Here is a 71,107-nt window from a genome sequence, read left to right as displayed (position 1 = left end):
CCACAGAACCGCTGGTCTCCTTCACAATCCGCTCCACCATGATGCCGCACGAGGTACTGCCTTCGCCAGAATGTTCGTCTTTGCTGGTATGAGCCTTCGGTGGTGGAGACCTTGACAAGGAGCGACTGTCGCCTTTCTCCATTGTCAGCTAGTTGTCCTCCTTAACTGGCTCTGATGCCACGTGTTGGCGCCAGCAACAAATCTCAACAGACCCAGTTCCGACAACCAATCTCAATGAACACACACGCACGTGAACAAGAGAGAGAGAGAGAGAGAGAGAGAGAGAGAGAGAGAGAGAGAGAGAGAGACTTGGAGATTTTGTGAAACATTGCAGCATTTTGTGGGTTTTTTCTTCTCTATTTATGCGATGCAGTGAGAAACAAATCGTGGGCTAATAATTGTGCCCGACTCCTTCGCCACACCGCACTTTGGTTGGGCCGTGCCTACCATGAAGGTGATATGCGCTAGAGGCAATCACATAGATGATTGCATCACACGTCTATGTTCATGTACTTCTGAATAATGTGTTATTCCAAGAATGACTATTGTTTACTTTGATTGACAAGTATGTGTCTTGTTCATGAAACTCTTTGTTTATATCATGATGTTATTCTTAGTCGATCACTGGTCGCATATTATTGTAATGATACATAAGACCAATACATGTATTGGTTGATGATCACATTTCATGGATCATAGGTATATGGATACCAGGTCAATAATATGAATATTTATATTGGAGAACATAATGTTGGAAAGATCCACCATGAGATACTGTTAGGATTGTTATTATGATGTGCCATCAGTTGTGAACGAGTTGGGGGAATGGGAACGGAATAGATCACAAAAGTAGAGTCGATGAACTCGCCAGCAACCATCTCTACTCCCCAAGCAGCGCGAATAGAAGCCAGATGCACGTGCACGAGTAGCTTCAATCGATGGCAGTATGAATCGAAGCCAAGCAGACATTGGCCATCACCCTCAACCCCCCTTCACCAACCCTCATGCCACGCCCTCCTCTAACCTCCACTGTACAACGAAGAAAAATTTGGAGATGGAAGAGATTTGAGGATGGAGGGGAGAGAGAGAGAGAGAGAGAGAGAGAGAGAGAGAGAGAGAGAGAGAGAGAGATGGGAGGGGAATTGATAACAACGCTGATTTGGACGACGACAGCCTTGTTTTGGATGGAGTTGTCCTCGATCTCGGAGGCAGCGGCCATTGATTTGGGCATCTATGTCCCCTATATGTGGAGGCCCTTGTTCTTCCTATGCGAGAGAGCGAGCCGAAGTGAGAGGCAGCTACAGGAGGGGAAAGCGACTCTAGTTAATGCAACATGTCGATGTTGTGTGAACGTAGACGCATGTTGAATTTTTCATCATCTATGTGGAACAGATGGATGTACAACGGACGAAAAGAAGTCTTTACCTTAAAATGATCATCTAAAAAAATATTTATTAAAATAACAAAGTAAAAAAATCTGAAAAAGAAAAGAGAGATTAAAATAAAAAGGAAAATTGGCTATAGGTGTGGCCCCACCACGCAGCCACCCCTCCAAGCCGCCTCTCAATTTGAGGTCCAAACCACTCCCCCGTCCCATCGCCTAGCCGCCGTCCTCGCTCCGACGAGTCCTCCGCCGCCGCTCCTCCCTCGGTCCAGCCGGGTGGGGTGGAGATCCGCCCCGGCCCGGGTCGGATTGGATTGGTTCCTTTCGTCGTTGGTGAGTACTCTGTACTGTAATCCTAGCTCGCTCGGATGGGTTCCCCTGTTCTACGAGTAGGTTCTGTGCGCAATCGAATCCGGATGCTTCGTTCTCCCCGTTCGGTTAAGCTGCGGATTCGTGTGCTGCGTGGTGCCCTACTAAGTGCTAACCCAATCCACTCATACATCCATCCATGCATAATTCGATTAGGTTCTGCTAATTCAGCGAGCAGGACTTTAGTCCTTTCTATCCACGGTACGGGTACAGTTTATTTTCCAAAACAAATAGGGGTTCTATTAAGTCCCACCCTGGCATCGCAATTCTGGTGGTTTGGAACACAGGAATTTCACAGGAAACAGTTTGAGTTTGATTCCCGCAAGAATCTAGGGAAATTCCCGTGTTTTTTACGGGTCCCAAATTTTGTTCACAACCGTGGATGATTCCACCAACAGAGCTACGTAAATTAAGTATCTCCAACTTAGGCGACTGAAAATTTAAGGAGTTCCTTTTTTGTTCGCATAGTTGGCTGCAGATACAGATCCCTCAACCTTTTCTAAGGTCTGCTAGCTCTTACCGTAGGAGTATTTCTCATCTACATCCGTTTGAATTATTCCTGTCAATGTCCTGCAGTCATGAGGTTCAATCGCAGTTTCTGGATTTCAGGAGATGCCTTACGCTTGGTTTCAGCAAAATTTTGGTGCGCTTCATCCACAAAGTGCTAACGAGATGCCTTACGCTTGTTTTCAGGAAATTTTTGGTGTGCTCCATCCACAGTGCTAAAGCTGCGCTTGAAACATATGGAATGGTCTTAGTAAGTCTGGCTCTTCTCCGTGCATGATCCGGATTTGTGCTTTGCCTTGGGAAAGAACAGATCATGACTTCCGTAGTCCATGGTGTTTCAGGTATTCTTGATACATCCACTGCTGTTATATAAATGTTTAACTGTAACACTAGGGTGTAGGGCAGTGTTTGGTTCTGAGATGTAACTTTAGTCACGATACATGGAGTTTTAGGTCTAATATTTAGAACGCATCCCACCTTTGGGTGTGTTGTGAATTCTAGCAGAGAGCACATTCATTATATATGTGTTGGAATTACATATCATCCAATCAAGCAGTGGCATTTGTGCCACAAACTAATTGCCAACAATGGGTACACGACACCATCTTTTGATCCATTATTTCTATTTTACTTAAGGAAATCCTTCCACTATATGTGACTGCAAGAAATGTTGTTTGTGCTGGCAGCTGAGGCTGCTGAGCTAGAATCAGCGTTTAGTTCATGCTCCCTTGATCCATTATTTCTATTTTACTTAAGGAAATCCTTCCACTATATGTGACTGCAAGAAAAGTTGTTTGTTTTGGCAGCTGAGGCTGCTGATCTAGAATCAGCGTTTAGTTCATGCTCCCTGCCTTTGGACTCCCCAAACAACAAATAAGCATTTTTTTTTTAAAGAAACTAGGGGATTTTATGTGGTTTTGTATCAGTGATGATATGCATACCTGCCATTATATGGTATACTGGATGCAGCCTGGTGCTACCGAACAGATTCATAGCTGGTGGAAATTTGGCAAGTGCTCTCTGCGGCATTTATATTGATCACTACCATATAAAAAAAATGTTAAATTATAACTGGTGTTACTTGTTAGTACATGACAAGTGATGGCATATGCAATTCATTTATAACTGTTGTTACTTGTTAGTACATTGAAGTCAAGTGTGCATTTCTCATTTTTTTATGTGTTTCCCTGGGCAGGTGACCACAGAGCTGAGGATCAACATCAACAGCAGAAGCAAGCTGAACCTGAGGACCAGCAAGAAGCCACAGTTACTAGTTCAGGTAGTCAAACAATGGTGGGCACACCACCAGCAGATTATGTGTCACCCTATGGCCCTCATGACGTGGGCCATGCAATGGTACGGCTTGTAACTTTTCCATTTTACTTATTAGTGCTACTGGATTCTTCTCAGGCTGCAGTCTTTTCCATTGAGTTATGTCCAAGGAAAAGTTGACAATTGGTCATAGAGAGATGTGTAAGAAATACCATATGGGGTATCGAATCACCTTTCCTGCTTCAAACACCTCTTCAAAGCTAATACTAACAGAACATATTGAGATCAAAACTCTTATAGAGTGCTGAGGACAATCTAATACATCATTTCCCTGTTGCTGAAGAGAAATACGAAATATTCCCGTTGTTCAGACTATTTGGCTCTAAGCAGAGCAGTTATATCCCATCGCAAAATTTCTGCTATATCACTTTTCCTTCTCATACTGTCACTAAATGTATGCCTATCATCACATTCGAGTCTTAAACTAGCAAAGCTTCGTCATTGGATATTTGCACACTGGGTGGTCTCAGTTTCTTGCTAATGTATGTTTGTTTCCCTCTTTATGGTCTAAATTGTTACTACACATGTGTTTTGCTGGTACATTCTTTACTTTATTGTGAATATTTCTAATTATTTTTAAGGTACCCTTGCTATGGATCTTCTAATTTCAGCAGCTTCTTAGACCTTCACCGTAAAGATTGTTACAGTTTTTTTTTTCTCCTTTCAATTACTTCTTTGTTACAATTTTTTTTTAATCAAGATTCATGCAGAATTTCGAGGAATATGTTGCAACCTCTATTGGCTAATTTCATATTTCGTGCCTGGCAGGGTCAATTCGCTTACCCAAATATTGACCCATACTATGGAAGCCTTTATGCGGCTTACGGTGGACCGCCAATGGTAAAGCTCTTGCGTACTCTCTCCGGTAGCAAATATATTTCATTGTAGCCCAATGAACTTTTCTCCAAATGTAGGTTGTATCAGCTTTGAGGAACATTTATGATTTATCAAATTTAGAAATAATTGAAGGGCACCAAGTTCATTTAATTCGACTTCTTATTTCTTAAGGCCAAAGATTAAAAGATTCATGTTTGCAATCAGAATCCAAAGTATAGCTAAATATTCAAGTGCGCCTTGAGAGGGTAGGCCAATATCCAATATTACCATATAGCCTATTCTGATTCATAGTCAGTCAGAAAAGGATCACTGCATAATGTAGACTTTTTTGTGCGATTATCGTTCTTTGTTTAAACTGGTCTGTTGGAGTTAATAAAATTGATTATTTTTTCAGATGCATCCACCATTGGTCGGAATGCATCCGACTGGTTTACCGTTGCCTACTGATGCCATTGAAGAGCCTGTGTATGTAAATGCAAAGCAATACAATGCAATATTAAGGCGGCGTCAATCTCGGGCTAAAGCTGAATCTGAAAGGAAGCTTGTCAAGGGTCGTAAGGTAAATCTTCTTAACCACCTTCCACGGTGCCATATGACTCAGAATTTTTAATTAGCTATTTCTGTTCATGATGCTAGAGCAAATAATCAAGTGAATTCTCCAATCTACCTTCCCTACTTCCACTTGAAGATTGATCTGCCCCACGCTGTACTATAAATCTTCTGGTGAATATTATTTCAATCTTCCATCATATCAGAAATTTTAACGTACCAAGTTTTTTGTGCCTGCACGGGTGTTGCTTATCACAAAAGCAGTTAAGATTTAGGAATACAAATTGGATGCCACACATTGACAAAGTTGAAAGGCTGAATTGCTGCTTTCTGTTTTCATCTGAAAGTTACTTTTTAGATGGACCAAATTGAATTTGTTAGTATCATGATTTATTTTCAAAAAGAAAGACTCAACGATAAACATGCAATTCTTTGTTACTCTAATAGACCTAAAAATTCTGCCAAGTTCAGATGACCCCACTGCAAGTTGCTTGCAAGTGTTTCATACTGTTTGATAGCATGTGAAACAAAAACAACTTGCGTGTTTATTTCTTATGACTGTTAAGTTCCTTGTGTCTTAACTCACTTACATCTGTGCTGTGCAGCCGTATCTCCATGAGTCAAGGCATCAGCATGCCCTGAAAAGGGCCAGGGGAGCTGGAGGCCGGTTTCTTAATTCGAAGTCAGATGACAAGGAAGAGAACTCCGATTCCAGTCACAAAGAAAAACAGAACGGAGTTGTGCCCCACAGCAGTGGCCAACCGTCAACCCCTCCATCCCCTAACGGTGCATCTTCAGCTAATAAGGCGGACAGTCGTGAATGAGGTTTAAAAAACTCTCCATTGGAGAGAGTTAAGCTAAGCACCTGACGCTAGACATGTCAACAGTTTTGTACAGTAAGCGCTAGTGGGCAACAGAAAATGGCGTCGTTGGATGTTGTAGGATATGTTCCATAGAAAACATAGGCGAGTCGATATGTTTCCCTTCTCATTTTATTTCCTTTTCTGTACAATGAGTAGCTTGGTGTCCCGAGGATAGCTCCGGTCAGTTGTTCAGAAAGTCCATGTAGCATATTAGCCCCATTGTTTGCTTGCTTGGAGTCAGTTCATAACCTGCTGTCCTGCATCATCATTTGTGTTGCAGCGAATAAGCACTGGCTATGTGTTTGTTGGTGACAATAAACCTTATTGTAGGACATGCAATGAAGCTAGCTCTGTTTTCCTCCTCAATTCCTTCACTGCAAATGATGCTCTCACAATCGGTTGGAGATTCTGGAATCGAACCATTTGTACTGCATTGCTTGTTTGGTTATGATGTTTGCATTCTCCATTGAATTGCCTATTGATTGCCGGGTGCTGTGAACCTTGCTTGAACCAACATTCTGCCCTAGGTCATCACATGGACGTTGAGCATGCTTTTCTCGAGAGCATTGAAAGATTAACAACCATTACCAAGAAGAACAACACACTTTCTCGGGTGTTGAAGAATATGCTTTCTCGAGACCACTGAAGCTTGTTCCTGCAACCTTTCTCGCACGACCACGTCTTACCTTTTTTTTGTGCTCCGAAAGACCAGAAAGAAGAGTGAAGAGCAGAGCAGAGAGCGCCGGATCCGTATTAGGGATGCTACCGTTAGACCGTGAGTGGATGGACAGGGCTGAGTGCTACAGTGTTCTCGCTACAGTACTAGCACTACAGTGAAATCGCTCTAAACAGCTTGAACAGGCAGACAGCTTTGAGCGTGGCTTAATTCTTTCGCAAAAGAAGTGGCTTTGCATGGCTATGTTCTTATTGCCACAAAATCTAGCTCATAGAGCATAACATTTCTTAAAGATCGAGGTCTTTTACAATCTTGAGAGGTACCAAGATATTAGTTTTATTTTTTATACCTCACCATGAGAGATGAGAAACTACATGTACGGACCCGCGTGATTATCTTATCTGCTGCGGTTATATCATATCGGGTGCTTAATAACCAATGGCCAGCCATGCCACCGTACTTGTCGCTTAGCCCACAAGCTTACCAAGGAAGCAACCTAGCTCATCGATATCCATTTTTCAAATATATATTTTTCTCCCTTTGAGATGTCATCTCCTTTCAAATCTTGATCGGAGACACAGAGAGATTTATATATGAATGATGGGAACAAACCAGCAATCGATTAACGCAGAAAGGGAAACGAAACTGCTCTTGCTAATTGGGCTGTCCTCTGAAGAATTATGACAGATCCAGTCCAGGCATGCATAAACAAGTGGCTATGTATGTTATCTCTATATGTTCAATATAAGCTGTATGTACGTAGGTGCAGACATTAATCATGCATCCTGCCTGGGATACACGCAGAGAGTCAATCTTTGATCATCATGCTTCCATGCATGTTTAGCTTGATCGATCGATCTCTAGCTTTCACATTTTCTTAGATAATGGAAAAAATGTTTTGGCCTCTACGTCTCGCGATGCATGCATGCAACCTATTAGTACCTTATTACATTGTTCCAGGCTTCCAGCTTAAGGCTTAAACATCAAAAGGAAATAACAATCCTTAATACATGCATGGCTTTTCTTTTTGAGAGGGAAAGAAAAACAATGCATGCATGAGCTTAAACTTTCATGCATTTTTGCTTTGGGAGGTTGATCTCATTACCTAGCAAGGACTTGCATGCAAATTGACCATCAGTTCATGCATGATAGTATATATGATGCTACTGTATATGATACAGATCCATGGGAAGGATGGTCACAAATTAGGATTTCAGCTGAAGGAAGTTATATGCATTGATCTGTAACCTATATATGCAGGTGTTTCACTGAATGAAGATCTGCTTGCCGATCGATCGATATCTGATGAATCTCTGATGGTGCTTAATATATTCAGAGAGGCCAAGATCAAGTAATCCTAAAAGGGAGGAGACATGAGCTTCCCAAGAAACAGTGAAAGTGTCTTGACATGCTTTGCTTGCACTGCAAAGGCAGGCCCCATGCATGCGTCCCAACTCCAAGAGTGCTGCTGCACCATGCCTGCATCTCTCTCCTTTGTTTTTTCCTTCGATTTTGAAATTAGAATTGCTGTCAAGGGAGGAAGAAGAGGCATGGGAAAAGTGACCTGAGCCCTTATCATGCCATGGCAGGGGGACAAGGCAAGCAGGGGGCACACAGACAGACACAGGCATGCAGAACAGCCTGACCTTTCAGCTAGGCACATTGACCTCCCTCTCCCAAGATCCATCATGACCCATTCATTCATTAATTGTCTGTTATGGTTGGTGGTAGTTGCTACAGTACTTGCTCTTGTCTTGCTGCATGTGTGAGAGAAGATATGGCCTTCATCACTGGTGCCTTCCATGTTCTTGTTCCATTGCAATTTGCAACTATATATCATTCCAACAATATAGCATATGCGTGGTTTTGTTGACAACAACGACACCAAAGATCTTATAGTTCGCTTATATACTGATAATTGGAAGATTACATGAAGTAGATATATATGCATCATCTGAAAGTACAGATATTAAAGCCTGGGACAGGAACTGAGCCTAGCTTAGTTGGTTGAGAGTGTGGATACACGGCTAGATCATTCAAGTTAGAGTCCTTTAAATACGAATTTAAATACCTATTTTTACAAATATTTGTGTGCATACCGGACGTCCTACGTCTTGTTAGTGCAGCGACCAGAAGTTGTACTTCTATTATCTAAAACTAAAGCCTAGGGCCACATCTCACTCAAGTCATGTCAACCCTTTCAAGATTAGGATAGTCGAAGAATATTAGTACCATTCTCTAGTGTTCTTGTGGCTTTGGTTCTCTTTTGTGCTCCTTGATACTCCACTGCGAGCATATATATAAAAGCGACATGACATATATACCAGTATGTCTAGTACTGGCAGCAGCATGCATGATTGTCCCCAGCTGACAAAGAAATGCTGCAAGAATGGCTGATGATTTGTGAAAAGCACAAAAAGAAACTCCATTCATGCTGTGGATGTCAACCTTAGATAAAACTAAAATGCTCTCAAGAGTACAAAGTAGTATAGTGCTTTTGCGCTCTCTCTCTCTCTCTCTCTCTCTATGCATAAAGACAGCGACAAGCTTGGGACTGAAGGGAGATGGGTGGCCAGCACTCTCACTTGTCACCCATGTAAGAGAAAGAAGCAAAAAAGAAGGAAAGGATTGAAGGAAAATGGAAGTGAGAGAGAAGGGGAAAAGGATTTTATTGGAAAGTGATGGTTGGTGCCCCCGCTCTCTCTTCATGCCAAGAAAGTGGCTTTCATGACAAGGTAGGATCCTGCTAGGGTTTTTAGGGGTTAAGGCTGTGATTGTACACCACTAACCAGATGCTGCCTGGTCAACAAATGCTGAATTGTGGTGTCCATTTGGCTGCATGATCTTGACAAAATTTGCTTTTGCTCTGGATTTGAAAGGCTATGTTTGTTTGTATTGTTGCAAGGGGCGGAATTGCGTTGCCTTTCTTTCCCCTTCATCTTCATGCCACTCGGCCAAAAGTCTCTCCTTTTTGTTGCTATTTACTACCCTCAAAGAAAAGCTGGCCATCAAAAAAGTACTAACTCATGAGTTCTCAAAAACTAGTGTGTGAGGTCTGAATGTGGCTGCCAACAACCAATTGGTGGTTAGGCAGTTGGGCTGAAGTCAATGGCCATTGCATGTTTTGATCATGAATACAGGATATCCTAAACTCTACTCTAAATCACATGTGGTTGGTCAGCACCATAAGAAGTGTATAAACAAGCAATGCATTCATCTACAATTGCAATTCTCTCTGTATATGCAGTGTTGCATAGCATGCAACAGTCACAACCAACCAATTGAATGCACTCTGTCAGTCATGCAGCAGAGAGAGCTCAAAGAAACCTTTTCTTGCCATTTCAAACCCAGCACAAGGCACTTGAAGTCTCGAACTGCCTCCATCCATGAGCAACGCCATTAAACTGCACCAGGTGCTTCAGTGCAGACCTTGCATCCATCAGCTTTCACCAGCCTGCCATTCTGAAGCAACAGGGCATAGCACTTTCCCTGAAGTTATTTCAGCCTGGGTCTCTTTCTGCCACCAAGCAATATTTTGTGTGAGGTATTAATGCAAGAGAAAATCTTGGTCTACAGATAGTGTTTGACATTTTGGAGGCTCATTTGAATGCACACCACCTTTTGCAGTGTATGTAGTAGTTGTTGTACAGAGATGAATTGAAGGTTGCAAGTTCCTTTAGTGAGGAAACCTGAAGATCTTGAGAGCAGTTACCTTTTGATTGTTTATCTCGGATCCTCGTTGGTGGAAGGATAGATCTTTGCAATTTAGAAGTGTTTAAAGAAAAGCTGATGGAGATGGCATGGGTGGAACACTGAAAGCTTATTTCTAATTACAAGTGCAGGAGCTGATACCTGATGATGGAGACTTGCAACTGAAAGCTCTCGCCCGTACCTGCAGAATACGCACACACGCGCACCACCCACGCCCGAGCGCACTCTCACCTACCGACCTCGCGGGCTCATTGGAGACCGAGTAGCGATTATAATCTGTTGCAACTTCATGTATAAATAAGTTACAACTATAAGCATAAAGTGATTGTAACTACATGCTACAATTATAGGTATATGGTACGATTCCACCCACCGACCCGCAGGTCCATTGGATGACTAAGCGCGTTCTCATCCTGTGAGCAGCAATTGCAATTACGTGCACGAAGGCGTTACAACATGTAGTATAGAGTGATTACAACTATTAATTGCAACTACAGATATAATGTGGTTACAAATATATGCATAGTGAGATTACAACTCGCCAAACTGACTGACTGTAACTAATTACGATCATTTATTTTCCAACTCATTTTGTGTTATATTATCGTAAATAATTATGTTATGAATTATTTTGGATTTTTTATTTTTTATTTAAAACGTAGTTGACGTGGACGTCGGTTACCATTTTTTTCTTGGCTATATTGCTATTAAAAAATCACCGGGCCCACATGCCTGGGTTTTGTTTCTTTTTTTTTTTGGAACCGCTCTGTACGATCCACGCATATTCCCTTCCCCCTGGCATTCCGTTTCGATTTCGATTCAAAATCCCCCTCTCCTCACCACCATGGCAGTCGCTTCCACCCCACCGCGACCGCTCCGTCGCCATCGCATCCTACCTTTGCCCTTCGAAATCCATCGCAACCGACGCCGCGTGGCCCACCCACCAAGCTCTCCTGCTCACAAGGTTATAAGGATCCCGCACTGAGATTCATCAGTGGGAGTAGCGGTGGGAGTAGCGGTTCTCTTCTTCGAGCGCATCGTCGTAACCATTCATCGACAGGGGAGCCCCGCTGCCACCATCCACCCTTCCGCATGCCCAGGATTTGGCTTGCAGTGACGCCGCATCGGGATTTCGGAGCGGCGGGGCGCAACGGCGTGGAGCAGCGGTTTGCGAGTGCCCTACCTGTACTCAGAGAATCCCTCTGTGGGGAACCGTCTAAATTGTATTCTAATTAATCATTATGGTGATCATTTACACAATCACGACCATGATGATTAACAAGAATCCAATTCCAATAGTCCCGATATGTGTTTTATGCTCAAGATTGGAACACATACTTTTAAAACATGATTCGTCATATCAAGACATAATAAAAGCGAGTAATAAAATTAGATTACAAGTCTTTAAATGATTACAATTTCACAATAATTTACATAACGAACACTAGGAGGATAAAAGACAGTTTCATCTCCTAGTGGATTAGAGTCACTACGCAGTGAAAAAACACATGAACGACAAAAGATGGGTAGTGCTATGTGCCCATAAGCATTACCCCAAAAATCATCTCCCGAGTAGGTAGTACTACTCTTGCCCGTCGCCGGCATCGACAGACGTGAAGTAGCCGAATACTAACTCTTCGTCACCTAAAAAGCAAAGTAGCGTGAGTACGAAGGTACTCGCAAGACTTAATCCATAATGGGTACTTAATAATAACCCAACTATAAGGAGAATGCATTTGAGAATGTGTAGCAAGAAATTGGCCAAAAAGGTTAAATGAATTTCATATGCAAAACAGAATTCGACTTAAGGTATGAGCATCTACACCTAACCATAAGCAACCTTCTATCATGAGATCATTGACATAACACATCTATGATTGGAACTATCTCGACTCGTCATCAACATCACCATCCATTCCCAACATACCATGACAATGTCCCAATATCGAAACTCTACGATTGATGCAATTCGAATTGATCTTACACCTTACAGGGGTACATCTTTACCCACACGACACGAGGACCATACGGTTTGTGCTACCCGCTAAAGTACACACAAGGGGTACTCGTGATAACTTTTTCCAATTAAGCCCCGACCGTTTGAACATACACCTATAGGTGCGGAGGTCTACTAAGGCTACTACCGGAGCACCCTAGATATGTCTAAAGGTGTGGAGGTAGCTAGAACTATTCCTTGAGCAAACTAGATACCTCTACAAGCATATTATGCCCACGACACCATAGACCAACAAGCCAAAAGGTCACAACTACAATAGGTATTCGACTTATCTTACCATTATATCGACATATGGTAACTACGAAAAGTGTCAAGGCCAACTACAACAATGGACGGTGCTTAACCCATGTAATAGGTCTATGGCATCCAGGTTCCTCCCCCGACCTACCCCTAGCACCGCCCACATCTTGTCTCATCCTCACAACTCATACATCCCAACATCATCGTTGTTTTTGTGAACAAATAAAAGCCCTAAGCTCGCGAATGATGGTCAAATCACCGCTCATCTTCTACCGATGACCTAAGCCTTCTAAACACATCGTGTTCATTTTACGTTTGACAAACACATAGCGACAACCCGAGTTACAATAGATCAACAGATAAACAACATCAAGGTAAGGCAATGCAACAAATAGGATCTACCCATCAACCCGACAACGACTAACTAACATGCATAACATGCATAAAGCATAAATTATCAAATTAGACATCATGTGATCCAAAATAATAGGTAGAGTATGCTTAGATGCTTTTCTTGGTGCTCATATGCTTTCACACAAAATAATAATCAAGTTTCACCTCAAGAATACCCACGTCGCTCTCTAGTTCGTCGATCGCTAAAAGAAAGAACAGCGTATCACAATTAACGTGACGAATTGTTATGATATATGCACCAAATGCCATAAAAATATAATGGGAGATGAGGTATTGAGTAAAGAATATGATGTAACAAGAATCACTTGAATTACGGTTCATTAGCTTATGATATAAATGGTTTATTTAAGATTTGTTCAAAAAGACTTTAATTAAGCTAGCTATCAAGATTAAATGAACTTCGACAATTTAAACAATACTTTCATACCAAGGTATATTTTTCCTAGAAAGAACTGATCATAACATGAATTTTAAGTGGTTTTATAATTTTAGGACATGGTATTAATTAACTATGATTTAATTAAGCTGAAACATATTTAATTAATTAATTATCAAAAAGTATTTTCTTGAGTTCCAACATTTTTAACATGTAGTTCACACTTATACGAAGCTGACGCAACTAGTTTCATGATTTTTGGAGTTCGTATAAATTAACTACGAAATACACAAGCTATCAGCAAAGTAAAAGAAAAAAGAAAAACGTCTGATGAACATAAATCCGAAAGTTTCGGGTTAAGGTCGGAACTTCCAGGTTATCAGAACTTCCGGGTGAGGTTCCGAGCAAGGGTTCTTGGTTAAATTTTCTCAGATTAACCTGGAATTTTCGGGCTATAACCCGGAACTTCCGGATAGGGTTCTTGGGTATTTTTAGCTAGGATTACCCAGAACTTCAGGGTTGTAGAAACACTAGTTTGCGACGATTTCTTTGCCGATTCAACTCACACACCGATACCTATTTCACATAAGCATGGATATACACTAAAGCATTGGTTCTAGACCTAATTTACCCACTCCACAAACTCGATTCACTAGCTCTTACTCATCCAACATTCTCATACTAGCTCCATTTTAGCAAGAACAATGGTACTTCGCAATCACGCATACACATCTCTAAAACCTATCTAAAAGCCAATAAATTTGTGCCTTCTCACATGAACAACCTAGGAGACTTACCTTAGGTCTTGTTGGAGATTGGTGAACGTTGGTTGGGGAAAAATCGGAGGGAAAATAGCTTGGAGAAGGGAGGCAAGGTGCTGCTGAAAAATTTCAGTGGAGATGAGTGACGAAATCGATTTGGAAAATGCTCAAATCTTCATGCATGCGAGAATGAATTCGATGGATGAGAAGCTAGAGAGGTGGGGAACACTATAGCAACACATGCATACTTTGCTTTTGCTTCTAGAAGGCAGATTTTTAAGGAGAAGGAGAGAGCTTGAGGGAGGGAGGGAGAGCAGCAGCCCTGTTGTTCTTTGGGCAGCTCAATTGGGACAGAGGGAGCACGTGAGGGAGTGAGGGGGAGGGAGAAAGGTGCTGCTGCAGCCCAAGAGAGAGGTGAGGTGGTGGAGTCAGTTAGGTGGGTCCCACATGTAAGAGAAAAATACTATTTCAGGGGCAAAACCTTTTTTTTTCTCCCTATTTTAATATCCCAAAATGAGGTGCTGTAATACTCTAAAAATTTTAGGAATTTTTGTGCCGCGATTACAAAACGAGATGAACTCATTTTAAATGGATTCGTTGTGGGGAACCATCCAGATAATATTCTAATTAGTCACTAAGTCGATCATTTGTGGGACCACGACTTTCGTGACTAATCGAAATATCACCTCGGTAGTCCCGGCATGTGTTTTCTTCCAGGATCGGAACACACACCTTTACAACAAGCACATCATCACGGGATATAATAAAGAGCGAGTAATTCAAAATAAGTTACAAATCTTTAGGTAATTCAAGCTTTATAACAAAATACATGATTCGAACATATGTAGAGTAATTACGTAGCAGAAAGTAAACAACTACAAAAGATGGGTAGCGTCGTTTGCCCTAAGGTGCCACCCCAAAATATCCACATACGAGTAGTAGGCACTACTCCTCCCCGTCGTCAACATTGGCGGGTGTAAAGTAGCCAAATACAAGTTCTTCCTTTCATGGAAAGCAAAATAAGCACGTGAGTACGAAGGTACTCGCAAGACTTAATCCATAGTGGGCACTTATAAATAACCCGACTCCAAAGAGAATGTATTTTTGAGTAAAGTAGCAAGGACTCGGCCACAAAGGGTTAAATGATATTTACCATGCGAAAGCGATTTGGACTCAAGTGTAAGAATCTACACCTAACTTAACATACTTGTACCACGAGATCATCAACATAACATAGTTATACTTGAACTGTAGCAACTCATCATCAACATCACCATCCACTAACCATCATACCACAATAACATCATAATATCGAATCTCGAAATAGTTGGTGGTTGTGTTCCAAAACGATATGGTCGAAATACTAGCATTTCTCCTTCTTATTCACCTTCACCTCAGCTTTGCAACCGCTCCTCATTGATTTCTTTTCACTACCGGCCTCATCGACAATATCATTTGAATCCGCAAAACCCTGTTTGTTGCAGACATACCACACTGTTTCAGTACGTTTCCTGAATCTCCTTATGCTGAAACCTGCGAGTTGTGCGTAATCACAGTAGAAATTGTATGCTTCCTCTGGATCACCAAAAGTTATGCCCTCTTGCAGTACAAATACATCCAAAACCATTGGGTCCTGCAGATTCAGAAGCATATAAAAAACAATATCATCGATCAATTGTAATTGGCAATGTTGCAACTGTATTGTTCAGTATGTTGCAACTAGATTGTCTACCATGTTGTAACTATATTTTTCATCATGTTGTAACTAGAGTATCTACCATATTGTAACTAGTCCACACTAAAAAAATACATATCATAACTAGAGTGTCTACTATATTGTAACTATAATGTTCACATGTTGTAATTATAGTGGTCACCATGTTGTAACTATATTGTTGAGCATGTTGTAACTCGGTTGTTTCTGAATCACAACTGCAAACTAAGTTGTAACTGCAGTATAACACAAAACGCAATTGTGTGACTTACATGAACGTAATTCCTTTCAACTGGAGATGTCTCCATGGCCATTGGAGAGATTGCAACCGGTGGCGTCTTGAGACATGGGTGGTGCAAGGGATCCTGCTCTGCTGCACGCGTCACCGGTGTGATCGCCATGGATATGGTTGCAGTTGCAATCGGGGATGCTTGGGGCACATATGACCTTATTGGTGTCGATTCTGCGAAATTCAGCACGGTCGGCGGCATAGGGGTCAAGAATCCGCCGCGAATTTGAGGTCGGGGGGCCATAGTTGTGATCCAGAGATGGCGACGGTGTCAATTTGGGGCTTGAGGTCGCCCGCCATCGCGATTTTTAGGGATTTGGGGATTCAGGATCGAGGCACCGGGTCGGATTTTGTAGGGCGGCACCGTCGGCCAATTCTAGGTCGGAGGCGGTGGCGTGTGGGGCGGATTGAAGGCGGACTCAATCGGGCGTGCGTTGAAGCGGTCGGGGGTGTGCGGAAGGAAGGCCGGCTCGGTGGGGGGCCCGCGGGAGGGAGGAACGCTCAGTCAGGAGCGCGCGGGAGGGAGGAACGCTCGACCGCGCGGGGGGGGGGGGAGGAAGGGGCGCAGTGGCGCGCGGGAGGGAGGCTCGGTCAGCCAGCCAGTGCGCAGCTGAGGTTTGTTCTGTGCGTATGTGCATAATAGACTCGGCGTGTATATAGAAATAGCAAAAAAAAAAAATCAGATCTTAATTGAATGTCGTCTGAGCATTGCAAGTATCTGACAAGAAAGATATTATTATCTAACTTGAAACATCGATTTTCCTGCTTGAGAAAATATGTGCCAAACTTTTGCACATTTCAGTGATCTACCGTTAGAGAAATCTGAAGACTAAACCTCTTTAGAAAATCCTGCATATCGATCCTATAACATCTTTAGCATAGGATGGATCACCTATCATTTTCGACGACGTGCTTATCTTTTTTATTCCCCATTTTTTTTCCGCTTTACACGCATTTTCTCGCCGAAGTCTTAATTTTCCTTTCACGAGCACATTTGGTGACCATAAATAAAGCCTGCGATTGTGGAGCAAGTGGCATCGCTTTGGATCCAAGGCACATTAGCAGAGTTTATTAGTTTCTCCTCATCACATATTTTTAGCTCACGCATGCACGCGTTGCCCCTAACACTAGGGCAGGCAGGCTCAGTGCCCCATCACAATGTGCTAAAAAACTCTACTATCATATTCCAAGGAGCCCCACTAATTAGCCCCATTTGGGGCTCTGAAAAGTTCAGGTTTTCTTTCTCTTCCTTCATTTGATTAATAAGAATTTGTCGGCTCAGATGACATAGAAGATCGATGTTTCTTCCAGTCCCAACTGCAACGTGCAAGTGTGCAACAATGGATTTGAAATTCCAAGACCATAAGCTATGACATATAAGCTTTTTTTGGGGGGTCGTTTAGGATCACGCAAATCTCAGAACCATTGAGACAGAAACAAAAACTGTCATCTGCAGGTATAAGTTTTGCTTGGTTCAATTCTTACTAATCGTTAATTAATACCATCCTAGAACTGAAGAAAACAGAAACAAAAACTGAACCCAAATTAACCAAACGGGCAAGCAGCTTGAGAGCCCCACAGAAAAGAGTCCATGATGCCCCGTATCCAAATATTCTCTTTGCCAAGTGGTCCTTTCTCGGCACGCTGAGTCCCTGACAATGCACCAGCACCGCATCGCGAGAAGATGAGCTGCTAGCTCGCAAAAGGATCCAAACTGCGTGTAAAGATTCAGTTCAAAACTCAAGTTTCGCTTAAAAAAGATGCCATAAACAGCCTTCAAAACAATCTTTACTACACTCTCCAAACACCACTTACGTCATGAAAACACAGCTGGTTAAGGAAGCTTCTCCTGCGCTGTTCATGGCGCTCGAGCTCGCTCTCGTCTTGTGCTCATAAAAATACCACAAAACTAGAAGAATTGGAGCCGCTGCACGGAGGGCAGCTTGCAGCGTGGCCTCCTGGCTTTTCATGGCGTGCGCTGCGTGCCTGTCGCCTGTGGCTGCAGCAAAAGCCGACGGCGACGCACATCTCTGCGCCGCGGCCACCCGTGGCCCGATGTATATGCGTATATGTGCCCACACCGGACTGAGAGACGCTGTAAAGCATGGAGCATGCTGCTGCTGCGACGCCCCTCCCAAAGCCAGCCAGCAAAGGAATCCAACACAGGCATAGCCAGAGCTCAGAGCCCAGAGCAACAAGCCAACAACGCAACATGCACATCCTTCTCCCTAGTCCTCTCGCTGCAATTGTCTACATAGCAAGGTGATCCTAATTCTGGACAACGACAATGATTATCCGGAGGGTTTAGATTCGATTAAGCATGACATTTAGGTTGATCTTAGAGTGAGAAACTCAACCCATCCAGCACACCTTACTGCATGCAGCATGTGTTGGTCTTCAGTACTTGAAGCCCAGCAGTGCGTATAAAAATAGCATGGTGAGTGTACGTACTAGGCTAGGCCTACTAAGCAGCTGCGCAGTGCCACCGCACGCTGAAGGCGTAGCTAGCCTAGTTTATGATGAAGTGAGATCGACCAGCTTACAAGGATCATTACGCATCCAACACAGCTTGTTAATTCCTTGCAAGTCTCTCGTTTTCTCGATCTGGATATGATGCTAGATAGAGGACACAGCAGTGCTCTCCAATGCAAAAGATAATTAACGGCCAGTTTTCCTCGACGTCGTACGAGGCGTACGTGCATGCTCTCAGTGAGTCAATAATGCAAGTATGCAACATATACACACGCATGCAGATGCATGCAGTTGGGTTGGACTCATGGACTCGATCCAGTGACTAGCTAGGTAGTCTACACGCCCCAATATATAACTCGATCGATCGATCGATCGATGCATGCAGTTAGGAGGAGGGTGCAAAAGGGATGGATGGATCAGGGTTGCAGCAAAAGCAAAGCCCGCCGGCCGCAGCTGCAGCGGCAGCACGCCGGCCGGCTTAGCTGGTCCAGGCCGGTCGCCTCCTCCTCTCGCGATCGACCTGCAGATGCAGATGCAGCTGCAGCTGCAGAGCTCCCATGCCGCGACGCGAGCTATCACCACGTCGATGCTCCATCAGATGAGAGCATCGGTCGTCACCTGCTGATTACGTCGCTGCTGCTGGCTGATGAACCGCTAGCTGTAAATGCCATAGCCATGCACGGTCAAAGTTACGCCCTTCTCCGCTGTTGGTTCTGCGACCTTATCCTGCAGCAGTTCCTAGTACTTCTGCCCGTGCTTTCAACTGTTCATGTACGGTAAAGAGCACAGTAATTTGGTCTTTTTTTATGAGTAGAAATTTGATTCTGTGGTAAGAGTGATTCTACGGTGAAAATAGAGTGGAAGTCATACTATTTGTAAAATCGTTTGTTATGTTAGCGATGGAAGTGATTTCTGAGAAAATATTACGTTGAAATCGAAGAGAATCAGATGAAAGTTAGATTTTTCAGCTTTCCTCACGATACAAATCGTGAAGTGATTCCCGTGCAAAATCCACTCCCACACAAAGCGTTTGACAGCGCGGAAACTAATTTTCACGCAAAATGACTCCACGAAACGCTACGAAACGTGGCCTTACTGTGCTCCTGTTTTTAACCGTGTGCATCGACAATGAAAATTATACTGCTGTCTTCTTTCCGTTACGTACTACTACCATGCAGATAGCTACCGTCGATGCAGGGATGGGCCGGATCGAATGATCGATCATGAGCGAGCACAGAGCAGGGGATGCTCAGCTCGAAGTCACATCAACACTTGCAGGCTGCAGGCATCCATCCATATATACTTTGTACGTGCTGCCATCTTGTGCAGTGGTAGTACCAGTACCTAGTGGTACTGCACACAACTGACAATCTTGTGCGGTAGTCGCTGCATCGCTCGCCTCCACCGAGCTACCAGCCAAAAACCCTAACAGTGCAGTACAATCAGCTACCCAGGACATCAACGAAAGGACAGCATCATTTAGCTATGTACTTAGTTATCTCTAACTGTTATCTTTTATTTTATTTTTTATATTTTTTAAAAGATTCATTTCTAATTTCACGTATCTCAAAATACTTAAAAATATATTTTATTTTTTTCTCTTTTAAAAGCTAACTCTTCAAGATTCTTTTCTACAGGAACAAGATTTCTCTCTACATTAGTTTCATCTCTACTTCCATTTACTTCTTTTCTACCTATATATCATAGTAATAAGAACTATCTTGTATCTAGCTCTTATCAGATTTGTTTCTTCACCTTCGGAACCGGGATTAGGGAGGGACTCCCTTTAATTTCAGAATCAGAAGACAATCAGGGGGATCATGGGTCACGAGGCAAAATCATGTTGCGGGAAGAATCGACTGGCAACACCAGACTAGGATCTGCTGGGTCGTACCATCCTTAGAGCTAGCTGGTTCTGATAGAAAGTAGCAAAGCCATTTGATACACTAGAGACCATCTAGGCATCACAAATTTCGTTCGAAACAATTCAGTTCTGAACCAATCGTGAGTAAGCCGCCGTAGAACTTACGTAAGTACGTACAAATAAACTGCAAAATTCTTAAATTCAGAATCAGAAGTACTTTATCCTGAGCAAACTACCATGTGCGTTTGGCACTGTTTCTATGCAGAAACAACAGAATCTGTGCGAAATGCCTCACCCAGCCAGAAACAGGGAGAATAGTTTCTCTAGTTTGCACTGGGCGTTGGAATCGTCTGAAAACCAGTTTCGCATTTCGAACGGTCCCTTCCTTTCCTACCTCTCCCTCAACTTACCTTCTATTTACATGTGCCATTGGACAAATTTCCCAATCGCCTAGAGGCATGTCCCTTCCTTCCCTACCTCCCTCTCAACCTCCCTTATATTATTTCCTGATTAATGGAATTATGTATTTTTGTAATGTCATTTTGAAATTATGTATTTTGTTAGCACTCATTTCAGATGTTATTATATGAAAAAAGCATATACAGACAGGGTACATTGGTAAATTCGATCACTATCCTCTCTTTCACGAATCTAAATCCAATCAACTAGCCAAATAATTTTAGAAATCATTTTAATTCACTATAGAAATATTTTTAGAGAAACCAAATATGAAATATTGCACGGAGAATTCAGAACTATGCCAAACCGCCCAGGTATACATTAGCCCTGAGGATTTGAGATTGCCTAAATAGTTGAAATTCTATAGGAGTCTTCATAGAAAGATCATCTATATTGTCTTTTATCTGATCTAATAGTTAATAGAAAAAAATAAAAGAAATATATATAATACTGAAAAGTATATCTTTGGAACGAGTCGATTCTATAGAATTTGCTCGCCGGGTAGAGAGAGATTGAATAATGGACGCCTTACAAGCGACAATCGAGATCCGCCGTTGCAAGGACGTACCGCGCCCTACAAAGTTGCGGCTTCAATTATCTCTCACGGTTTACCGCGAGCTCCAATCCCCGCCGTTCAGACTGCGAGATCCGACGGCTGATGAACGGTCAACTCAAGTCCACCTAGTCCTCTCCTGCGTGTACGGGTCTAGTGGCAATGCAGCATGCAGGGGGCAGAGGAGCCAAGGCTACTCCTCGGATCTTCTGCGGCCGCCACTCGTGAGCCGAAAATTAGCTTGTATCATTTCCTGGGCTGCCTTGTCTGTCTTCATCAATGTTTTGCTACTACAGCCTAATGACCCATCTCCGAGAAAAGTTTCAAAAATCATCTCACGTAATTCTTCTAAAACCCAATGTTTTGCCTGTTGTTTCAGTTACTACCCTTCACACCAGCATCTTTCATGTGCAAAATGCTGTTTAGAAAAGCTGCAAAACTGAATGTTTTGCCATTTCAATTTTTAGACTTAGAGACGGCCAAAAAAAGAAGAATACCATTTTAAATCATAGCGGCAGTGACACTGAGTTGAGAAGACATGTCAGCAGCCTGGTAAGATGCAGCACTGTATTTTTTGGAGACGGTGTATATATGCTCGTGCAATACTTATTTTTATATATATAGAAAGAGCCGAAATCTTGAAAAGAATAGAAACCATGCTCCTATCGAAAACCAAGAAAATATGCTCACACGGAGTTCTAAAAAGTATACTGTTAAAATAATTGAAGCCACAAGAATATCGCTCTGAGAGAACTTTTTAAAGTTGAAAGCTGCAACTTGTCCTGTGAACTCCACCAAACCTCTCTGTTTTGGCCAGTATAGCTATATTTAGCTTTAAATCAGTTCCAACTGTGGACAGAGTTCAATTTTTGTAGGTTCGCTGATACTCCCTCCTGTAACATGCTTCGTTAATTGAACTGCAACCTTCGATCGGAATGTCATGTATTAAAAACCGGAGGGAGTAACACCGATACCAGTATAAAAATTTGCATTGGCTAAAAGATAAAAATATGTTTATGTAAAGGAGAAGTCTAAAATTTGTGTGGATTTTAAAATACTTTGTATGAAACACAGCAATATCGCCAACTTTTGAAGAACTTTATGTCATTTTCTTGTTCTAAATGGGACATCCCTGTTATCTTAGCATTGTAGCATAAATATCTTCGTGCGAAACAAACATTTCTGAATCCAAACGCTCCCATGATACCATTTGTTCAAAGAAATACAGAATCACTAAACAAGAAAGCAATGGGAAAGGAACTATCTCGTTCTTTTTTTTAACTATAATACAGGAGCTCTGCCCATTTCATGTAAGAAGAAGGTGCCTTATTTTAACAAAAAAAATGAGGCCAAATCATGTAATGCTCGATTAATTAGGGAAAACTGGGCTAAAATCACAACCACAATGGATAGGAATGAAAATGGTCGGAAAACGCTAAAACCGATTCCATTTCCATTTTTTAAAACAAAATTGGGAGTGTTAGTACCGGAAACAAATACGGTATCGATTGTATCAGAAAATCAAAAATGGTATTATCGAATCCATAATATGTCAATATCGATCGGGAATCGATAATTCTAAACGGAAACACCAAACTAGAGCTCACAAGTCACACATCTCATACCACAAGTTTAATAAAGTCACACATGATATGACTAAGTATATGACGCATTTTATATGATAAGACAAATGACAAGACACATTTAATAAGACATGTATTTTGGAAATAACCTCAAAGCACAAAGGAGTGGTGTTGAACTGTTGATATTGGGTCAGATAAAAGTAAGTGCAGATTTGCATTTCCTACGGTCATTTTCCGCCAAAGAGCAATCTAGGAGCAGTGTAGGAACCAAGGTTTAGGTACAACAAACAATAGTCAATATATCAAATTAGTATTATTTTCACCACTAGCCTTGAAACATATAAATCATATAAATAATGAAGGAAACATTTATGATAAATCATTGATGTGAAGTAACTGACAACCTATGCACAGTTTAACTATGAGGATGATACTGATTACACTATAAGAATATGTTCAAATGTATTGGTGCTGGGTGGCTGATAGGAGAAATAAGTGAAAACGGTCAAAAACTAAAAACGGTCGAAAACGATCAGAAATTGCTCAAACCGTTTCCAGTATCATATCTTTTTTTCTCGGAATCAGAATCGGAATCGAGAACGATAAGGCTAGAAAATGTCGGAAAATGCCATAAATGGATGCGGATTATCATTTTCCAATTTAGACAGAAATGATCTCCGGTCGAACGGGAATTTCTGTTACCATTTTCACCCCTAACAATGGGCAAACTACCTAGTTAAACTAGGTTTGGAGCACTGTAGAACGACCCAAAATGTGCCACATGGAGGAGACTTCGTTGCCTCCGAACTTACCAATGCCAGTCCGGTAGCCACCAAACGCGAGGCAGGAACTCCAAAGCAATGCCTCCAAAGAGGACATGCCATTGAAGATGCCGTCATCGCCCATCTGGAAAACCAAACCTAAGTTTTCACCCGAAGAATCCTTATGGATGTGGAAGCGGGGACACCATGATAATGCCTCTAAGAAGGTGGTTGCGTTCGAAGGTGTCGGCGTTGCTGGCACAAGAAGAAGCCGAGTAGGGCTTTCAACTGGAGCTTCCACACCAAGCCAGCAATGCAAACGAAGCGGTCGCCAACTTCTCACACATGCGTCGCCCACGGAGCCACCACCACGCCATGTAGCTCCCCACTGACCAGATCTGGGGGAAGAGACAAGTCCAACAAAGGAAGGAACCGGCGTGACGGTGGGGAGGCTGAGATGGGGTTGAGTGCTGCTTGGAGAAGAGAATTGGCCGTCGGAGATATCGTTGGCCATCGTGTAAAAACACAGCATCACCATTTAGATCCCGACAACCTTGGGCTTGCGAGCGAGTGTGCCGCCCATGACGGTGATGACTACCGAGAACGGTGCCGACCTAGGCAACAACACTGCGCTAGAGCACAACAACGCCCCTACACGCATGCTGAGTTACGGTGAAGTGCCCCCACCGATGACGAATATACGACACCACTGCATCTCGTCCAATCTAGCATAAATCGACTGCCACCGTGCGGATCTAGGCTGTGTTGGCGAAGATTGGCCCGACATGCCAACTCCATAATGACCAACGTCCATCATTGCAGGGGTGGGGTGGGAGGAAGAAGATGTAGGGAGGGAAGGAGATGGGGGAGGAAGATGCTGATAGCTTTGCTTCGGTCGTCGCCTTTGCCACAAATCGGTGATGACAATTATGATAGGTGAGACGACGAAGTGGTTAGGGTAGAGTTTGGGGAGGTCGCCGCCCGTTGCAGGGGTGGGGTGGGAGGAAGAAGATGTAGAGAGGGAAGGAGATGGGGGAGGAAAAGGCTGACAGCTTTGCTCCGACCGTCGCATTTGCCATAAATTAGTGATGATAATTATGATAGGAGAGACGGGGAAGTGGTTAAGGTAGAGTTTTGGAAGGCCGCCGCCCGTGAGAGGACACCGATGGGGGCACAGCAAGACCTTTTTAAATGGGGAAACCTCTTTTGTATTAGAAGAAGTAAAGCCGAAGTATCTCATTCTCATGTCAAGGACTGGACACTACACTAATCCTTGGAGAAGAAAAGAACGGGAGGACCGGAGGAGTACTTGTACTGCTACTTCTCTCTAAAAAAAGCAAAGAGGAGAGAGAAAGCTTTCATGTGACCAGAAACTACTCCTTGCCGCTGCTGTAGCAGTACTCTATTAAAACCATCTCCCCACGCTCGCCTGCTCCTCGACTCTCCTTCACTTCCAAAGCCACCTCCACCTCCTCCAAGAAACCCCCACCGCCATGGCAGCAACCACGGGAGGAGCTTGCGGCGGTGCCTTGACCCTCAGGCCATGACGCATCGGCGTCCTTGGCCTCATACTCGTGGGTTAGCTAGTGACGGCAGAGGCAAGCATGGCGACGGTGGCGATCAGGGAGAAGCTGTCCCCGGGTGCGGGGGCAGCGCCGCAGGTGGACACGGGCAAGTACGTGCGGTACACGCCGGAGCAGGTGGAGGCGCTGGAGCGCGTGTACAGCGAGTGCCCCAAGCCCAGCTCGCTGCGCAGGCAGCAGATCATCAGGGAGTGCCCCATCCTCAGCAACATCGAGACCAAACAGATCAAGGTCTGGTTCCAAAACCGCAGGTCAGTCGCTCCCCGATCGATCTGGATGGGTGATTCGAGGGTTCTTGTGGGGAATGCGGGAAAAGGAACCCCTTTCTCCACCGGTTTGCTAGATACTTGTTCATTTTAGGGGATGTTTCCGTTGGATGCTGGAGATGAGATTCATAACCTATCATTGTTCGTTTTGCATTTACTTTTGGTGCAGAAAGGGTGAATTTTTATGCGGTTTTGGTGTGTTAGATTTGGCTTTGGATTAATTTTGGCCGGTTCCTTGCTTGGTATATGGAAATAGGCGTCCCTTCTTTCGTCTTTACCTCGGTAAAGATTGTATTCTTGGCTTTTTTAGCAGATTTTTTTTGTTTTCGGTTGTGGGAAAAAGGCTCGTTTTTGAGGATTTGTAGGAGTGTCTTTAATGTTCTTTTGCAGTAGAAATGAGGGCATTTTGTAGGGGTTGAAGCTGCTAGCCTGCTATTGTTCTGAAATTTGCGAAAATGAGGTATCTTGGTCGGTTTTCTTGAATCTGTGCTTATTTCATCGAGATTTGTTTGGACTTCGAGAAGCTTTCCACATCGATCAGGGTTTCTGTGTCTCCACTCTCCAGTACTTTTTATAGCATCTTTCTTGCTGTTCGTGGGGTGCGTAGGGGGCTGAAGCAAGCACCTTGCAGTGGTTCCTTGTGTATTTTGTGGTGATGTGAGTGGTCAAATATTCTGGATTTTGAAGGACTGCACACTTTCTTTGTCAAATATTTGGCTTATGTGTTGTTGCAAATGTGATGCCGTTTGTGGTGACACTGATTGGCTTGAATAAAACTGCTTGGGAATTTCTTGTTTCCTGTGCTTGCCATTCTGAGGCGAGGCCCATCTTTTCCACCTCAGTGGTGGTGTTCTTGTTCCTGTGATTTTTTTCAGTTGATTAAAAGTTTGGTAATAGTTTTGTTCGTGGTGGTGCCACTGTGGAAGAATGAGAATAACGACACCTTTTAAGCAAACGTTTGATGAAGGTTAAAAAAAACAAAGAATCTTTCACCCTGAGCTCAGGAAGTGCAAATTTAGACCAGACTTCATAGATGCAGACACACACATCACTTTCAATTAGGCAATGATTCACATATTTCGGTTACTACATAGTAGCCATTTGTCTCTTTTGCTGCACCTTTTTCGTTATATTCCTGTATAATGACCCCCTTTCATGCCATAAGAGAATATTGCTGAAATACCTTTGCATCGCTCCCTTTCTGTTCATTTGGTTTGTGGCAACCAAGAACTAGAAGGGAATCCTGTGCATTAGAAGCCACTATTTGCTTACTTACTTTCTTATGTGTGTCTGCCACTGAACCGTGCCTTCTTGTGATTGGTAGATGCCGGGAGAAGCAGCGCAAGGAGTCCTCTCGCCTGCAAACTGTGAACCGGAAGCTGAGTGCGATGAATAAGCTGTTGATGGAGGAAAATGACCGGCTGCAGAAGCAGGTGTCCCGTCTCGTCTACGACAACGGGTACATGCGGAACCAACTCCACAATGTGAGCTTCCTGTCTCTTTTCAGTGTCGTTTTGGCTTTGTACTAGAATGGTTTCGTTTCATGACTCATAGCTTGCTGCATTCTTGGTTCAATAGTCTATTACAGTAGTACTAGCTTATATGCCTGTTATCGTTGTTGATTGCTACTTTTCTGTTATCTTTTTTTGCTTGCAGTAACATTTGCTTGTAATTTGGCAGCCTTCTGTAGCCACCACAGACACGAGCTGTGAGTCTGTGGTGACAAGTGGTCAGCACCACCAACAGCAAAACCCAGCAGTTCCGCATCCCCCACAAAGGGATGCGAACAACCCAGCAGGGTAACTGGAAAACCTATTTCAATTTTTATCCAACGCTATGCTTGGTCTATGTGAGTTTGATGAAATGTTATTTTCCTTTTTGTGCAGTCTACTCGCCATTGCTGAGGAGACCTTGGCAGAGTTCATGTCCAAGGCGACTGGAACTGCTGTCAACTGGGTGCAAATGGTTGGGATGAAGGTAATGTGCTTGTACTCACCGTACAATATTGTAATGCACACTTTGATTTGTTCTCACCATTTCAAATGTGATACTAATCACAGCCTGGTCCGGATTCCATTGGAATCATCACTGTTTCGCACAACTGTAGTGGCGTAGCAGCAAGAGCTTGTGGCCTTGTGAGCCTTGAGCCCACAAAGGTATGCTGTTTCTCTTTGGCCTACTTTCTTTCCCGTTCTGCAGACAGAGACACCCCCTAATGAATTTCTTTTTAGGTTGCCGAGATCCTTAAGGATCGCGCATCGTGGTATCGCGATTGCCGGCGTGTTGATATCCTCCATGTTATCCCCACGGGTAATGGTGGAACAATTGAGCTGATCTACATGCAGGTATATATCTGCTCAGAAGTTTCACTTTTTTATGTGCTTGTTTCTGTACTAGTTACTATACTTATCTTGATAATGATCATTTCTCTTTTAATTTGTAGACTTACTCACTGACAACTCTGGCAGCACCGCGCGACTTTTGGACGCTCCGTTACACCAGTGGCCTTGACGATGGCAGTCTTGTGGTATTGCTCAAGTCCTTGATTTGTCTGCTGTCATTTTTTATTTTTTCGTCATGGTCTGACCGGGCTCAATCTGTTTGGATCGAACTTATCATTGTGCCTTTTCACTGTAGTGCAAACACTGTTGTATAATTGTGCCTTTTCACACTAGTGTAAATACCGTTGTGTTAAATGGTGCTTGGCTGCCACTTTTGGCACAATCATTATATTTGCTGCTTACCTGCAGTATTGGTAACAATGTGGCACTGTCTTGTTCTGTAGATCTGTGAAAGGTCATTGACTCAGTCCACTGGAGGTCCTTCTGGACCTAACACTCCGAATTTTATCAGAGCTTTGGTCCTTCCTAGTGGCTATCTGATTCGACCATGTGAGGGAGGTGGCTCCATGATTTACATTGTGGACCATGTTGATCTGGATGTAAGTAGCAACAAGGCTTTCATATTAACGAGTGTGCACTTAAATAGCAAGATATGCATTTTTTGTGAGCAGAGATACGTGTCTAATTATCTTATTTTTCTACTATAGGCTTGGAGTGTGCCTGAGGTCCTTAAACCACTCTATGAATCTCCAAAGATCCTTGCACAGAAGATGACTGTTGCGGTATGTCTTACTGTTCTATTTTCATGGTTACTAAGCACTTATTGGGCTTTGGTGCGACTCCTGAATCTGTAGTTTTACTGATGCACCAGTGACATGTACTGGTTTGTGTACAGGCGATGCGACACATTAGGCAAATTGCGCATGAGTCAAGTGGTGAAATCCCCTATGGTGGGCGCCAGCCAGCTGTTCTCAGAACCTTCAGTCAAAGGCTCAGCAGGTGTAAAATATCGAATGGCCCTGTGCTCATATAAGCAATTTGCCTGTCTTTCTTGTAATAGCATTCCATGCTCTTGTCTACTGCTGCTCTGAAATCCAAAATCTGATTTGCAGAGGCTTCAATGATGCTGTGAGTGGCTTTCCAGATGATGGTTGGTCTTTGTTGAGCAGTGATGGCGCTGAGGATATTACAATTGCAGTAAACTTATCTCCAAACAAACTTGTTGGATCCTATGTCAGCCCCTCCCCATTCTTTTCTGCTGTCGGGGGTGGCATCATGTGCGCAAAAGCATCAATGCTACTGCAGGTTTTTACATATGCTCAATTCTGTTCCTTTTTAAGAAACCATATACTCCATTTAGTTGCTTGTTACTATACTAAATGGACAATCTTCGTGCTTGTTTCACCTGAACAAAATTATTCCCTTGAGTTAACCTTACTCCAATATACTTCTTTGGATATTGTAGAATGTGCCACCTGCTCTACTTGTGCGATTTTTGAGGGAGCATCGCTCTGAATGGGCTGATCCTGGTGTTGATGCTTATTCTGCCGCCTCTTTGAGGGCCAGCCCATATGCTGTTCCGGGTTTGAGGGCTGGTGGGTTTATGGGCAGCCAGGTTATACTACCCCTTGCACATACCTTAGAGCATGAAGAGGTGATTAGTTTCCCTTCTGCTGTCTTGTTGTAATGAATGGCCAATATAAGTTCATATGGCTAACTCCTTTTGAATTTTAGTTCTTGGAGGTCATTAGGCTTGAAGGACATGGCTTCAGCCATGATGAGGTGCTTCTATCTCAGGATATGTTCCTCCTGCAGGTATGATTTTTTTCTTTTAAAATTGGTTTCTTGCTCTAGGTTTCACTTGTTATTTGCATTCTCATGGCGATGCAATATTATTTTCTTCCGCAGCTTTGCAGTGGGGTTGATGAGAATGCTCCAGGTGCATGTGCACAGCTTGTCTTTGCACCTATTGATGAATCTTTTGCTGACGATGCACCACTGCTACCTTCAGGCTTCCGTGTGATACCACTGGATGGGAAGACGGTTAGTATATTTGATCTGTGTAGTTACTCCTGGAGTCTTATCTTGTCTGTTTGACACTGGTTAGTCATAATCGGCTCAACTGCAGGATGTGCCATCTGCCACACGCACACTTGATCTTGCATCTGCCCTTGAGGTTGGATCAGGTGGAGCTTTGCGTGCATCAAGTGACGCGTCCAGCGCGTGCAACATGAGATCGGTCCTGACAATTGCCTTCCAGTTCTCCTTTGAGAACCACCTTCGTGAGAGTGTGGCAGCAATGGCGAGGCAGTATGTCAGAGCTGTGATGGCATCTGTGCAGAGGGTTGCCATGGCGATAGCTCCTTCCTGCATTGGCTCACAGATAGAAATGAAGCATCCACCGGGCTCTCCTGAGGCACTTACACTTGCTAAGTGGATTGGCAGGAGCTACAGGTAGAACCCTGTTTCTCGGCTTAGCATTATTTGTTTTATCTATATTTGTATCCAATATGTTCTGTTCATGTATTGCTTATGCTGAAATCATATGATCAAACACTGTTTCTAAAAAAGTTATGGCTCTAAATTTCAGGGTTCACACAGGAGCTGAGATCCGCTGGTCGGACACTGAAGATGTGGATTCTCCCCTGACGCTCCTCTGGAAGCACAGCGATGCGATACTCTGCTGTTCTCTGAAGGTTAGCACCGCACAATTTTACGCTCTTGTTCTCATGATTTCATCACATCACTCTGCCTGTTCTGGAACCACTAATTCTGGCTGTCGACTGTTTGCAGGCTGCTCCTATGCTCATGTTCGCCAACAGCGCCGGGCTCGACATCCTGGAGACCACGCTGATCAACATCCAGGACATGCTGCTTGAGGCGGTCCTCAGTGACGAGGGCCGGGAGGCTCTGTTCTTGGAGCTCCCCAAGATCATGCACCAGGTAAATAATAATCAGCATTGTACCACTCTGCTGCTTGATTTCTGCCTCCCTGCTGGCTCCTTCGTTGTCTGGTTGGTTGGTTGGCGGCACACATGAGGGCGCATGAGACTGAACTGAAACCTGCCTGCCTCTCCTCTCCTCAGCAGGGTTTCGCGTACCTCCCTGGCGGCATGTGCAAGTCGGGCATGGGGCGGCAGGCGTCGTATGAGCAGGCGGTGGCCTGGAAGGTGCTGGGCGACGATGGCGCGCCGCACTGCCTGGCCCTCATGCTGGTCAACTGGACCTTCATCTGATGCTTCAGCCTCACTCACCACCAGCACCAGTTCGCTGCTCTGCTGCTACAGGCTTGTGGCTGAAGCCCTCCTTGCCGTCCTACGAGATGGTACTTATCCTGCTTGTTTGCACATGTGTGCCGTCATGATCAAGACCTCAGACAATGTTATCCCTGCTTTGTTTAAGTTTGTGTGACGTGGAACAGGACTTCGCTGTGTTTGTGTGCGTTTGATTGCCTGTGTGCATGTGATCTATGTATGACCATGCATGGTTTGTGTGCTGTACTACCAACCTGGGACATAAAGAACTGCTTGATACATGTTTAAGTTACAGTTGAATATCTGTGCGTTTATAACGTGAGCTAAAATTTACACACAATAACATTAGACGATAACATTATGCAGGATTGTGTTACAAGGTGTGTGGCATGAGGAAGTATTTTATGGATCATATGTGTGTGCGTGCTATGGAATAAAAAGAAGAATAAAAGAAAAAGAATGAAAAAGAAGAGTTACTTATGTATGTGTGTATAGTTGGTGAGGTATTGCTCAACTGTTTTTTTTTTATTCTTCACCATTGAATACAGTTGTAGTATAACATGAACGCGTGCACTTACTCCACCCACACGCACTCACTCCACACACACCTAACGTACGCACATACTAACCCTACAACTACACACAGCTTGAAGGAAGCGTCCATCCAAAGATCATCAGGACCCAACGAGAATCCCGAAGACGACGAGTACGTCGTAATCCCTTCTGTAGCGTCACGCTGGAGAAACCGGAGAAATCCGAAATAAATCAGATCCTCCCATGCGTCACCTGGACTTGAAGCCCGGGTGGGCTTGGCTCAAAACTCTGGCCTTACCACCGTGCCGAAGGCATGTTCGCCTCAACTGTTTAGATAGGAGAAAAGAAAATGTAAGGATGTTGTGTTAGAATTGGCCTTGGCCCAGTGTAGTCTAATGCGTGAGGTTTAGGTAGCCTAGTTGTTTTGCGTATGGCCCATGTGGTTAGGACGCGACCTGGTAATTGGTGTGTGTGGTTCATGTGGGTGTGTTAGGCCATGTGGGAGTGGACATCTCATGTGGGGATGTTTGCCCATGCGGGATCTAGTGGAAAGGTATGATGTTTTATCTGTTTTGTATGATTACTATGTATTTTTTTAAGTAGCAGAGATAGAGATTTTTCATTCTAAATTTTCTTATGGTTGACTGATTCATTGGTTGCTACGGGGCTTTGATCAATTGTGTTGCTGGTTCTGTATGTTGAGAACTCGAAACCCCAGTTGACTTTTAGTATAGTTTTGCAAGTATTTTCGGGGGTAAAAATTCAAAAATAGGCAATAAAAACTACCATATTTGCCAAAATAAATAATACATCGGTGTAATAAATCTAATACCTATATTCGGCACTTTAAACACCAAAAAATCGATTTCGATACCTGAGGTCTCGAAAACTCATGTATTCAGTACCTGGAGTGCCAAAGACTGTATTGGCACCTTATGTGTCGAATACAGGGAATAGTGACGTATTCGGTACCTCAGTATCGAATACAGGCCGGCACTGCTTCGTCCCTCACGTCGCGTCTTATCATGTGTCATTTCAGAGCTAAATAGAATACAATCATGTCTACCATTTGCTTGGATAGAATACAAGTGTCATTCAGAAAGAATTGTGCTTGGATGGTACGTTAATATAATAAACTTACCATCACATCAATTAGACAAATAGTTCGTAAACAAAATAAATAGTCATGTCTACCATTTGCATAGTTCATAATGCATAGATATTGAATACCTAGATCATCTCAAGATGGCAGAGGAAAGTGGTGATGCAGATTAGTAGAAGAATACCAGCTGTGTCAGTCAATGCTATCAGGGTAAGATGGTTATCATCTCCGAGGTGTTAATGGGAAGTTATAAGGATGAGTACTAGCAAATCCACCATTATTTTCAGGGTCATCAATGTCTTCCGGAGATGAAGGCCTCGGAGGGAGGGGTTGTTGTAGCATGAAACTGTCGTCATCGTCATCTTGAGCTATCACGGTAGCAGCACGTCCTATTTCCTTGTCGGTTGTATGCTATCTTGATGTGGTACGTGAACGTCCTCTTGCAGTGATCATTGGAACTTCTACTATATTGCTATTGGAACATTGAGGTATTAGGGGTATGAAATCATCATCCTCATTGTTCTCGTTATTTTCTGAATGAGTAGTAGAGGGTGCTCGTGTACCCCTAAGGTTCGCTGACCGTCGTTGTCTTCTACGTGAACCAGGTATAACACCTCCGCCAAAAAGTATATACATCACCAAGAAGTTTGTGATGTCTTTGTTGATCAATTGTGTCTTTCGGGAACGCCTAACGTAAAAGAGGAGCATTCAAATCAAGGGGAAAAAGATAAGTATGGTGAGCACATAGGAAATTAGGAACCTGAATATGGGATGCATACTGGTTAGGTAACATCACTATCGTTCTTTGTCTCCTCGAGAAACTTAGAACAGAAGGATGATCGACTAATTCGCACACCTTGAGATATGTTTGATGATGCTCATGCAAGAGAGCTCTAAGGTCCTCGATGGTTATATGTTGGAGCGAAGCAGTTAACACAGAACAGAAAGGTCTTGCATGCAATTTAGCCACGATTTGGATTGTGTTGTTCTCCTTGAAGTGATCATCCTTCCTTTCACGCACAACCTACAATAAGAAATTAAGTGCTATATAGATCGTTGTAGATGTCCATAAAAAGTCTATACTCGAAGATCCCGCTATAGATTTATTGATCCTTCATTACAACGTTTTGGCTCTGTACCAAAGCACGAATCCTTGATTATTTAAGAAACATTAAAAAAGTATTAAATATAATAATTAGTTGACAAACATTACATACATTATGTGCCAGAAAGGGTACAATATGATCATTTAAATTCTATGTGCTAACCTGACATCGTGAGTGTCATGGATTAGGGCCCAATGCTCCGTCGGCTCCCCACTATCCAGTGGCTAAACATAGCATGCGAACGGCTAACGATAGTTTGTCCCCCAACCATTTGCGTTCGCAGATGGTCCTCTTGTGCTTGTTAATCTGACATCATCTTGCGAGTGGTCTCATATAATGATATAACTCTCCCCATATCTCCTTGAATTTCGCTTGCTGGTTCTACAGACATAACCCTTTGAATCACTTTACAAGAGACTTGATGTGGTACCTTGTGTACATGTTCGCTTCTAAGTGTTGCATGCACTATTTTCTCTCCACATCAGACCATGCAATGGAGTTATTTGTGCTATCATGCATCACATCCAACGCATGCAGAAGACCCTTGTTGTAGTTTGAGATGATGCAAACTTGTTCTCTGTTTCCCACGACACGTGTCCTCACCAAAGTGAGGAACCGCGACCAGCTATCATTGTTCTCACTCTCAACCATTGCAAAGGCGAGAGAAATGATCTGATTATTTGCATCCGTTGTTATCGCTGTTATAAGGATATCATGGTACTTGGCGCTTAGAAATGTGGCATCCACACGTACAACCGACCTGCAATATCTGAAAGCTTCAATGCTTTGTCTAAATGACCAGAATAACCTAATGAGGTATCGATAGTGGTGTTGTATGACACATCCTCTAGCTTGATTGGGTCATCCGTCATGTCCCACTGAGTCCCTATATTCATTATGGCAATCTTCTGCATTAGCCTCGAAGCATAGTTATAAAACTCCTCGAAGCTTCCAAATAGCATCTTCAATGCCTTTTGCTTCGCTCACCATGCGGTGTAGTAATTGATCAGCATACCCGTCTTAGTCTGCACCTCTTTTATAATGGATTTTGGCGAGAAACAAATGTTCGTGCAAAAAAGAGTGATGAGGAGTTAGGCTATGAACCTCGCATCAACGGCGTGTCTTACATTCCTAATAGCCTATTCGCTGCATGTATATGAGGTGTGTCTACTGATCACAAAATAGTTCTCATATTTCTGCATATGTGCTCGTACGAAGTAAGGGCAATTCAGGCGCTTGATATATCTTACATTATACTCCGTAGGATTAGACCGAGCGCACTTGTGGTCCTTTCTTGTCATTACAACATAGTTGCTAATAAAGTGGATGACCTCCTTTTTTCACGAAATTGTTGTGTGAATTGGATGTCGCTATTTTTGTATCCCTAGTTAGATAAGGTGTTATACTAAACGAGAGCATGATCCAGCAGCCCAGCACCACGAAAGTTCTGGATCGCAGGCATCGGGTCATCATTGTTAGCAACTTCTTCATCCTTGCTACCACCGGTTTCATCATCCATGCATCCTGTATGTACCTTAGAAGGGTCCACTCTAACTCTCTCTCTACCGAAACTGCCCTCCCTGATATGCCCTCCATCCTCTTCATGAATCACCTGCTGGCCTGATCCTTCCACGGTAGTTACTGCATCACCTTGCACCAGTTGTGGCCATATGTTTACGTACACCTCTATATCAAAGTTCTCCTCCAATACCTTACGTGAGTACAAAGCCTATGCGTTGTTTCTTCTCATCTCAAAAACCATATGGACAATAAACGAGCTGTTTGGAATAAGTCGTGGCCACACATTCTCTAGGACAACAGTATAAGATTGCTGATTCAGACGCAAAAGGCTTATAATATCTGATTTTAGACCATCCAGGTCATTAGGTATCTCAATCGCCGGCAGTTCTGAATTGTTACGAGCCTCCCGTGTAAAACTATGGGGCGTTCTCCAAAATAAATATGAAAAATCGTACCGTATCTTCTAAACAAAGGTACATATAATAAAATAACTATTTAGATGTATGTACGATACACAACTAATTATGTCCCTTAATAAATAATAAATAAATTAACAATACAAATTAAATAGTATTATACTTAACAATGCTAAATATTTAAATAATTAACAATGCTAATTAAATCATCAATATTAAATTCAAATAAAATATTTAATATTAAATTAAAATATTAATTAAACTAACATGAAAGTTATATTGATCAAATATTCAATCTCATTATAAATTGACTCCAAAACTATTTTGAAAGCTAATTTTGCTAGGTTTCTTTATACCACATTTACTCTTCCAAAAGTCAGAAGCATCAACATACCGCTCTCAACCCGAGCGATCATCTCCTCTTTACGTTGAATACTATTATGCCTATAGTTCCTAACAAAATTTTAGTGTCCACATTTGACAATAACACTAAAAATATTGTCTATTTGACTTTATAGCTGTTTCTCTTCTTTAAGTAAGGGCAGAAGTTCTTATACGTATCACTATTTTAATAGATTGAATTAAAATAATAATTAAACAGGCGCACACCACTATTAATTAAAATTTTTAATTTGACAATTTTTGGTGTATTGTGATTTTTATCAAATCTTTCTGTACAAATTAATTTTTTTTTAATCCTTTTAAAATTTATTTTTTATCCTTTACCCTTTCTTTTTTCTTCATTTTTCTCTCTTTCCTCTCATTGCACTGACACACTACTTATACCTATGGAGAGCATACATACACTAGATCATCACCCTACGTCACCACTAGCACTAAGTGCCACCACTAGACCATAATATTATTAAACTAATTAAATAATCTAATTACATTGACTAATCAAATTCACGTTAATTACTATTATACAATTTACTTAATCTAACTAAGTAAATAATTACTATTATATAAATTCACGCTAATTACTATTATACAAATTCACCCTAAGTACTATTACACTGACTAAGCAAATAATCAAATTCATATAATTAAACTAAGCAAATAATTATACAAATATAATTGAATAAATTAAACAATCTACTTACTCTAATTACTAATATTACTCTAATTACTAATATTACTGCAAGTATTAATTAAATAAATAATTTAAGTACTTACTTTAACTCGCACTACTCCTCCTCCTCTTATCGGACTGATTCTACTCTCCTCATACTACTACTCCTCCTCATCTCGAGCTGCTTCTCCTCTTCACGCCATGCGCTGCTGCCTCTCCTCTCCTCTCCTCCCTTGATCACACTGCTCGTCTCCTCTCTGGTCGCGCTGCGACTCCTTACCAGTCCGTTCTCATTTTATAGCGAAACACAACAGCGCAGAGGCTAACTAATTAACGTGGGACAACAGCGCGTGGGTTCAAGGACAACAGCGTGTGGGTTCAGGGACAACAGCGTGTAGGTTAAAAAACCGACAAAAGCAAAACAACGCGACACGACGCAAATCGGGGGCACCGAAAATAGCGACATGATGTGATATAAGCAGCAGTCTGTATTCGGCATCTAAGGTGCCGAATACAGTGAGTTTTCAGCATATGAGGTGTCGAATACAGTAAATAGTGCTGTATTCGGCATCTCAGGTTCTGAATATAGGAGTTCTCAGTATCTCATGTGCCGGAATCAATTTTTTGATATTTAAGATATCGAATACAGATGCTATATTTATAAATACGTCGATATATTGTCTATTTTAACAAATATAACGACGTTTCTCATATATTTTTGGATTTTGCCCTTTTTTTGGTGGTAGCACTCAGCGTTGGAGCAGAAACGGCTGGTGCGCGCATGTCCTGCACAAGCAAAAGCTCCAGCTCCAGCCGTGGAGTGGAGCCATTCTGTGTCCTGCACAAGCAGAAGCTCCAGGCATGGGGAGGAGCCATTCTGACTATGCCGTCCGTACCCACGGCAGCAGGCAGCTAGGCGAAAGCCCCTCCCGGCCACGCATGGACGGAACTGCCCCCTGGGTTGTTACCGCCTTCCTGCCATGCCACGAGCAGCCATGCCATGTCAGAGCCAGTCTACCGTCAGCAGAGCAGGGGCGGATCCAGGGCCCATGCTAGAGGCTGCAGCACGGGCCCAGCCCAGGAAACCAGAAGAAGATAGAGAAAAATTCTGAAAAAATTCATCATTTCAGCATACAAGCTATGAATTTAGTCCAATAGCAAGAGGCCCAGCACCCCCTTGGCATTGGGCTGGATCCGCCCCTGCAGCAGAGTAGAGGAAATCCGTTAGCATTTCGTGCAATTGCTTACCAGCGTGTTCATGGGAGCGAATAAGTACATGGCGCACACGCGTCGCCGTCCGCTCCCGGTCGCCGGCGGCCGGTAAAATGGCTTGCAGCACATGCACCGGCGGCGCCATTGCTTGCCACCCACACAGTTCCAGCATCAGCCCAGTCCAGTCGGCAACGAGAGGAGGCATGCAAGCTGGCAGGGAGCAGCACGATGCAGACAATGCACGGATTTTTTTAAAATTAAAAAAATTAAAAAGTAGGTGTTTGTTTGAAAAAAAATTGTAAAATAAAAAAATACAGCATTCCAATACTCTCAAAATCCAAAACACTATCAAAATAATCATTTGAAAAAATCTGAAAAAATGTATGGTGCACCTATTTTTGCAATCTTTTGATTTTTGAAATATAAAAATAAAAAGGTCGAAAATACACTACGTGCGATGCCAGCTACTAGTGTGGGCCGTGGGCCTGAAGATATGCCATGTGTGGGCTGAGGCGGGCCAGCCCAGTTAAAGAAGCCCGCACCAGCGACAAACTAGGTCTAAGTTGGGCTAGGTCCGTCGCACACCAAAGGCCCAAACCACCCGTCGTCTCCTTCCACCAGCAGCAACCCGCCCGCCACTTCCCTTCCCTTGGATGGAAGCCGCCAGGCCCCCATGGCCATGCTCGCCCTCTCCTCCCAACCCATCGCCTCCTCCTCCTCCTCTGCCTTCATCCTCCCAAAGCCATTCAGACCCCACCACCGCTTCCTCCTCCCCAAACCCCTCACCTCCGCCGCCACCTCCATGTCCGCCCTCATGCTGCCGAGCCCTCAGGGCGACCCCACCCAGCTCTTCCTCCGCCTGCCGTCGCACCCGGTCCCAACCGCAACCCTCGCCGCCTTTCGTCGCCGCGCGTCCGCCCTCGCCCCGGCCACCGCACCGTGCCTCCACCGCCACCTCTGCTGGCTCCTCGCCGACGCTGCACCCTGTTAGAATGGAACGTGTCTAATTCACATAAATCTTAGCCCTAACAATAGACACATCTTAATAGCGGAAGCGTGAGCACTAACCGTTTGTCGGTGATGCCATTGAATGAGGATGGAAGGTGTGAACACGTCGGTGTAGGCGTAGATGAGTCGAAGTAGAAGTGGCCTACTCGGTGAGGTCGATGGCGATGTAAAAACGCCGGGAGAAGACCGGCAGTGACATCGGTCTTCGCTCCGTTGGTAGCGCCCTAATGATCAAGTTAGAGTTTTGAGGTGTTGGGGAGATGTAAACCCTGGCGTGAAAAGGATAATCACGTAGGCGCCAGCTCCCCCTTATTTATGTTGCGCTGCATGGAACGGGACCAAAACCAAAAGTTGGTTTCCGCCGCTGATCAAGGCGCATGAAGGTGGGCCTAGCCCCCAGCCCCCTTAGGATTCGATCTGTTTGTTAGCCGAGATCAACCAACACACCCGACCCCGACTCTGACCCGACGCTCCTCCGCGCGCCGCTCGGCTACCTTGAGGCCCTCTGGCTCCGCCACATGCGGGACCACCGGCCGTTCCAGTACGTGGTCGGGAACTAGCACTGGCGGGACCTGGTGGTGGCCGTCAGGGGGGGGGGGGGGGCGTGCTCATCCCGCGGCCCGAGACGGAGGCCGTGGTGGACATGGTGCGGAAAGTTGAGGAGTTCAGGGCTGGGTGGTGGGCGGACCTCGGGACAGGGAGCGGCGTGATTGCAGTAGCCGTGGCGAGGGAGCTTGGGCCCGAGGGGAAGGTGGTCGTAGTCGATGTCAGTGAGGTGGCCATCGAGGTCGCGCGGCTCAACATCGAGAGGTACGGCGTGCAGGTGAGCCCAAGGGAATTGCGTTTCTCTTTTGAATTGACAAAGTTAAGGTGTTTTTTTTTCATATTAAAAGAAAAGCTACATTGCTCAGAATAACATGTTGCTACTTGAACTGAGCTAACTGGACAGCGAGTGTACCGAGCTAAGTGAGTCTGTATTCCTGGTAGAATAGAGTATAGTGTGTAACTGGTAGTGTAGGGCTGGATTGTGGATAGTTAGCTGGATGGACTTGCTGCTGGTATTGTTGATGGGGAGAGGGGCCTTTGAATTGGCATTTACATAAAAGTTAGGTAAATTTCAAGCTAGGACACAGTGTAGTTTCATTCTAGCAGTAGCTGCGTATGCCTTTCACCGTTTTTTGGACTTTTGTTGAGGAAAGCATGCACTAAGATGTTCCTTTTTAGCTTTGAAGTTTGGTGAGCATAAGCATGAATCTGCGGATCGTATGCTTTCTGGTACTGTATGTTTGTTCATTGTGTTAAACCACTGTAGGATTCAGTGCGAAAATTGCACACGTGCGTTTCGCCCCATGCTTACGTGCTGTATCTATCATTCTCTGATTGCCAATCTTATATGCCCTAGTTAGTGTCTGGGAAGTAAAAAATAAAACTATCACAAGCTTGGGTTTATAATTGTTTTGCACAGTTCATTTTGTTTTACCTTGACGAATACATAGAAAATCACTATTGATACTGAGTTTTGCCATGGTAAAATCAGGATAAAGTTGAAATAAGGCATGGCTCGTGGTTCAAAGCTCTAGAAGATGTGAAAGGAAAACTCATGGGCGTGATTAGTAACCCTCCATATATACCAACCGATGATCTACCTGGTCTGCAGCCTGAGGTTGGTTGGCATGAGCCAAAATTGGCACTTGACGGAGGCAAGGATGGTCTTGAGCATTTGCTCCATCTTTGCGAAGGGTTATCTTCAGCTCTGAAGCCTGGGGATTTCTTTGTTTTTGAGGTAAGACATCTTACGACACTGTTTCTCGTAGTATGTTTACATTTTTTTTCTACTACTAGCAATTCTATATTAACACTGCAAATATGACTGGATGAACTCACCATTTTTCAGTCATATGGAAACTGATATTTTCGTGGGAAGATGTTCTCCTGTCTAGCTGGATTGGGACTTTCATTCTTATGACTTTCAGTTGATAATTTAGTGCAACAGGTGAATTTGTTTAGAAAGCCTGATGTTCATGTGGACATATCTCATGCCACAAAACATGAAAAGTGTTGCTCTTACACCTATCATGATTACCCCAACCCTGTTAACCTACTGGGCCTTGACTCATACACTACACATCACAGATGCCCACCGTTCCTGTTTGCCTTTGTTGTTTTGCAAGACTCATACTGATATTGTTGCTTCAGAAGCTAACATTCAGATATCTCTTTGCGTCTATTTGGCAGACAAATGGCTACAAACAGTCCGAGTTCCTGGTTGATTTGGTAAGTACAAAGTGGAATTCTACTTTTCACGATGTGGAAGCAGTTTTAGATTTCGCAGACATCAAACGTTTTGTAACAGGATATCGCAGATGAACACTACGGTGCAGATGATGATCTAATCTTTTGGAGACAAGTTTTGTTCCCTTACGATTTTGGGTAAGAATCATGCAGTGGTATCGTACAACACTGCACAGCCTGTTATCTCTCGTGCCTCTGACTCAAGTACCACAAGTTAATTACTTAAACGTATGCTTCTCCTAGAATAATGTTCTGTCACAAATATATTGGATTGCTATGAAAACTTTGAAATGTTTCTTAGACTTCTAAAGAATCAGCTGAAACATATGATTTAGCTTCAGGTTCTTGATATCTTTGTAACAATGCAGCATACCTTTGAAAGAAATTTTTGTGATCAGCACTTTTTATTTTACTGTTTACATGCACTCAGTTGCACTTTGAAATGTTGCATTTTGTTGGTAGGGTATGGAACTAGCCTCTGAACTTTTAAAATAATGCGTGTGTTCCATAAGTATTTGTTGATTTTGGTCTCAGATGTCTTCAGCCTTGCTGATGCCGCATAAGCTCCTCAGTTTTTGTTGATTTTCACTCTCGTTGCTACTTCTCCAATAGAATTTTTATGTGCTGTAAGTTGATTTGCGTGATCATGGCAATATCATAATTATATTGTTCCGGCTTTCTAACCATCATCAATTTGAGTGTTTTGCCGGGAATACATGCTAATGATTCTGTTTGAAACGGCTACAATTTCAAGCTCTGAAACAGCCAGGCAATTATCGTTGCATCACATGATTTGGCATAACTCATACATAAAAAATTGTTAATGGAATCAACAAGTTGCACCTAGGGGGTTCAAATTGATGAACGTTCTGGGGGCCTAAACCCTCTTTCGATCATCTTGTCTTTCCCCAAACATTTCTTTATTCCTCATGTGCAAAACTGGGTTGATTGTATAATGCTGCTCCACTGCTTTTTGCAATGTTCTTGTGTTTGCATCATTTGACTCTCCACTTTTTTTACCATTGTTTGTCGGGCCCTTCCCATTTGAAACTGAGATGAATCTGGGCTGGCTTCAGCAAGAAGTGAACTTCTCATTACATTGCCTTTGCAGAGCTTATCCCTTGCGGTTTAAGCCTCTTGGTGGCAATAATATAACAAAGTCAATCATTATATTCTTTTATTCAGGCTAGATAATATTTTCCCCAAGCTGCGGATCGATGTTCCAACAACTGCCCAAGGAAGCTCTACACCAAGACAAGAGTCTTGTAGCAGTTTGCATGAAGAAAAAAATGTATGAATTTGGCCACTTGTTTTGTGGTGTGTTGGGCTATGATTATGATTTAAAGGTGAGGCTTTTGCAGTGTCCAAAATTATTACACTCTCAACACGGCACCTTGTGTGCTTAATTATTGGTGCTGTGGCCCAGGCGATTATTTTTGTAATCTTGTTTATCCCTTGCCGCCCTCTGGATCCATCTCTGAAATGAAAAAAAAATAAATCTTTTCTTTGTAACCAAAAAGCCTCAATAAACCATGGCACGTAGAATTCTTATGTGCTTCATAATGCCAGTATTCCTTTTGGCTCTCTATGATATGATGCAAGTTTGATTTGCTAATGATTTATTCATACCATTTTCTGAGTCCGTGCTAAAAGAATGCACCAGAGCTGGTATTCCAAAAATCTGAAAAATCATGAGACGTGACATGCAAAGATTGAAGCACAGGGGTCGCTCAAAAGTAATGCCGGGTCATGTGATGCCGTCTCCTCTTGTTCTTCTTCTTTGTGAAATAACAATAGCAAATGCTATACTTCTACTGCCAACTCCTTGACTGCATCTAGAAATTGTGAGAAATTGGTGAGTAGGTAGCATGTCAAGTTGACAGCATGTGAAGTAGTTCTCTCCTTTTCATCTACCCATCATTGTCGATCAAACCGGGTCGTTCTGGTTTGTTTGTTCACCAATTTGCAAGGCTCCTGTTGCATGACATGAATGATTACGCCAAAGATGTGATGAGTCGATTTGCCTACTGTGGTTGCATCATTATTATTTTTATTATTGTTTTTGTCTTCGAGAATGCGTAATTTAGGAGGTTGATGTTTCTGGATTATCATATTTGTGAAAAGAATGGGCTGTTGGGATTATAATGTGCATAGGAATTTAAAAAAAAAAAACATGCAGGAACTATAACTGAGTAAGTAACATCAAGCACCAAATCAAGTCAAGAAAAATATGTACAAGTTGGAGTTCAATGTGAGTATTTGATTTGACTTTCTCTCTTTTTTGAGATTAAAGAATGACAATTGAAAATAAAGAACAAGTGAAGATAGAAATCTTTACATTTGATACTGTAGTTAATGATAAAAAACCTGCAAATTCAATCCAAATGCAGATTTAAAATGCCGGGTCAAGATCCAAACAGCATCCATGTTATAAAAAAAAGATAATCGGGAGATAGTTCATGCATGCCATCATTGAGAGGAAAAAGAAAAAGAAAATCATGTTCTTGGCCATCTGACCTCAGATTCATGAGCAATCTCCAATCCATCACCCCTTTTGATCTGTACAACAAATTTGGTCAAATGTATAGTATTAGTAGCTATGAATGAATCAAATGCGCAAAGAAAAGGAAAAGAGGGGAGGGTGAAGGGGGAGAAAGAAAAGAGAACGTAAAGAAAAAAATGCCAAGTTGCTTTTCTTGAAGCGAAAACAAATTTTGGTTGGGGTCATGCAGACGCTTCTTGACCTGGTACTGGCAGCATTTCATCCATCTCATCACAGGTCAACTAAGAGGCAATGGCATGCTTCTTTTATCTTTACCACGCAGCCCTTGACCCAATAATTAGGCATGTGGATGGCATGTGCCTGATTTCCTTTTGCATAATCACCCCCCTAAATATGTCAAAAATAATGGAAAAGACACCTAGAGTACTCTTGGAATGTTCTCTTGAGGCTTAAAAACAAAAGGAAAAAGATAAAAGGTCAATGTCAGGACATTGGCATGTATCATTTCCTTATGTGAGGACAAATTTCTAACATTCTGGTACACTAGTTTTGGTGGTTCATCTCCCTCATCGACACCATTACTATCTTTGATCCAACACTTCCCAACTGTTTGGTACCAAACTGTAACGGCCAAGGGCAAGAGAGGAAATATCATTTTGTTCATCTACGTTGATATCATTTTGTGCTTCTATGCTTGATGTCCATGTGGACACCTGCATTTTTCAATGTTAGCAATATAATGATGAATAGAGAGAGAGAGAGAGAGAGAGAGAGAGAGAGAGAGAGAGAGAGAGAGAGAGAGAGAGAGAGAGAGAAGAAGCCTGGAGGGAGAAACCAGTTGCATATATGAAAGGACTCCCAGACAAGAAAAGGTAGAGAAAACAAGAAGAAAGCAAAAAGGCTATCAAACTCAGACTCTTTTTCACGCATATGCGATGGTGAAATTGTATTAACACAAGGAATCAAAATGTATATCATACATGTTTTTCGGCATACCACTTAGTAAAATCAAAGCGTTGCAAAAAGTGGAACATAGTTTAAAAAAGATAAACATGGCAATCCAATATTAGGAGCTCGAAATTTCCGAATGATAGAAGAGCGAGAACGTGGTTGCATCATCTGTACGAGGGGTTAAAACACTTTTTTTTTAAGCATACTACATTACGTGACATGCTCAAAATAGGGAAGATCAAACTAATGCGTATAACCCACGACCATGTTCTTACTCTCCATGTGCGTATAATCAATATGAAGTGTGCGGGTGTTGAAAGGTAGATGTTATCCAAATTCTAATTTCCTTTTGGCTACAAGGAAAAAATATGCGAGTCATACCTGGCGTGCAATATTGGTTGTCGAGATATTCTCTAACAAGGGTTGATTAAGAGAATTGGAAACGATACACATAAAAATTTAGTTGGATGTTGAATTCCTGGCCATTTCAATGGTACACTAATTACGCCAGCTGATGGCTAAGAGGTGCAACTTGTAGCTGACCTACGCACAGCCAGTGGCAAGTGGAATGAATCTCTCATCTGGCAAGTGTTCTTTCCATTTGATGCTAATGCCATTATGAGAATCCCAATTGGTTGTGTTGAGGAGGATTTATGGGTCTGGTCACTGAAAAGAAATGGAGTTTACTCAGTTAAATCAGCATACAAGTCACTATTGGGAGCTCAACAACTGCGGGATGGTAAGTTGTTGTCGGGTGGTTCCTCAACTAAAGATTGGAAACATTTGTGGAAACTGGAGGTTCCCCCTCAAGGTGAGAGTTTTTTGGTGGAGAGTGATCCACGAATTTCTCCCAACAAGGAGTGTTCTACACAAAAGACACATTGATCCAGTTACTTTTTGTGAAGTTTGTGGTGTCGAGGAGGAAAGCACCAGACATGTACTGATAGATTGCTTGGTGTCAAAATGCTATTGGAGTTGTACAAATGAGCTTATATGGTGAAACTTCCAAAGTTGCACCCGCTGACATGGGCTCAGGATTTGTTGTTTAACGAGGTATGCCCGAAGCGAGAAGTTGCCATCATTTTGTGCGGAATGTGGACACCGTGGATGGCAAGAAACAAGAGAAGGCATGGCAATGTAATGATGTCTATAAGACAGGCAATATACTGGGCCCGAGATATGTCATTTGATATTTGGCGAATACTCCATCATACGAGTACTGAGAGGCCGAGACCTCGTCAACTCGTGTGGGAGAAGCCTCTTGCAGGGTGGATCAAGTGCAACACTTCCTATGAGAATTCTACTCGCGCGACAGGTTGTGTGCTCCGAGATGAGTATGGAGATTTTCATAGTGAAGTTGTTGTTTGGTATGTGAATGCACTCATTGCCCTAGCAATGGAGGCGATGACCTGCCGAGATGGTTTGTTGTTTGCTATCGAGAGGGTGGTGTAGTGTAACTAAGGTGATCATAGAGACGAACATCAAAATACTTGCTGAGCTATGGAACAACTCTCAGCATCAGATGTCCGATATTTCGTTACTCCTTGATGATATCAAGGAGCTTAGCATGATGTTTTGAATTTTTCTATTTCTTACGCTAATCGTGTTTGTAATAAAACTGTACATTTGTGCACAAAACAAGTATCATGTATAGAGTTAGAGGTGAGTCGTTTTCCTTAGCACTGCTGCTGGTACATTAGTGTTTTTTTAATTGTAATCCTGTTGGAACTTAGTAAATGAAGCTCTTGATTCCAAAAAAAGGTATTATACCTTCACTTTGGCGAAGAAAAAAAATCCTTTCAAATTCTTTGTAGTTGGCACCACACAATTCCCAAGGCATTTTTTTCCAAGTTACCCCTATCAACCTACTTATTGAGGTCAGATGGCGTTTGGCTCCTCTCTGGTGTCTTGCTCCGCTCTGGTGATCCAACCTGCTAATCGGCCATGAGGATCTCGTTCTCCTTTACCTTTCACGATCTACATCAAGATGGTACGTTCCTCCCTCTCCTCTCCCTTGGACCTCCCAGATTTGGATCTTCAACTGGGTCTTGATCTTCAAGTTGCTGTCTGGAAAAAGTTGGGCCTCCCGATAAACTTTTCTGAAGGCAAAAATCTCAAGGAGTTCCTTTTGGTTGTAATTTTTTGGGAGATGCAAATATCGTCTTTCGGAGGATTCAGTGGGTTCTCTCTTACAAGCCACGATTGGGGGGTCTGCTTCAAATTTCGATGTGCAGCAATTGGATGATCGTGTTTTTCGTTTTGTGGTTTCGTCTAAGGCAGTGGGCTTTCACATCTACAATCTTGGGCTTTCACATCTACAATCTTCACTCTTACGAGTGCGAGCAATATAAGTTGTTGTTTCATCTGTGCGGATCTAGGGGTACTCGTTGGAGCAGTGAACTCAATTCTTTTGTCCATGAGGATAACTCATCCTGGGGTCTAGTGACTTACAAGGGGAAGAAGAAGGCAACCTATGCTGAGGTTGTCAAGAACAGTCGTCCTACTTTGAATGGTGATGTCCCTTTGTCTGGTGCCAATGCTAGGCCCTTGCGGCGTGCTTCTCCGGCTGAGAAGAAATCAGTTTTTGATCGTATTGTTTTTTCCACGAGCTTCAGTTTTTTATCGCATCAATATGCAATATGTACAAAATAATATGAATGAAGCAAAGTTGGATACGACGATGAACAAGGCAGTATTCCAACAAGAAGGCATTTCTGGGTTTTCAAATTCAAATGAGATGCAACCCAATGTCAAGCGACAGGCCCATCTGCAACAGGACAGCCTTGCCCGAAATGTTTTTTGCGGTCGATGTCTCTCTCCAGGGCACCACCGGCAACAATATTGCTCCCGTATTCGTTGCCATACTTGCACTCGCTTGGGTCATATTGCGATTTTTTGCCGTTCCAAAAGAACTCCCACAGGATTTTCTCCAAAAAAACTCACTGATAGATAATTTTGCATGGCAATTGAATGAGGCCTCCTGGAGTGGTCTGGGCGTAGTTTCTTGGTTTAGCAAGGTGTGGAGTATGACTGGAGGGACCAACTCTAATGGCCCACCTGTTCGTGAGAGATTCTCATATTTGGAACCACTAACAATAACTTGGAAAGAACCGGGGCAAGGCCCTTGGCTTTCCTTGTTCTCTTCCCCAAGTATTGTTCTTTGCCTCTGCGAACAAAATGCCAACCTCAACTCCCTTGCCCCAAACTCTCCTTGCACCAATGCTCAACTCCCAATCTCTCCGTCATTGGCCATGGCTTATCAGCATGCAGACCCCCTTTCGTTTGTTTCGTGAAACTATAATCATCTTGCAATCTAGAATAGAGAACCCATGGTTAGAGCGATGGTGATTAGAGCGCCGCCATGCAATGAAGGTGTCGCAATTGTCACTATTCACCTAATGCCTCAGTAACAAGTTCTTTTTGCGAATATCCGTGAAGTTATCCAGGAGTTCTTGGTTCATCACATGAGGGTTGCTATGAAAGAGATTCAACCATGTTCTCTGGGTCAGACCTATGTCAGGTTTGAGCATATGCGTGATTGGGATAGTTTGGTTCACTCGAGCCCTCACCCTTATGGGGATGTTGAATTTTCTTTGGTTAAGCATAATGAAGGGAGAAACTGACGGGCTTTGAATTTCAATAGGGAATGTAGGTTAATGTTGATGGTTTTCCTCTAGATTTCTGGTCTCAAGAATATATAGAAAATGCTATAACTTCTTTTGGAAGACTGATGGCCTGGGAAAAGGATTACTCTCACCTTACCAGACTCATCATCAAGGCTCGTGTAACTAATCTGTAGGATGTACCTCAATTCATTGTGTTATCTAAGGCAGAAGGATTTTAGGGGCAATCTTGGACAGTGCAATGCGGAGTTCTACAACAGGATCTTCTGGGTGGTTTGTCGGCTGATGAGGATCCTTTTCCTGACTTTGGAGATGTGAACAATCCTCATTATGACTTCCTTGGTTTTGGGTAGGGACAGAGGCCTCACAATCCCCAAAAATCAACTTGAGGAGGGTGCTAATCCACACCATAATCATCAGGATTTTGTCCATTGGGCTCTTGGTCAACTTGCAGTGCATCCTCATGCTGCTCCTGCAGCATAGCTAGTTGATGGAATTGAGACAAGTCAGGTTCAGGTGTATACCAATCTTAATATTCCTGATTTCAATCAAGTAGTTTTGGACAATGCAGTGGATACGGTTGTGGATATTATGCATGTTTCTCATCAGTTGCAATGAGCCCCCTCAAATCCATCAGACGTATCTGTTCGAAATGTACAAGCTTTGCTAGATTTGAATGAACCGCTAGAAAGTCCAGATGCTCTTGCATTTCAGGTTCAACAGTCTGTTTCCCTCTTACAAGAAGTTCGGATGGATGTGCTACCTTTTGAAGAAGAGACTTTGGTGGAAGCCCAGGAAGGAGGCCCAGATTGTGTGGAAGCTATTGATGGGCTACAACTGAATGCTCAGAAACAAGAATTTGGCCTAAATTTGCAAGTGGGTCTCATGCAGGCCATTGATAGCTCTGGGCTAGATACTGGTTTATGAGCCTTTTCACCTCTTCCTGGAGGCTCTGAGGATGCTTGTAGGGAAAAGCACAGTGCTGATATGTATAGGCTCTAGGCTAAGCATTTTGCTTCGGTGGGCAATCCTAAACTTACATTTGATATCCCTTTAGATTGGACCTCTTTCGTCATTGTCATGCTCCTTAATCCAGGTCTCTTTGATTGGGCTAAAAGTCTTCTCGCTTCCAGAGCTTGGAGCACCATCTTTTCCAAGACTGACCACCCTTTCTCACTAAGTTTTATGATCCCCACTCTTTGCCCTAAGGAAATTCTTCCCAATTGTGTCCAGATGTAGAAAAGTAAGGGTACTTCTAATGTTACTACTTGTGATGAACTAGAGTCAGTTGTGGGTATTCGTATCAAGCAAATTATCTTCAGGATGATGCTTCCTCTAGCACAAGTGTGGTTCATGTGAAGAAGAGAATTTTAAAGAAGGTTGTAATGGTAGAAACTGAAGTAAGGCGCAGTCTAAGACTCCAGAACCAAAATAAGGGTTTCAAAAGAAGCGCTTGTGGTGACAGAAGTTGTTTTTCTTGCAACATTGAGCCACCAGTACTCTCTCTAAAAGTCATAAAACATCTGGGAGAATCCTTCTGCAAGATGGCGCCTAGTGTGTTGTCAGATGAGGCCTTGTCCAAGAAAAAGATCAAATGAGTTGTAGGTGATGGTAAAGCGATTGTAAAAAAGATGAAGATGGATAAGGCCAACATGGTCAAGACTCCCTTCAATGTAGATTAAACTTTCATCAAGATCGAGTAGTTCAGTGTGGGGGCACTTTTTCCTAGTGTCATTAGCTTGCTTTTGCTGGACTTTTTCTTCTTTATGGGTTTTTCTCCCAGTTTCAGCATCAGCTTATCAAAACTACTCTGTCTTTAATAATAGTGAATGGGTCTCCAATGACTCCCTTATTGTTTTTACTCTTTTTTGTGATCCTATGTTATGACATTTCTAGAATTTGGTCCCTCTCCAGTGTGTTTCCTCTTTGTGCTATTCCAGCTCTGATATTTGATCCTTTTCCAGTACTTGTTGTCTCTATTGTCCTCATATGTTGTGCATATGGGTAGAAAATTTCTTGTATATGTTCTCTAATGGTTTCACAACCAAATAATTTAACTAGTGAATGGAAGATTCTTTCCTGGAACAATAGATGTATTAATGCTAAAAAGAAATGGAATGCAGTAAAAAGCAATATTATGGAGTCCAATTGTGATATTCTGTGTATTCAGGAGACCAAAAGAGAATATTTTGATGCAGCCTTCATTAAGAATTGTTGCCCTCCTCAGTTTGATTCTTTTGAGTTCCTTCCTCTGTGGGTGCATTTAGAGGGAGTCTCGTAGCATGAAAAGGATCTAGATTTTAGGGCAATCTAGTTTTCCAAAATGCTTATGTGCAGTCTTTAGAATTCTTTTCCCTAATGTTAGGTGATCAGTGGATTTTGACAAATATTTATGCTCCATGTACAGCAGATGGAAAATATGAGTTTCTAGACTGGTTTAGAAATATTGAAATGCTTGAAGATGTTGATTGGCTGATCTTTGAAGATTTTAACTTGATAAGGTCACCTGATAATAAAAACAAGCGAGGGGGATGTTAATGAAATTTTTGCTTTTAATGAGGCCATCAGTAATATTGGTATTTTGAGCTTCCATTGAAAGGTTAGGCTTTCACTTGGACTAACAAGTAACAAATTCCTTTACTTGTCAGATTAGACTGGTTCTTTACCTCTGCTTCCTGGACTATCCGCTATCCTGGCACTGAGGTTACTAATTTGTCTAGGGACATTTCAGATCATATTCTGTGTGTTGTTTCCATTGTGACAAAAATCCCAAAAGCTAAGGTGTTTCGGTTTGAGAACTATTGGATGGAGCATGCTGATTTTCAGAGTGTTCTACAACATGCTTGGGCTCTTCCTACTCGGCACATTGATCCAACCAAGAGACTGGTTGCCAAGTTTAAGAATCTTAGAAGAGTTTTTAGAGCCTGGCATAAACAGTTACCTAATCTTGCTTCTACCATTGCAAATACCAAAAGCATTATTCTTCTGCTTGACATGATGGAAGAGATCAGAGACTTATCTCTACAAGAGTGGAACTTTAGAGATATCCTTCAACAACACTTGACATACTTGCTTAAACAACAGCACATTTATTTGAAGCAACAAGATACCATTAATTGGGTAAAATTTAATGATGGTTGCACTAAGTTCTTCTATGCCAATGCAGCCATTAAACATAGAATAAATTCCATCACCTCTCTGAAGAATGACATGAACCAATCTATGTTTGATCATGAAGCCAAGGCTGTTCTTCTTTGGGAGGCTTATACGGAGAGGCTAGGTAGGTCAGACTTTCAACAAATTTACTTTGATTTAGATACTATTTTAGTGGAAAAAGAAATTTTGGATTGGTTGGAGAGTCTTTTTTCTAAAGAAGAGATTGATAAGGTCATCTTAGCATATCCTTCAGATAAATCTCCTGATCCAGATGGCTTCAATAGGGACTTCATTAAAAAATGTTGGTCTATTATTGCTCAATACTTTTATGATTTATGTCAAGCCTTCTATGAGGCAATGCCTGCTTGCAAAGCATCAATGGCTCTTATATTACTCTGGTGTCAAAAAAGGATTCCCTAGAGATAGTGGGAGACTTCAGACCTATGTCTCTTCTCAATTCATACATCAAGTTAATTACCAAGCTATTGGCAGACATAATTCATATGGTTATTCTGAAGATAATTCATCGTAATCAATATGGTTTTATAAAATCTAGGTCCATTCAGGATTGTCTGGCTTAGTCTTTTGAGTATCTACATCTCTGCCATAAGTCAAAGAAAGAAATTGTTATTCTCAAGTTGGATTTTGAAAAGGCCTTTAATAAGATTGAACATTCAGTGATTATTAACATTCTGAGACATAAGGGACTAGAGAAAGATGGATCTCTTGGGTTCAAGGGATTTTGGATCTGGCACATCAGCTGTGCTTCTTAATAGTGTGCCTGGCAAGGTGTTTCATTGTCGTAGAGGTGTAAGACAAGGAGACCCCCTATCAACTCTCCTTTTTGTTCTAGCTACAGATCTTCTTCAGTCGATTCTTAACAGCGCCAAGGACCAAGGTCTTTTACATCTACCATTACCGTTGGGGACAAGATTGGACTTTCCAGTAGTTCAATATGCAGATGATACTTTACTCATAATGGAGACCTGTTCAAGACAGCTGTTTGTGCTCAAGGCCCTTAAAGTGAACTATAGCAAGTCTATCATGGTTCTCATTAATGTGTCTCATGATAAAATGGTTCATCTCTCATGCACCTTTTATTGTCATATTGGTTCTTTGTCTTTCACCTATTTAGGATTACCTCTTGATCTTACTAAACCTAGAGTTGAGGATTTCTTGCCTTTAGTTCAAAGGATAGAAAGAAGATTGGTCAGTACATCTATCTACTTGGGACAGGTAGAAAAATTGGAAATGGTTAATTTAGTTCTCTCATCTCTACCTACCTTTTATATGTGTATCTTAAAACTTCTAGTGACAATAATTAGGCCCTGTTTGTTTCCTGCTTCTGCTTCTGCTTCTGCTACTGCCAGAAGCCAGAAGCCAGAACAAACGGGGTTTTGGAGAAGTGGCTTCTGGAGAAGCCAGAAGCCCGCTTCTGAGGAAAATGAACTAAAGCTGAGAAGCTCGCTGAGATATGCTTTTCTGAGAAGCTATGTGCTGAGAAGCCAAAAATTTGTTGTAGAAGCCAACAGCCTATTTCCAAAAATAGCTTTTCAGACAAACCAAAAACACAGGTTTTCAGAAAATCTCAAAAGCAGAAGCTCAAACGAACAGGCCCTTAAACAAATTGATAGCTACAGAAAGCACTGTCTTTAGAGGGTTCAGATGTGAACTCTAAGAAACCACCTCTTATTGCTTGGAAAATGGTGTGCAGGCCAAAGTTAGAAGGAGGTATTGGTGTGATTAAACTAGCTACTCAAAATGAAGCCCTGCTGCTCACATCCTTGCATAAGTTCTTTAATAAGACAGATCTTCCTTGGGTCAATCTTCTTTGGCAAAATTACTATAGTCATGGCCAACTCCCGGGAGTCACAAAAAAGGGTTCTTCTAGTGTAGAGACATCACTAAACTATTGGAAAAGTACAAAAGTATTGCAACAACTTGTATTGGTGATGAAAAATCGGTCTTCCTTTGGCATGGTATGTGTGCAGGGGTCTTGTTCATCAATGGTTAGAATTGTTCTCCTTCTCAACGAGACCAAGTATTACGTGGAATGTTGTGCAAGAACTTCCTAATCTATCCCAGGTTTTCCAACTTCCTCTGTCTGTCATAGCTTTTCAGCAATTTCAGGAGATGGAAAGTATGCTCAGTGACCAAAACTTAATTGACACTACTGATGTGTGGCCATACATTTGGGGATCTCCTCATTTCTCATCTTTTAAACCTTTTTATAAAGTTTTCATAGGACACGCTACAATTCATCCAATCTTTTGCTAGCTCTGGTCCTCATGTCAAATGAAATACAAGGTTTTTTTTCTAGTTTCTTCTCAAAGATAGACTGAATACAAGGGGTCTTCTCAAGAGGAAAAACATGGAGCTAGAATCTTACTCTTGCGATTTATGCATTCTTGCTAGGCTTTGGATCACTTATTCCTTTAATGTAATTTTGCTCGTGCTTGCTGGGCTTTCATTGGTCTTCGGGTGTCAAGAACTATGATGTCGCTACAAATTTTCAAAAGTTTTAGAAGGCAACTGACTGTTCCTTTCTTCACGGAGGTGATCATTCTGATGGCTTGAAGTATATGGATGGTGAGAAATGATTGGATACTCAATGATATTGATCCCACAGTCATAGCTTGTATATCAAAATTTGTGCACGAAATTTCTTTGGTGGTTCATCGTGCAAAGAAGACTTATTTCCCGTGTATTGTGGAATGGATAGATTCCTTGTAATCCTTTTTTTTCCTTTCTTTTTCCTTTCTTGTTGTTCTTTTTTTCTTTGTTTGTTTCTCTTTGTATTCTCTTTCTACTTTTAATGTGTGTGTGTGTGTATATATATATATTCTACGATAAGACTATTCTACGTCTATACGCAGTTGCTATTCGTACTGCGCACATCCTCTAGTTACAACCCGAAACACTGTCAGTTACAACTTCACGTCCAGAAATGCATAATTGCAACACGAGAAGCTAATACTGTGAGTTACAACTTGTTATTCACACTACGCACATCCCCTAGTTACAACTCAAAACACTATGAGTTACAACTTGTTAGATACACCAGTTACAAATTCACGTCCAGAAATGCATAATTGCAACACGAGAAGCTAACACTGTGAGTTACAATTTGTTTTATCGCACTGCGCACATCCCCCAGTTACAACCCGATACACTGTGAGTTACAACTTGTGAGGTAGACCAGTTACAACTTCACGTCCATAAATACATAATTACAACACGAGAAGCTAACACTATGAGTTACAACTTGTTATTCGCACTGCGCACGTCCCCAGTTACAACGCGAAATACTGTGAGTTACAACCTGAAACACTGTAAGTTATAACTTATGAGGTATGCGCAGACATAAACTACAGTGAACATATCTGCAGAATATACATACTATATATATATATATATATATATATATATATAATCAGTAGGAACGTTCTCCTCCTATTCTTTTAAAAAACCCCTACTTATTTCCGTTTATTGTCACCATGGGTGGATGAGTAATTAAGTAGCTAACTTCTTTAATCTTCCGTTAGTAATTACTCAGTATCACCATTCATACTCTCACTCATCCTCCTGCTGGTATCACTGTTAATCATTCGATTGGCAGCTACTCTAATCTGCAGAACAAAACTCTCTTTCTCTAACCACCCACCCCAACCATCAGCACCACTGCATTGCCCATGCCGCCTCCATTACATAGGCAGTAGTAACAGTGACTGTTCTTTCTATCTCACTCCTCCCAGTTACTTACAGTCCTAATCCTCTCTCTCTCTCTCTCCTCTTTTGCAAGATCTCTTCTTCTTCTGCTCTTTTCCCTTTTAACTCCACCCCAATCTCTCTTTTGTCACGAGTAGAGGAGCAAAAGCAAGGACACCATCAACAAAAGAAGGACGCAGCTTGGGCAAAGCTCAGATTCCCGTCTATTTTACCACCCTCCCCACCGATTCACCGGCGCAAGATCCATCCCCAGGTGTCGGCAGACCGCAATCCCCGCGAAAGATGGCGCCTTTCTGAGGCTCCCCGGGATTTTTCATCGTTTCGTGGCCCCAAAGGCGGCAGCTTCCAGCGGTTCCTGCCATCCCCGGCCGATTCTGCTGAGGTGGCGGCAACTGGTTTTAGGGCTCGATCCGGTGTGCGCGGGTGCATCTGGCCCGGTTAGGAGCGGTTCTTGATGAGTTCTTGAGCTCGCTGAGGCGCTTCTCCCTGTTCTTGGAGTTGTTGGATTGGTTTTGGGGGAGCTGGTTCTTGCTAACGAGGGTCCAGCGAGCTGTTTCTGTGGTTCTTGTGGTGGATTTTTTGAATTCGATTGGGGGAGATGGGGTGCTTGCGGTTCCTGGATTGAACATTTTGATCGAATTCTTGCGGGTTTCCATGGCGGATTTTGGGCTGTGGAAGCAGGGGTGGAGGTGGGTGCTGTCCCAGAAGCACATCCTGGCGTGGGCGCACGCCGCGGCGTGCGGCAGCAGGGAGCGGCTGACCTTCCTGGTCGATCGGCATTGGCCGGCTGTGTCCCGGGCCTGCGTGAGCTCCTCACGCCTCGCGCTCTCGGCGCTGCGGCAATGGCGTGGCTGTATGGCGAGGGGGGTGTTGGAGGTGGCGAGCCTGGGCCCTGCGGCGGTGTTCCTGATCCTGTGGAGCTTCTTCGTGTGCATGACCTCGCCGGCGTGCGCTCTCTACGCGCTCCTTAGCCTGGTTCGTGCTGCAAATCCTGCTTGTTTTGTTGCTTTTGCACTTAAAGCTCAGATTTAGCGGATAAGGATTTGCGTGACAGATTCTAAATCTTGCCATGTGCTGCTTTTGCAATCCGACTTTGGGTTGCATGTGAAGTTACGTTTCTTTACAAAAGTATAGTTAAAGTAACAATCTGATGGTGAAAAAGTAGGATGGCCTAAACCGTGCCAGGATTGGTTGGCTTGATGTGTTGCTGCCAATGTTTGTGTGATGCTTTTAGTAGTTTGCTTCTGCTATCTCTAAGTTACATCTATGAACTGCTTGCTGCATTTTAAGCTTCTTTTGTGCTACTTAGTTCTGTCTAATTTGTTTTGCTAGCAAGAATAGGATCGTGATGAAATGTGACTTTCTGATGAGCATGACCTGACCTAATCCGATCACATGAATTTATCATGCTATAGTAGGCGTTCTGTGCTATGGGAAATCCATTTCGGATCGATTTGTAGATTCCCTTAGTTATTTCATTTGTGTAAGGTCATTTTGTCACTCTGACATGGTTCTACCCCATTCCTTTGTAAATCCACTTGCTATTTATGAGAGTGCACAATTTCTATAGTTATGTATCCTATGTGCAGTAATGTATAATACTATAATCCCGTCTCAACAAACGACTAGGAAATTGATGTTCAGGTTTTTCATATTGAACCAACTAGAGTTTGATTGATTCATTGATAAGTTAATCTTCATGACTTTAGCCTACTTCTTACTGTTGATGGACTTCACTATTTGCAGACACGGTTATACCTTGTATCGTAGTTTGAGTCTCTATCTGTTTGTAATACCAGTTGTGAATTGTAATGGGATTGATTAATATTGGGAGACTGTATGACCTGTTAGGATTGATTTGTAAGTGGAGAATATCTGACCTTGTCCGCTAGATTGCACTGGGTAAGTCATACATGAATTCAAGGAGTAGAAGTGAAAAAAATAATCTTCTGTTATTTTCTTGCTGATATGTTTTGTCATTGTGATGCTGACTATGTTTTTTCATCGTCATCTATTGTAATTGTATAACTTGTAGCTTTTACTTGCAAGTTAGGGTATTCGGATTGAGAAAGATATCAGAAGATATTTTGTTGTCTAATTCTTTGATAGCTGAATATTTCAGGGAGCTGCTGGTGCAGTCATTCACTATATGGGCTATACGCCTGGCCTTTTCATTGTAGGGATGTTTGGAATATTGATTATGTGGATGTATGGCTACTTTTGGATTACAGGAATGCTTCTGGTTGCTGGAGGTTTGTTTATATGAATATTCAACTTTGCTCCCGGGAATACTTGCCCATATATATATATATATATATATATATATATATATATATATATATTGCAAGTCCATAACCTGTTTTTTCTATTAGTCGCATTTGTTTGACTCTTCTTCACCTGATAAGATCCTCCTATGTGGTAATGCAGGTTGTATGTGCTCTTTGAAACATGCCCGATATGTGATACCTGTTTTGACTACATATGCTATTTATTGTGTGGCTGTTCGTGTTGGATGGCTTGGAGTTTTCTTGTCACTCAATCTTTCTTTCTTGACAAATGATCTTCTGAATAAGTTACTGCAAGTATACGAGGGAAGTACAGAAGAAATACAATTTGAAAAAATGAAGGATTCTGATCCAGTCATGGATGATTTCTATCGTAGTTGTGAATTTCCTGCGGCTCCTGACAGTGAACCTGAGACCGTATCTTCTGCAAAGCCATATTGCTCAGCACCCACCCAAGATGTGGTACATGTACAAAAAGAGGAGTCTCCTAGTAAAGTAGTGAAATCTGATTCTAGTTCATTGGATGAGATGAAGAGGATAATGGATGGTTCAACACATTATGAAGTTCTGGGCATCCCTCGTAATAGAAGCATCGATCAAAAGATCCTGAAAAAAGAATATCACAGAATGGTAATACACGACAGTCCTCTATACAAGAGAATTCATTTTACCGTTCTTTAATTTCTTGGTCTTGTGCTTGTTTGTCTAGGTCCTGCTTGTACATCCTGATAAAAATATGGGACATCCATTGGCTGATGAATCATTCAAAAAGCTTCAATCAGCATATGAGGCAAGTATTCGAAGTTTATGTTTTGGCTTTTCCTTAATTAGATTAATGTTAAGTCCCATAGCATATCTTTTCTTGATGACCTTTCTAACTCTTGATGAAGGTAACTTGAGTAGTCATGCCTCTATGCAGGTCCTCTCAGATTTCACAAAGAAAAACAGCTATGATGAACAACTGAGGAAAGAAGAATTGCGGAAAATGACGCCGAGATCACGCGTTGTCTCTCAACAGGTGAGTTCTTGTTTATGTTAATCTGGATATCATAGTTTTTAGATATCTGGTCTAGTATTCAAGCATAAAGTGTAATTCGTTTATGATCTCGTCTTGGATATGCTTGTTTGGTGCTGTTTTCTTTTATGGAGTCCTTATGTAGTTTAAATAAACTTATCTGATAAACAATTCTTTTGTAGAGCGGGGTAGAATTTCTCTCCGAAGAGTCCAGGCGTATACAGTGCACTAAGTGTGGTAATTTTCATATATGGATATGCACCAAAAGAAGCAAAGCAAAAGCCAGATTCTGTCAGGTTAGGAGCCCAGCATTTAGTTTGCAGGGTACTTGTTGATTGATGGGGTATCACTGCTGCTAATTAGTAGGAACTCTGTGGCTGTAGGATTGTTCTCAGTATCATCAAGCCAAGGATGGAGATGGATGGGTTGAAAATAGATTTCAAACATCCTTGAAGGTACCTTGATTCTTACTTCTACAATTTTATGTGGAAGAGCTTATGGACAGTCATATTGTGTTTTTGTGATTTAACTATAAGTCTATAACTATTCAAAACTTAGCATGGAGTAGTTTAAAAAATTGTAGAATGAAGTAAATGAAAATACTTCTTCTTTTTATATGAATTCTGTGATTCTACCACTCGGCATGCATGCTTTTATTTACAGAGACAAGTATCTGTTTCTTGCACTTTCTTTTATTGCTTGAAATTGTTAGGAATATAGTCCTTATCCATTACATATAGGTTATGTTACTAAAGTTCTTATCCTGTACTCCTCATGTACTCTATATATTGACATCTGAGGCTACTATTGAATACAAATTGCTATTCCTAATATGGTATCACAGTTAGGTTTAGGTTTTCCCTGGGGCGCCGCAACTCGCTCAAAACCCTACATTTTTTTTTGCCGGCTCTCTCTCCATGTTGGCTCCCTCGTGCTGGCTTAGATCGGATCTACAATACACGCGGACCCCTGTTCACCGATCTATTGTAGTACTACAGGTACAATATCGATCTGTTTGTTGTTCGTCTCTGTCACCAACCTCTGCAGTGCTCCTCAGCCATCGTTCTCTGACTCCTCCACCAGGCTCCTCTACCGGGCTCCGACTCCGCCCACCGTCCAGCTCCGCCTGACCGTTCTACCTTCAACCAAATATTAAGTGCCGTCGATGCCCATGCTCGTCTGCCACCTGTCGTCAAGCTGCCGAATCTGTCGGCCCGCCATGCACTACTCCCCTTCGAAAGCCGCTCCCTGCCGTGTGCCGGATCTGTTGGACCACAACTCCACGTCGGACTCCACTTCCTGCTGTGCGCTCGTGCGCCGCTCCCAGTTGCTTCACTCTGGGATCCGCCGACACTTGACATTGCCCTGGGACCTGGCACTGCCGGACGTCGTCCTCGGCTTCCTGCCGCATGGAGTTTCTGGCCCGATCCGAGCGTCGCCTCTCTCTATCCTGCTCCGATCTGGTCGCTCTGATCCGCACGTCCGGCGGAGGAGGGATCGGGCGAAGGAGATTATGTGGAAGCAGCCTGTCAAGATTGCTACCAAGGCCGAGCAGCATGAGCGCTTCATCTTTAAGTGTCACCTCTTTGCTATCATGGGTTGCTTCTTTTTGTGTCACACATAGGCCGGCAGTGCTATTCTACTACTTGTCTTGCCATGTGGCTTTGCTCTCTAGTTGGCCGGGCTTATGGGTCGAGGTGCTGGCGTGTTGCGTGCTGCTACTTGCTAGCTTTTGTTTTGTTGCCGCTTCTACCGTTGTCCTAGTCATTGGGTGGTGCTCCTACTGTGCTAGGCTATGCTTTGGTGCTTCTGCCTGCTAGTGTCTTAGTCTCGTATTAGAGTATTTGCAGTTCCGCTGCGTCCATCCAAGCTTCAGTCTCTCTTTGAGTTCATCTATGCTGTGCGAGTCCACATATTTCTTCGTCAATTAGTCCATTTCCTTCGTGTCGTTATTGATGCAACTTAGTCATCTAGATCTTTCCGTACCATTAGTGCCAACTTCATTTGTTGTCTTGCTACCTATCATTGCTTTGTTCACAATTCATGATCTAGGGCGTTCTTTTGTCATCTTGGTCTTTCTGTAGCTCTAATGGCAACTTTATTTGTTGTATTGCTACTCGTTGTCGCTTATTTGTTGTGATTCTTGACCAAGAGAATTCATTTGTTGTCATCATCACGACTCTACTCGTGTACTTCGTTGTGGCTTCGGCTTGATTTGACAGGATTACCAAGGCTCCACTCTACGACGGCTTTGAAGAGACTTTTTTTTTGATGTATTAGTCTAAGTTTATTACTTAGTGTCACCTCTTTCAAATGCAACGATATTGCATACACCTTGCATTTGAGGTGGGTATTAGAAATATAGAGTCCTTATCCATTACGTATAGGTTATGTTACTAGAGTCCTTATCCTGTACTCCTCATGTACTGTATATATTGCCCCGAGTGGCTACTATTGAATATAAGTTGCTATTCCTAACAGAAATAAGCTAGTCTTACACTCTTATGCTTTCTATGACAAATTTTATGACTAATGAGGCTCAGTCATTTTAGGTGTAACAAGCCAAGTATGTTAGGCTTCTTGACTATATTTCACCTATTGAAAATGTATTTAAGTTGGTATATGTTGGTTCCTAAAGTACCTTGACCTTGATCGTTCAGCTTTTGTCTCTATTAGCTAGTGAATTTCTTCTTCGTCACATGACCCAAATCATTCCGATTTCTAATATACTGCACATTTGGAGGTTACTCAATTTTAGCATGCATATTTTTCCAATAACAATTTCCCAAGATTGTCAATTTCTTCAGTTCTTTTTAGTTAATCAATGTGCATTGTTCATTTCAGATGGAAATACCAAGGGCTTTTGTTTGTGCGGAGAGCAAAATATTTGATGTGTCTGAGTGGGCTACCTGCCAGGTTAGTGTCTGTCTATCTATATTTTGATGTTTGATTTTCTTATGTATTGTTTTATTCCTTTCTTACTTTCGTAGACTAGCAGGCTGTATTTCAAAATGACCCATCATGTCAATTGGACATCACTGACAGTTCCAGTTATACATGGTTGTGCTTGGCTGTTTTCTGTGTATAAACATGGGTAAAATGCATTTTTGTCCAATGCCCTTACTCACAGGTTCAGTTTGGACCCTATACTTCAAAATTGTCCAAAGGCTTCCTCTTCGGAAATAGGTCCAGCTCACCCCTTGGTTATATGGCATGGATAGAAAACTGACGCATAACACCGGGTTTCTTGCCTTGTTGGAGATAACCCATGCCATCAACAAAGAAAATAACATCTTTTTGCACAAAATATGAAACACATGCCATCTCAACCAACATAAACAGATTGCATTGTGGTAACCCGGGTTTGTATCCCGGTAATAGGCGGCTGCTTACCTAACCAGTTTTTCCGGTGGATACCAGGAGAACAAATCCCAGTCCAAAAACATTTAATTATAATTTACAATTTTGAGTCTAAATGGACGAACAGTTATTCAAGGTGGTAACTGATTGGGTACTGGTCAGTTCAGACAGAATCACTCATTCGAGCATATTTGTATTATAATACATCAAATGCTAAAATATAGGCATCAACAGCTGATATGCCATTTTGTTTCCTGACGATACATAAATATGTTGCTATGATATTATCTGCATGCATAAAAATGGATGCTTTTCTAACTCATTTTGCTTTGTTGATTATCCAGGGAATGGAGTGCAAACCTAACACTCATGGTCCAACTTTTATGGTAAACATGGTTGGTGCAGATAGGATGCCCCAGAGATCCTACAGTTCTCGGTATCCCTTCAGCTTGGACGCTGAGATGATCCCTGAAGATGAATTTGAGCTGTGGCTTCAGCAGGCATTGGCATCAGGCGTCTTTGCTGACAGCCCAAAACGCAGGAAAAGCTGGAGTCCCTTCAAACTGCCTCAAAAAGGGATTAAAAGTTGGCGGAGATCATCTTAAGGGTATGGCATTATGTATCAGGGGCCTCGAGTGACTACAACATTGGAAAGAAGGCAAATAATACAAGGCTTCATGAATGTAAATAGACTGACCAAGAATTTGCCTGGATTGGCAACTAATTTTTGTTCGAAAGGAGGAACAGGACGTAAAAGGAACACTTAAATGAATAGGTGCAGTGACTCACTGTTGAAATTGGTTCTCTCTGCAACATCCCAAGAGTTTTATCGGAAAATATGCTGGGATGGTATGCTATTCATTCTATGATCAAAACATGGGTAGCTCTGTGGCGTGTTAATTTCAGTAGTTTAAGGATAAATGCCGAAACATCATGCCTGGACTGGACAAACGTTGAAAAGTTCATGACCGCATTGTTGGAGCAATTCTGCAGGCATTGAAGGGATGTTCATGCCAATCAAAGTAATTTCTGGCCTAATCTTTCTGGGGAACAGAAGGAAATAAGTGAAAAGGATAGTAGAGACTAGCTGTAAATACACTAAAAGATCCCATCAGGAATTTACTGCTTGTAACATTATACACTGATTAAATCCTGTGAAAAACTCCCATAATCCAGGTTGGTGCTGTAGTAGGCTGAGCTCGCTCTATAACGTTCTGGTGATAATAGAGGTCTAATTTTCTCCTATTATCATTGTCTGTTTCTTGTTTGCTACTGCAATTTATTCCGGTGATAGAAGTCTAATTTTTACCTATTATTTACGCCTGTTTCTTGTTGCTACTGTCAATCTGTTCGGCTGATAATAGAGGTCTAATTCTCACCTATCATTTTTTTAGTTTCCTTTTTTTTTTACTGCTGGTTCACTGTTGTACTCTTGTATTACCTCATCAAGTGATAATGCTTGCATCCTATGGCCGGTCAAGTTGTGATTGCTTGTGGGGAGAAAATAACTGGCTATGGATTACTACAATACTTGTTTTGCTTCAAACTTTGGCATGTTCTTCAGATGAACTTTGGCTATAGATTACTGTCTTGCCCTCATGATTACTCTACATGGTACTGGATGCATGGTTGCTCAATATGTACAATTGGCACGGAACAAATCAAGAAAACGCCATCTCTGGTCAATATGATCATCTGTTTCTTGGTGAGGCACATGGCCATCTTATGATAATTGCTTCAATGCTTTTGGACGACAGGTTCTGTACATTATAGGGATGGTTATTACTGTTAATTGTATATCATGGTTCACGTCTTTAATGTGAGTTCAGTATGAGAAAAATACATCTCATATGAGAAAAAAAGGGACACGGACTATAGGGCTGTTTGGCTGCTGTCCTCGTCACCATGCCCAAGGGAAAAGGGTGCCTGCTAAGGCACGATACTGCTTGCCTGCTCAGGCTTAGTGTGGAAACAGTTGTTTGGATGAAAAAAGGTTGCGAGCAGGTGACGGCAGGAGAGAGGAGTGGGCTCAGGCGCGGATGGCTTAGAGAGGCGTGAGCTCAAGCGCTCAATTCGAGATTGAATTAGGGGTGAGATTTCTCCGAGATTGGCTCTGAACTCGAGATTGAATGATTGGGGCATCGAGAGCTTCTGATTATACAGGGGCTCGAAGGTGGTGGCACGTACCCACGGTAATCGGAGTCGGTGCCCCGTGACACTTGGTCTTGCCTTGCATGCCACCGTTGGTCTTCGTGTATGTCAGTTGTTGATCTTTTAGAAGGCTTTCTATTACCTCTATGAGGGTCTTTTACGCCAAATCTTCTCGGCGTAAAGAGTCTGTATTACGGATGATTTACAAATTCTAATTTTGTACTTTTGAAATATTCTTTACGGCGATTAATGGAATGTTTCGGAAGACTTGCATGTGGGGAAGCCCTCGGGCTTGGTAAGGTCGAGGTGAGCCTTGCGGGCCTAGTGCTATGCGACACAAGGCCCAGTGATGGTGCCATGCAGCACAGTGCTTATTTTGGGCCAACAAGGCCCAATTTCTGTGTCTGGTTGCTAAAGTTCAGGCCTATTTCAACAAGGCCCAACTTTACCCTTTTTGTCATCTTTTTTTTATAATTTTGTAAAACATGCTAAAACAACACTATATACGAAAATTCTCAAAATTAGATACAATAATTGATAACGATGATGATAAATCATTGATATATTAAGAGAATTTGACGCTAATTTAGTACTATAACTGGCGTCAACACACAATCTTTTTGGCGCAGAGTGCGACTTTTATACTCCGAATCATCACGATTGCCATTTGGGACATCATACAGTTTTCCTGTGCCTCCTCCGTCTGCTGGTTCGATAACGAAACCCTGGTCCTTTTAAGCTATGTTCAGCTCCTTTTAAGCTATGGTCTTCCGTAGATTGCACAGCCGAAGTGTGGGTGATCAATTTTTTTTTGTATTTGTGGTGAAATTTCTTCTACTTCCAGCTGATTTTTTTCTCTGATTGAAAGTATTTTTAGACCGAGTTGAAAATTTGTGGAAAGTTTTTTGGATTGAGTCGAAAGTTTTCCTAGCACGGCTTGAAGGTTTTCTAGATTGATTTAAAAGCCACGGTGGCCGGCCGGCCGCGCAGCTCTGGAGGACTGGCGATCAAAAGGAGCCAATGACAACGAGGACTGGAGACCTCAGGGAAGCTAGTTTTTGGCCATTTTCAGCCCCACTTGCAATCTTTGATGAGCTTCGCTCGGTAAGATTAGGCCATTCTCGGAACATGAGAATTTTCGTCGGATTTTACCGGAAACTGAATGTATGCAAATCCATGAAACATTTTGATGAAATTGCCGTCTTCCAAATGAAATAACTTAATGATTTACCACTCAAAAAATTAACATTTTGATTATAATACCACTCATATTAATAAAAATATAAGATCATTTAAGTCAATAATTATAAACGAGAGTAGCAAATAAACGAAACCATTCTTAACCGAGGTAAAAGGAAAATGAGAGAAACTCACCCTTGGCTAGGCTGCAGGCTTGAGTAGGAAGCAGGGTTAAAAAATCAACGGTAACCGAGCAAAAATCATGATAACCGACCATCTCGGTCCGGTTCGGTTTCAGAAACCGAACGGTAACCGAATTTGAATTAAAAAAATAAAAAAATTCAAAAATTCAAAAAAAAACTTTTAAAAAAACTAGACACAATTCTAAGACCTTATGTGAAATTTTTTTCAAAACTAATGTCGTTTGCATCATATTCTATAGGGAGGAAGTTTGAAAAAAATGAAAAAAATTGAAGCGTGCGGCTCAGTTATTAACTCACGTTAAAAAATGTTTAACATGCAAACACATATTTTTCTTGTGTAAAACGTATCTTAAGAGGATCTTTAAAATTGATTTCACTTTATTTAGAGTTTTATTAATTTCTCTATGATTTTTACAAAGTTCACAAGCATAAAGTGAATATGTTAAGAAAAAGCATTGTAATTAACTTTTTCATGTCTACTATTATTTTTCGTACGTAAATCATAGTATAAATAAACTAATAAAAGTAGTTTCACTAATTTTTGAGGTGTGATGGGTCAGTTATGAATTAATCTAGTCACAACACATTTATACAATCTTGCATGTTACAATAACTAATTCATGAGTTCATATATTTTTAAAAGACATAGGATTATATAAGAAGACTAAAAAAATTAGTTTCATGATTTTTGGATTAGCAAAGAGTAAACTATGCATTTAACTTGGTTTAATAAATATAATTTCTCACAGAAAATTTTGAACATTTTTATGAGTATAAATACTTTTATCATGTAGATCATGTTATAAGGAAAAAAATTTTGTTTCACTTGATTTGAAGCTGATGAATTAGTTATTGATTTTACAAGATTGAGATAATTTTTAGGTTTTTTTTGAACTTCACTGAAAATCAAGAAAACCGCTCGATAAATCGAGAAAACCGAGCGGTTACCGAGAAAACCGAGCGGTTACCGAGAATACGGAAAATTTGAGAAAACCGCTCGATAAATCGCAAAAACCGTTCGGTAACCGGTCCAAATCGACTGGTTACCGAGCGGCTAAAATCGTGATTTTTTCCTAAATTTCAAATTTTGCCAAATGAATTTTATCCGAATTTTTTTGAATTTTCGACCGGTTACCGTGGTAACCGTGACTTTTCAGTAACCAAGCTTCGGTCGGTAAGCCGAACCTCGGTAGGAAGTCAAGTTCTGAGACCTCTCCGTTTCAGCACAGAACTCTCGTCGCCGTCGGTGTTTACTGTTTACCGTGAGGGTGAGGCTGATCATGCTCCGGCCTCAAACTTTTCACCTCACCTCTGTGCATGCCTAGGTCTCACTGGGGATTGCACGGAGATATTTGCCATGATAAAGGTAGCGCGAATCTCAAATCAGTGGAGCGGGGAACCCGTGAGTGGAGTGCGGTGGAGCGGGTGAACCCCGGAGGGAGGGAGGGAGGAAGGAAACCGACAGCAACAGCTATTCCACAACGCCATGGCGTCCCGGACAAACCGCTCCAACTGCGCGCCGTCCCGAGACTCGAGAGAGACGCCTCCCTGTCAGTATCCACCGTCTTCCTACCTGCCTGCCTGGCTCGCTGTGTCCGTGTGAGCTCACGCCAAAGCAGCAGCAACCACCTCTCTCGCTGATTTCCTTTTCCAATTCCAATTAGGCGCAGCAACTGCAGTGATTTGGTTTTGATTGCCCAATTAAGCGCGGCGAGAGAGAAAAACACGGAGAGGAGGTTAGAAAAAGGAGGCGCCTTTACGGGAAAAGGCCTCACCTTTCTCTTGAATCTTGCCGCGTCTGCTTTCCCGCCCCGCCCCCCCCCCCCCCCCCCACCCCTGCAACTTTGGAAGCAGAGGGAGGGAGGGAGAATCGCATCCCAGTCTCTGTCGCAGTGTGCTTCGTGGTGTTCTTGGCGGAGGAGCAGAGGGCCTCACCTCACCTAGGCGTAATCCGCCTCCGTCCGTGGAGATGGAGGCGGCCGACCTCGTGAGTTCCTCGGAGTACCACCTCCCTCGTTTCAATTTCAATGTTTCTCCTAGGGCTTGGACTTACGCGACCGCGAATTTTGGTTTTGTTCTGGATTTGGTGTAGTAGAAACACAAGCATGTCGAAATGCTTCAGTAGCTCCAGTTCGTTCAGTTCTTGTTTGATTCCATGTGTTGGTTGTGCTTTACACTCTGCAAATGTATGCAGCAACTTGCTTTGGGATAATTGCTGCTCATTGTAGATTCTGGGGGAAGTCGCAACCTTTTGCGCGTGCAATTTGCTTCATGGAAAGATTTTTTTTGGTAAACATCACTTTGCAATGTTTGCTTTTGGTAAAAAAAAAAAATCTCGCGTTTTGGTCTTGCTTTCACACGGTCTGAACAACAATTTTGCAACTTCTTTCGTGTGTTAGTTCTGCAAGCTGCTCACCATTTCCATAGGAGAAGCGTTGTTTCTGACCGTTATGCGCAGTTTTCTTGGAATTTGGGAGGATCAATGACTACATTTTGGATTAGTTGCTACTATATTTTGATTTGTTATGGAAACCATATTTATCCCATACTAGTTAGACTAACTTGTATGGTATTGTAACTTTTCTCCAGTTGGAGTATGAACTGCAGAAAGAGGTCTCCGACATCGTGATCCAGAACTACATTAGCGGTTTGCATCGGGAGTTTGAGATGAAGTTATGGGAGCATCGGAACGCTTATAGCAGATTTAACAAGAACTGGAAGGATAAGGTTTCTGAGATTGCAGTGCTGCAAGATGAACTTAACAGTATTTTGAGTGTTGTAGCGGGTTCAGAATCCGGTGTGCATCCTACTTCCCACAGTAGTCTGGAAAAGCCAGAAAACCATAACGTTCTGAAGATGAAAGATTACAATGAACCTCCTGTAATGGAGAAAGCTACCGAGTCAGGTGAGGCCATGCTTGAGATCCCAGATTTTTCCCTCTTGAAGCACATGCAAAGCGAAGAAATCACGAATTTTCTCAAGACGGAATGGCTAAGATTGCGAAGACAGCACGAGTCCGAACTGCACGAGAAGACAGAAGAGCTGTTCAGAGTAAAAAGGGAATTTGCGAAAGATAAAGCTTTGTTGCCTTTTAGAAAAGAAAGAGAGCTTGAATTCATCAAATTAAAGTTGCTTCATACTATTTCCAAACTGGATGAGATAGCCTTGAGGAAAGAGAACTCTTATTTTGACCATAATGAGAATGACGAGATGTGCAGGTTGAAGGACAGGATTGGTTCTTTACTTCATGAAAATGAGCGTCTCTGTGGTTTGCTGGCTGATAAAAGAGAGGAGGTTAAGCACCTCTCTTCTCAAGTATTGGATGCAAAGAGCCAAATAGCTCAGCACTCACCGTCAGAGGCAAAACTCTTGAATCTTGTCGAGAAGCTTAGAGATGAACTTGAAGATTTAAAGATTGAGAGACACTTGAACAATTTATTGGATTGGTCTATATTCAGGGAAGTGTTTGCTAATTACGAAAATCAAATTTGTGATATGAAACAGGAAGAGTACTTCCTCAAAGAGTTGCTTATAGAAAAAGAAGACCAGCTAAGTATTATATATGAAGATAGACAGAAGCTCAAGTATGAAAATAACCAACTTGTATCAATTGCGGGATCAACATTAATGCAACACCATGAGCAAGTCAATTTGGTTAACGATGAGCTTTTGATGTTTAGGGAGAAAGTGTGTGAGCAAGAACTACTGATATTAGAGTCAAAGAGTGAGTCTAATTCAATGAAAAGATGTTTGTATGAGGCTTTGCAGCAAATCCATGTATGCAAGCAAGAAATACACGGGCTGACTGAAAACTTAACTTCTATGTCTATTGCTTTGGAGGAAGCCAAAGAGCAGAATGCCTCACTTGACGCCACTATTCGGAAAATGAAGAAAACACCAGCCCGATGCATTGACAGTCAGAGGGGACAAACAGGACGCCTAGACTTTGACCTTGCTAGTATGGAGAAGTTGTCGAAAGCATATAGCGATTTTGAAAGCATATTATCTGAAACTATGAAAAGACATGAAACAAGGTGTGTAAGTTAACTAATATCCTTTCCTAGTTTAAGCTAGGCTCGCTTGTCAGGAGCATATTAACTAATCACTTAATGTATTTTAAGCATCTGCATGTTGGTGTAGACTGTAGAGTAGCAACTTGTGCTGTATTTCAGCATATATTATTCAATTGTTCATTTATTTTTTAATTTCTGTGCAGGTTAACTAGTATAATTTGTCAATTTAACCCACTGGTGGAGCAAGTTGCTGTCTTAAAGAGAGAAGAATTCTGGTATAAGCAAATACTCGAGATTAAATGTTCGAATCTTCGGAAAGCAGAAGCCGAGGTTAGTCATGTTTTCATGGTTCTTCCGTTCTTTCTTAAGCTGCTAAGCTACATCACCACAGTACAGAAAAGTGGAGTAAAGGGATTTTAGGTTCATGGTGAATTAAATTCCACGCAACGGCAAATACTTGGATTGATTTTTTGATGTTAAAGAGTCCCAAAGTGATGGCGTAACAGGGAATGTCTGTTGTCCATTAATGGCTTATTCATTTCTCTTAAAAGAAAACTGACCTGAGTCACTAAAGTATGGATACTCTTTGTTATCTTCATTTTTTGCAACGAGAGCATCTGATTTCTTTCCTTATTGTAATTCAGGTTGATATACTTGGCGATGAGGTTGACACCCTTCTAAGTGTTCTGGGAAAAATCTATATAGCACTTGATCATTATTCTCCAGTTTTGAAGCATTACCCTGGGGTAAGAGAAGTACTCCATAAACGAACACGTGTCGCTTGCTATTGAGATTTTACAGGATATATAACCTTTTTCGTTATGCTTCCAGGTCACAGAGATTTTGAGGCTTGTGCAGAATGTGTTGAAAGGAGAAAGCATTTAGCACCATGACACTCTGGGGGGAAGTCTTAACAATTTCTTGTTCATATAAACGTCTGGACAAAATCCTGACAAGAGTTTCAAAACTTCAGTACTTTGTGCTGCGGACAAACTTTTGTATCGACTTACAGCAAAGAAGCTTGCTAACTTAGAGAGTTAGATAGTATGTGCAGTCAAAGTAGCCATGACCGTTCAATTGCTAGAGTGACCGGCGTCATCTTTGCTAGCTTCATTTCTATTAGTGTGCAGTTATAGTTAAGATTGCAAATTCAAAAGGTCTTTGTTTGACGGAACAATTGTATCAGTGTGCAGTATCCATGACTTGTCTTGGGTAGTGAATTTGTATTTGTAACAATCGCAGTTTGTTGCATTTCAAAATCTGAACATTCTTGTAGAACTTTATCTTAGACACTGACAAGTCAGCACATACATGTATGTGGGGGAAAAAGGAATCGAGAGACAAGGATTTTTACATGGAAAAAACCCTCTAACCAGATAAAAAACCACGGGAGACAATTCTTATTATTGATGGTACAAGACACAACAATAGACTCATGAATAAATATTCCGTTTACATTTAGTGTTTGCGATGCATGAGTCAAGGAAGTATATATCCTGC

General features: G+C 42.2%; 4 protein-coding genes and 1 pseudogene across 6 annotated transcripts; all 5 read left to right on the top strand.

Moving 5' to 3' along the window:
- The first annotated feature begins 1,540 nt into the window (after positions 1-1,540).
- On the top strand, positions 1,541-6,207 carry LOC133904903 (nuclear transcription factor Y subunit A-7-like). 2 transcript variants are annotated; one of them, XM_062346547.1, is made up of 6 exons: positions 1,541-1,717; positions 2,447-2,601; positions 3,456-3,616; positions 4,361-4,432; positions 4,824-4,988; positions 5,584-6,207. In XM_062346547.1, the coding sequence occupies exons 2-6, from the start codon at positions 2,574-2,576 to the stop codon at positions 5,800-5,802; spliced, it is 645 nt and encodes a 214-aa protein (XP_062202531.1). In that variant the 5' UTR covers positions 1,541-1,717; positions 2,447-2,573; the 3' UTR covers positions 5,803-6,207. The 2 variants fall into 2 exon arrangements, with proteins under 2 accessions (XP_062202531.1, XP_062202532.1); XM_062346548.1 differs by lacking the exon at positions 1,541-1,717 and having other exon boundaries at positions 2,453-2,601; positions 3,456-3,539.
- Positions 6,208-25,070: 18,863 nt separating this feature from the next.
- Positions 25,071-31,476, top strand: LOC133905279 (homeobox-leucine zipper protein HOX33-like). Of its 2 annotated transcripts, none has more exons than XM_062347036.1 (18): positions 25,071-25,565; positions 26,905-27,064; positions 27,261-27,379; positions 27,467-27,557; positions 27,641-27,736; positions 27,812-27,925; positions 28,024-28,107; positions 28,366-28,521; positions 28,630-28,704; positions 28,818-28,921; positions 29,035-29,227; positions 29,388-29,576; positions 29,657-29,737; positions 29,831-29,965; positions 30,051-30,376; positions 30,513-30,618; positions 30,716-30,865; positions 31,012-31,476. In XM_062347036.1, the coding sequence occupies exons 1-18, from the start codon at positions 25,336-25,338 to the stop codon at positions 31,156-31,158; spliced, it is 2,556 nt and encodes an 851-aa protein (XP_062203020.1). In that variant the 5' UTR covers positions 25,071-25,335; the 3' UTR covers positions 31,159-31,476. The 2 variants fall into 2 exon arrangements, with proteins under 2 accessions (XP_062203020.1, XP_062203019.1); XM_062347035.1 differs by having other exon boundaries at positions 31,009-31,476.
- A 7,342-nt stretch (positions 31,477-38,818) lies between these two features.
- On the top strand, positions 38,819-42,938 carry LOC133905586 (uncharacterized; annotated as a pseudogene).
- A 12,348-nt stretch (positions 42,939-55,286) lies between these two features.
- Positions 55,287-63,304, top strand: LOC133904838 (uncharacterized). Its single transcript, XM_062346429.1, has 9 exons — positions 55,287-56,376; positions 57,524-57,653; positions 57,829-58,316; positions 58,396-58,476; positions 58,606-58,704; positions 58,884-58,997; positions 59,085-59,156; positions 61,546-61,617; positions 62,406-63,304. The coding sequence occupies exons 1-9, from the start codon at positions 56,056-56,058 to the stop codon at positions 62,664-62,666; spliced, it is 1,638 nt and encodes a 545-aa protein (XP_062202413.1). The 5' UTR covers positions 55,287-56,055; the 3' UTR covers positions 62,667-63,304.
- Positions 63,305-66,905: 3,601 nt separating this feature from the next.
- Positions 66,906-70,827, top strand: LOC133905485 (WPP domain-associated protein-like). Its single transcript, XM_062347291.1, has 6 exons — positions 66,906-67,144; positions 67,265-67,581; positions 68,184-69,628; positions 69,811-69,937; positions 70,252-70,353; positions 70,439-70,827. Exons 2-6 carry the CDS (start codon positions 67,564-67,566, stop codon positions 70,490-70,492), a joined length of 1,746 nt encoding a protein of 581 aa, XP_062203275.1. The 5' UTR covers positions 66,906-67,144; positions 67,265-67,563; the 3' UTR covers positions 70,493-70,827.
- Positions 70,828-71,107: the final 280 nt, after the last annotated feature.

This window comes from Phragmites australis, chromosome 22 (genome assembly GCF_958298935.1).
Source record: "Phragmites australis chromosome 22, lpPhrAust1.1, whole genome shotgun sequence".
Classification (NCBI taxonomy): Eukaryota; Viridiplantae; Streptophyta; class Magnoliopsida; order Poales; family Poaceae; genus Phragmites; species Phragmites australis.
Note: the sequence above shows the minus strand (reverse complement) of the source record. Positions and strands in the feature narration are given on the sequence as shown.

Coding starts and splice junctions, on each gene's coding strand:
- LOC133905279 (XM_062347035.1), top strand. CDS start 25,336: ATGGCGACGGTGGCGATCAGGGAGAAGCTGTCCCCGGGTGCGGGGGCA. Junction 27,558..27,640: donor TGCAAATGGTTGGGATGAAG/GTAATGTGCTTG, acceptor TACTAATCACAG/CCTGGTCCGGATTCCATTGG. Junction 30,619..30,715: donor TACTCTGCTGTTCTCTGAAG/GTTAGCACCGCA, acceptor GACTGTTTGCAG/GCTGCTCCTATGCTCATGTT.
- LOC133904838 (XM_062346429.1), top strand. CDS start 56,056: ATGGCGGATTTTGGGCTGTGGAAGCAGGGGTGGAGGTGGGTGCTGTCC. Junction 58,705..58,883: donor CACGCGTTGTCTCTCAACAG/GTGAGTTCTTGT, acceptor ATTCTTTTGTAG/AGCGGGGTAGAATTTCTCTC. Junction 59,157..61,545: donor GATTTCAAACATCCTTGAAG/GTACCTTGATTC, acceptor TGTTCATTTCAG/ATGGAAATACCAAGGGCTTT.
- LOC133905485 (XM_062347291.1), top strand. Junction 69,629..69,810: donor ATGAAAAGACATGAAACAAG/GTGTGTAAGTTA, acceptor ATTTCTGTGCAG/GTTAACTAGTATAATTTGTC. Junction 70,354..70,438: donor TTTTGAAGCATTACCCTGGG/GTAAGAGAAGTA, acceptor TTATGCTTCCAG/GTCACAGAGATTTTGAGGCT.
- LOC133904903 (XM_062346547.1), top strand. CDS start 2,574: ATGACTTCCGTAGTCCATGGTGTTTCAG. Junction 3,617..4,360: donor ATGACGTGGGCCATGCAATG/GTACGGCTTGTA, acceptor CGTGCCTGGCAG/GGTCAATTCGCTTACCCAAA. Junction 4,989..5,583: donor AGCTTGTCAAGGGTCGTAAG/GTAAATCTTCTT, acceptor TGTGCTGTGCAG/CCGTATCTCCATGAGTCAAG.